The sequence below is a fragment of the Sylvia atricapilla genome, chromosome Z (assembly GCF_009819655.1).
Source record: "Sylvia atricapilla isolate bSylAtr1 chromosome Z, bSylAtr1.pri, whole genome shotgun sequence".
NCBI classification, from domain to species: Eukaryota; Metazoa; Chordata; class Aves; order Passeriformes; family Sylviidae; genus Sylvia; species Sylvia atricapilla.
In genome coordinates, this window is record NC_089174.1 from 50,619,255 (window position 1) to 50,680,733 (window position 61,479).

At 38.2% G+C, this 61,479-nt stretch overlaps 1 protein-coding gene across 7 annotated transcripts; it reads right to left on the bottom strand.

Annotated features, from left to right (window-relative positions):
* Window positions 1–1,472: 1,472 nt before the first annotated feature.
* On the bottom strand, window positions 1,473–44,918 carry SUSD1 (sushi domain containing 1). Of its 7 annotated transcripts, none has more exons than XM_066338692.1 (15): window positions 44,576–44,913; window positions 42,599–42,727; window positions 40,989–41,144; window positions 40,167–40,319; window positions 38,657–38,833; window positions 34,990–35,169; window positions 29,493–29,587; window positions 27,716–27,905; window positions 26,646–26,740; window positions 25,385–25,571; window positions 14,350–14,443; window positions 12,977–13,232; window positions 9,406–9,445; window positions 7,202–7,295; window positions 1,473–4,487 (listed from the first exon to the last, which is right to left on the bottom strand). In XM_066338692.1, the coding sequence occupies exons 1-15, from the start codon at window positions 44,661–44,663 to the stop codon at window positions 4,349–4,351; spliced, it is 2,073 nt and encodes a 690-aa protein (XP_066194789.1). In that variant the 5' UTR covers window positions 44,664–44,913; the 3' UTR covers window positions 1,473–4,348. The 7 variants fall into 7 exon arrangements, 6 of the variants coding, with proteins under 6 accessions (XP_066194789.1, XP_066194788.1, XP_066194790.1 ...); XM_066338691.1 differs by having other exon boundaries at window positions 42,599–42,730; window positions 44,576–44,912; XM_066338693.1 differs by lacking the exon at window positions 40,989–41,144 and having other exon boundaries at window positions 42,599–42,730; window positions 44,576–44,918.
* Window positions 44,919–61,479: the final 16,561 nt, after the last annotated feature.

The following is a 61,479-nucleotide window of genomic DNA, read 5'->3' on the forward strand; positions in this document are numbered from 1 at the left end:
CAACTGAACTGCATAAAATTTGCTGCCTCAAGGTTGGGAAAACACTAATAAAAGGCTGTTGTTCCTTATTCAATGGTAAGATTGCAGGAACAAAGGCAACATTTCTGGAAAAAATACAAAATACACAAAATACACAAAAAAATACAAAAATACACAAAAACTTTTGAGGAAAGAGGAGGAGGAGGAGGAAGAAATAGAACTCCAGAGCAAGTCTCCCCTTTTTCTGCTGTGACTGTTATGTTAACTGTTAACAAAAATTTGTCAACAAAAATTTTATTAACTGACTGTTAACAAAATTTGTTAACTTCAAAATGGAAATAGCTCCATAACAGCAATACCACAAATTCGATCATTGTGTTCTGACTTCTCACACCTCATCTCTGTCAGAAATGAAAGGACAGTGCCTGTGCAGTGCAAAGAGTCATTCTTCTGCTCCTAGGAACTGCCGTACTTCTGCAACACTGACACTTATTCCCTTACATTAGAGCTCAGCAATGAGATCACCAACTAATTTCACAGAATCTTACTCAGTATATGATTCAAGGAGACTATTTCCTTCCTTGAAAGGATTGCAACAGTTAGATTTTTTTGCAGACTTTCAGAACAGTCATTAGGAACAGGAATCCTCTCATCTGAGTTAGAGACCTGTGAGCCCATGCTGGATTCTGGCTGAACCATACTGAATACGAAATGGCCTCACAAAATAGTGCAAGATCTTAGAAGCAGGAGTGGTGATTGAGAATAGTTAAATCTGAGAACATACACAAACACAAGGAGCATGCTGGCCATCCTGGTTACACCTGGGGTAGAATTTATTTTTTCTCAGTAGCTGCTACAGTGCTGTGTTTTGGATTTAGAATGAGAACAGTGTTGGTAACACAGTGATGTTTTGAGTTTTTGTTAAATAGTGTTTATACTTAATCAAGGACTCTTTTTTTTCCCCTTGTCTCATGCTCTGCCCATGAGGCGGTATGCAAAAAACTCAACAAACTGGGAGGGAGCTTAGCCAGGACAGGTGACCTGACTTTGTCAAAGGGATATTCCGCACCACAGAATGTATTGCCTAGTACATTAACTGAGGGAGTCACCCAGAATCTTGGCCAATCTGGGTTCAGGAAGGAGGTCTGGCATCTGTCAGATGGGCAGTGAACAATTGCATTGTGCACCTCTTAGTTTTTTTTTTCTTCTCTCTTTTCACTATTATTATTTCTCTATTATTTTTTATTATTACTATTTTCACCATTATTGTATTTTACTTTATTTTCAATTATTAAATTGTTCTTAGCGGAACATGCAAGTTTTACTTTGATTTTCCTTCCCACTTCACTGGATTGCAGGGAGGAGGGAGGGAGGGAGTGGCTGTGAGGTGTTTAATTTCCATGGACTTGTGGGCTTAAAACCATAACACCAGATCACTTATCTGGCCCTGTTTTTACAACTGATTGACAATATAAATACTGAAACAAGCAAGCTTGGCTGGCTTCTGTCTTTATTGTGCCTGAAACAAAGAAATTTCACCCATGTTTAAAGGACATGGAGCAGAAAGTGTATTTTACAATAAAACCTTTTTCATTTGACATACCATCACAATTACTTGCACAAATGCTGGATTTTTACAGCATCCTGTGTTACTTCACAATTATAGAATAAAATAGAAAAAATAGTTTCACTTAAGCTTACAAGAATTGTTCATTCAGGACTAACAATTTCCCATTTCCTATAAAGAGGATTAAACCACTTCTCATATAGGGCAGACATTAGCATGGATCTAATGAATTTCATTAGTATGGATCAATAAGTTTCTCAATATAGCACATTTCAATATAGCACCATGAAATGGTACAGAGCAGCAGTAAAAGCAGAGTAGATTCAGTTTGTTTAACCTTACTTGGCCTGGGAGTAGAACACCTGTCCAAGGAAACAGAGAAAAAATTGGAAGAAAAAAACCAAATTTCAGTCTTAACTGAAGGTACAGCAGTGAAGGATTGCTAGAAATGTCACTAGAATTTCTGGAAACATGAGAGTGTGTTTATAACATTGCAATTAGTTCAGCCAAAACTTGGCAGTAATAGAGCAAGGGTCTAACAAAAAACCCTTAACATTTGCACATCTATCTGAGGATGGCAAGGTTAAATAGTCCCCTATTCTTTCTACGTTTAACTGAAACAGATATAGGTGAAAGAAAGATAAGTACATGAAGTAATGAGTAAAAAGATAAACACATATGAAGATATGCTCACAGCCAGAAGGACATCTTTCAAGAGTGACAAGGGAGGCAGAGGGAATGAGGGAAACTTGCAGAACTACAGCTATTGTGGAAAACTGAAGATGGCAGAGAGTCTTGCCTCATCTCTTCTCTCTTATCAATCCATTCCTGGGTATTAAGAAACTACACTGTGTGGAAATGTCCAAATCAGTCATTAAATGCATTATATAACTACCAGCAGAAGTATGGATGTTTTGTAAGATAAAACCCTTGCTCTGAAAACTTTACATTATGAAAAAGCAGCATAGGTTAATAAGAGGCATATAGAAAAGAAATAACTTGCTGAAGGTTACACAAAGACCTCCAGTTTTCCAGTTATACCCACTGACAAGATGGACTTTATGGTTCTGATTAAGTGTAGCATACTGAAACACTGGTGGTCTCAGTAAAGTGTAAAAAGAAGTTCAGTCTTTTCACAGAGGATGGCTCATCTGTCTCTCTAAATAATTTCCACCCTCACCAGCTCTCCTTTACACAGGAACAGCTGCTCATGAACTCTCTCACATGACCAGAGCAGTGGGAGAATGAATGGGAATGAAAGTGGTACAGTTCATACTGCTACACCAAACCTTCCACTGAGAAAGGGAATTAGGCATGGAATGTGTGAGCATGAATTCCACATGGGAAACTGAAAAATTAAGGCATAGTTTCCCAGTTTGAACAGTTTAGTTATTCTTTCTCAATTAGCAACAGAAAATGCTATCTACTTTTAACCCCAATGTAGACAAAGGTGTTCTTACTTAACTATTAACTATTAACTATTAACATGAAGGACAGCTCTGTAAATGCTGTAAATGCATACAGGGATGGTATCTGCCCAGACCTGGAAAAAGCACTCTCAGCTGGATGCAGCAATTGAAAACCCTTTTTGGCTGTAATTTCTCTTTGTTTTTAACTACAAAATCTGCTGTTGCACTTTAAAACCAAAAAGACCCTAATGACACATCATAGAGAGAGAGAATATCTAAAATTAAAAGAGCAGTAGGCATCAGAAACATAGCAATTCAGAAACTTAAAAATTCCCAAAATATGTAGCATATACTTAAAGTGGTAAAACACAAAACATAACTTAAAAAAAAAATCACAAAATTAAGTGAAAACCAAAATTCCTGCTTTTTTATTTCACCAGGTAACAGATTTTTTTTGCTAACATATAGCAAAGCAAGTTCTGAAGAGGAGTGGAAATAATCAAAGCCACTTGATTCTTTCTTAAAGAAGAAAAAAATGTATTAACTGGGAGTATGCCATAGAAAATTGGTTAATTGTACTTTGTGAAGTGACTCTAACCAGATGTTACACACCAGCCAATTAACCAGACAATGATTTAATGTCTTTACTCAGCTGTAAACAGAGATTAAAAAAATTGCAATAAACACAGGAAGGTCCTTCCCTAAATTAGCTTCATAAGCCATGAAAGCAAGCAGCTTTTGAGCAAACTGCAGTTTAATAGATTGGTATATTATTTGTAATTACTGCTAATTGCTATGAGCAATGATTGCAATATCTCTGGAACACATCAGTTGCTGACAGTACTTGAATGCGGCAACTTCGTGGCTAACAAATGTACATGCTACTGACATATCATTACTTGTATCACCAGACTGACAGAAGTGTTTACCTTTATAATTGGAAATACAATAGGCACTTTATCTCACATAAGTGTAGGTCTGTATTTTTGTGCATAATGGGCCAGTTTATGTGTGCAAAGGTATCTAAAGGAGCAGTTAATCCTCAAACAGTTCCAATTGGATCAGGGGATTATTCATATAATCAAGTACAATACAAGCACTCATTATCAGGCACTGATGTAGTGCATGATTCCACTCATGCAGCTGGAATAGCCGAAAGCCTGTGACCAAGAGATCACATGTGATGCATGATAACCTGCTTGTGAGGGAAGGTTCTCCTTTACACACCACACCACCTGGAATAAGGCAAGACAATAAACATCTCACTTGCAGTGACAGAAGACACATTTCAACTCCCATGCTGTAGTATGTCTGTGACATGCAGATACCTGACACATGTTGGCTTTGAAAGAAGAACATGTTTTTTTCTGTGCTGACTTCAGGGAATAAAACATCAGAGAAGAGAGACACTTTCAGTCTCTAGGAATAATGATGCGATCCCTGCTGATGCCACATCTACTGTAGTAGATAAATGTACAGCCTCACAGGCTACAGCAGCAGGTGGGGGATGCACTGATCTGTGGAGACAAGAGCTGGAGAGAGAAAAAATTCCAGTTACAAAAAAAAATCTTACACACGATTCAAGACTCAAGCATGGACTGACATGTATCTAATCATATTGATCAGATACATGTCAGTGCTTCTGAAGTTTTTTGGAGACACACAGTACTGGTACAAATCCTGATCGTTACAGCAAGTGTGAGATGGATAGGAAGCATTCCCATAGGTTACCAGATGATGATTACTTGACCAGTGTTAACTTTGGCAACAACAATACTGATGCCCAATGTTGATCTTCAGAATTCTGGAGTTCTTCCACTGTCCTTATGCACATGAATGGGCATCACATACAAAAGAAAGCAAAGAACTAAGAAGAATGGAGCAAGGTGTATGAATAACAACAACTATGTGCTAATGCATATTTTAAAGCAAAAAATATAAAATCTAAGGGCATCAGGACTCAGACTTCACTTTGTGAATCCAGTGCCAGAGTATTACTCATTGCGGGACAGTTGGAACTGCTATCAGCAACACTAGCAGGAATTCACACCCTGACCCATTGTGGAAACATAATTCCTGAGACAGCAGACATGTGGCAAGCTGGTGAGCACTTGAATACAGTGGCTCTTTGTGACAGAAGCTTACAGGGACCCTAAGAAATAATCCAAGACCATTCAGCTGACACCATGGCAAGATCAGCCATAGCTATGTCATTACTGACAAGTTTGTTTAACCTCCTCTTGCAGACCACCCAGAAGCTGCATTCACAGCAATCTGCTCCCATGCCTCCCTCTCCTACAATTCAGAAGCACATGGGCGTACTGCCCATGGAAGGTACATGTACCACTGGCACTACCAACAGGAGGAAGTTGATCTTATATAGTGGCATTTTGTATATTTGCATATCATGCCTCTTGGCAGTATCTTCTCTGCAAACTAAGCAACCTGCCACTAGAATGCCCTGTTTGCAGATTGATTAAATAGATCATAGGTGTCTCTCAGATGTGGTAGGCCACATCTGTCTTGGAGTACAGTGTCTAAAACAGGACCATGGTTTTACAATTGGAAAGGGCAGAAGACTATTTCACATGGGTTTTATCAAATCACATTCTTACTCAGAAATGTATTGAACTCATGGTTAATTGTAATTAAAAGCACATTTGTTATTTAAAATACTACAGATACTTTTTTGAGAACATTGTGAAGGGTCTTATCACAACTGATATCTGGGATTTCCCTTCTCTGCCTACTGCTGGGATGGGGCAGTTTTAATTTCTGTCAAGGATTCTGTCTGATATTCCACAGAACAGGAGAATGGATTCAAGAATTTCTCTGTAAATGGGATCAAGGACCTAAAATATACTTGTTGACTAATTAAGTCCTTGCCCAGTACAATACACCTCTGTCATATATATTCAATGTAATCAGCCCCCTAAGGATTTAATCTTCTCTCACACCTTTCAAAAAAAGGCTGAACTAGAAGTTCAGGGTTTGTCTTCTCTGCACTCTCTCACAAGTGGCTCATACTCATACATGATTCTCCCAGTATTGTTTCATACCTCAAATCCCTCTCCTATCACTATGAACTAATTGATTTGGCATAGTTTTGAAAAGTACTAATATCCCTCTGCCACATTTTTGCCAGAGAAACTGAAATAACCGAGAAGCCTCTCACACTATGACAGCCTATGACTCCTGCAATAAGCCTTCTGTCAGGAGTCAGTTACTTTAGAAATCAAGACAGTAAAAGCCCCTTCTTCCTCAAATATCAAAGCTGACTCTGACAACATTTTCAAAATCCCCAGAAATAATCAAGACTCCAAGCTCAAGTTTACCACTGCATGCTACTGCCAAGGGAAGCCTGAGATCTGTTAATTTAATTACTTAAAGAAAAAAGGGAGACCATGGAACTTTTAATCCAGAATTTTGATTGCAAAAACTGATTTGAAATTTAGACAACCACAAACAATCCAAATAAACCTACTTTCTTCAGCCCTATATATGACTAGTTCCTTGTGTTTCAGAACGCAAAACAAGCAGCTTAATCAATCAACACAGCCCCCAAGCTGGAGGCTCCTGGCCTTTCAAGGGAAATATATCAGAAGACTATTCTTTCAGATATGCTTATTGAAATAACAACAAAGACATAGTTTTTGGGGAAGAGGTTTTACATGTATGTAGGCATTTACAATTACATAACTTGCATATTTGTTTTAGCTTTGAAAGGAACACAGTTATGAAGTTACTGAGGCTGCTTGAAGGATCATGAAACATAAATTAATAAATCTCTTTAAAATGTTAAACATGTTTTTATCATAGCCTTTAGGTAAAGTTCAACCATTACTGAAAAACAATTCTTTTCAGGCATTTTGAATAAAGTTGGGAAGAAAAAGAGCCAGCTCTGTACATAAGCAAAGTGCATCAACATTTTGGCAGCATATAAACTTCATGTATTTACTTCCCATTAAATCAGAACCCTTCTGCACTAAAGTCCTGATTCTACTCACTGTCTTAAATCTTCCGTTTATTACGATAAGCCCTATACATTTCAGATGCTTTGCCAGTAATTGCAAAGATACAGAGGACATCAGTCCAAGCAATGGACAACATTAGTGGCCACTGAAAGCACCCTTGATTACAGTTTCTAACCACCCAAGATGCCTAAGCCAAACACAATGGCAAGAAAATCTGAAAAGAAAAACACGTGAAAGAGGACTGCAAAACTGGAGGCAGCAACACCACATACCGTGCCACAGAGAATGACAGGAACAATACAAGGCAGACAGCAGCCACTGACCCTAATCCAACAGCAGTCATGTATTGCAGAGAGGGTGATAAATCTGAAAGAAAGAATCAAACAGTTCAAACAAACCAACCAAATACTGAAGCTTCAGGCTGCTCATAGCTGAAGTATAGTAAAAAAATCCAGATTCTGTACTTATGGCTCAGTTAACAAGAGTAATGGAGCTGATTATCTAGTAGTTACCATCCAGTTGAGGAAAAAAGATTAATTAGAGTACTTCAAAATTATTATTGCTATTTTCATTTTTGGTAAAAGATATACCTGTCCTTATAACACTATAACACCAGTTTCCATCAGCAAATTACACATCTCTAGAAAAAATGTCAGCCCTCCATAAAAATTGCAGAATTGTCTTCTCTCTGTATTGTAGAGTGTATACCATCAAGCCCCTTAAAACTTCATTTTATTAATTTGTAGCAGAAGAAATAAATTTACTACCTTTTTTAATGACAATGATCTATCACACAGTATCTAGCTAGATAGCACCTGATACAGGGTCATTTGGTTTAGACTTAAGTTTACAGATTTGCCTTCACCACCAGTTGAATTAAGAAATATTTCTCAAAGGATTCAGCAAGCCAAAAATACTCTCAGCCTCTCCAGCTGCAGAAGTACTTTAGGTCAAAGGACACTTTGACTACACGTCCATTTGATTTAAAGGCAAACGGACTTACAACAAAAAGCCAAAGGCTTCACCTGTCCTACTCTCAGCGTCCTATGTCCATTCTTTTAGCCCTAAACCCAAAATCCACCTAATTGTAAAACACCCTTTGATGATGTACTACATGTTGATAAAAGACAAATTCAGAAAAGGACAGTTTTCTGTCTTTCCAGAGTTACTCTATAGCTATTGCGTAAACAGTCCTAGCAATGGAACCATCAAACCTAAGGAATCCTTGATCTTAGCAGAGTCTCTACAAGAAAGAGTCACCTACATTATCTTCTAAGTGTGGTAGTAAATGAACTAGGTCATAAGTGTAATTTAAAAAGAGTAACTAAAGAAAACCTAGAAAGAAACAGAGTTGTCACCAGAAGATCAGTTACACTGATAATCATATAAGGAGCAGGTGCACCTCAAGCACTCCATGCACCATACGATTTAACATCATTCCCAAGTACTGTCTCACTTTCCAGTGTTACCGCCTTTCCTAACTCAAATTTGGGAGACTTTCAACTCAAAAGCAGATTTCAGGGCTCACAGGAGACTCCAGTGGTGCTGCTTTCTTTGTCAGGGGAGGCAAATGTTTGCTTTTTGCTGAAACATGAGGTTGGTGAAGAGTAGTTTCAACTATGGTGGAAAGGAGGGAAACATGATCTCTAGTGGATTCCAGTGAGTGAGGTATACTCACTAACAGGAAACATTTTAAAGTCAAAAAATAAATCAAAATAAAACCCTGCTGAGAAATTTACCAGGTTTTAAGTTATGCTGCTTATATATTTAAGAAACTGTACTTATCAGTATACAAAATAGCCATATTTTTCAATTTTGCACAGTATTTCTTGTTTTCTTAAGACTGTAAAAAGATGCAATTCTCAGCAGGCCATATGAACATTCTAAAATAAAAAAATATGGCCTCTAAAAGCTAAAACATATTGTGGGGATATTGTGTTGCTGGTTATGGTTGTTGTTGGGGTTTTTGTATTTTTGGAGTTTGTTTGTTTGTTTGCTTGTTTTTGTTTGGAGTTTTCGGGTTTTTTGTTTGTTTGTTTGGGTTTGTTTGTTTGGGGTTTTTTTTGTGTGTGTTTTTGTGTTTTTGTTTTTGTTTGGTTATTGTTGTTCTTTGGTTTTTTATATCTTTAAGCTAATATAGAACTATTTTTAAATAGGCTTCCAAAATTGCCACATTTTCTGGTTTTCAAATTCTTTTTTGCACAAAAATTGCTGTAAAGATTTGGATGTGATACACAGAAATAGCAACATTGAAAACCAGGGAAAACCAAGAGAGTCCACTTTAGAATGGATTGCTGAATCCACTGGAATGGAATAGTGAAGAGCAAGGAAAATTTTCTGTCTCTAATCTTTTCAATCCTTGAAGTCAACAGAACGTGGATAGCAAAAGAAGAAACAACCACAGCAATTACTAGTTTTGTTGCCAAGCAAAGTCATGACAACTTGGACTTTTTTATTAAAGGAAAAACTGACTTACTTTTAATTTGTGCCCAAATAACACAGGACTGTGTTCTTACCTAAAAAGAAAACATAAAAATCACTGTTTCTCATGAGAAAAATTTATTGTTACTAACAACCTCTGAAAGATCATCCATAAACAAAAATTACTATTGGGAATAGAGTTTGTTATTCCCCTGGTAGCAGCCTCTATATTGTCTTAAAAGATTATAAATTACAAAAACAAGGTTAGACATAGAGCTTCAGCAAAAGGCTGGCTCTAGTTTTTAGTTCATTATTCTTCCTTTCTTTTTACAACCCTCTGTCCATGGAAAGATCATTGACATTGCTTTGATAAGAATTCAGAATTTATGAAATGCTAAGATAAAGCAGAATATGCTATGTTAGCTCTCTTCCATGCAGAACATGTATGTTAAAACAGAGTATATGATGGCATGTTTTACAAATACTAGATGTAGCCATTTTCTTCAGTTATGACAACAGGCTTGTCAATCTTAATAACTTTATAAAATACTTACAGTTAAAGATCCATTTATCATGGGTCTGCTTTTGCAGACTTGTTAAACAAGTTTGATGTTCTTTTACAGTCTCTGTAGAGCATTTCCCCCTGGCTCTTCATAGTCATAAATACACAAAAAGTTCTATTCTAGTTTCTATTCTCTATTCTGCAATTAGTGTGAAGTGTATTTTTGTCGAGCTTCCTGTTAAATGACTTTCACAGACTTTAACATAATACATACACAATACATGCATTTATCATATTGTAGCAAAATGTGTATTATGTTGCTCTGAATAAAAGTACCTTTGAGAAAGAAGGCTATGTTTTGAAGCATTTAGATTAAAGGATGAAGGCACATTTGTGTGATTAATCTCATTTCTGTGTGTCTGCATGCTGAATTTGGAGTCTCAATGATTCTTAAACTCATTATTTATAAGGAATTTTCTGGTTAATTAAAAAGACAAAAGACTGACAAGGAAAATCTTAGAAGATGGAAGATAAAGGAAAAGGGGTGGGTTTAGAAATCAAATCAAATGTCAGATTCTGGGGCACTGGTGTGAGTGCCATCATTTTGAAATAGCTACCTTCATGACACACTCTAGTGTGCAGAAAATCAGACATCTCCTGCCTATGAGGGAAGTTACAGAGGTCCCATGAATCTCAGAGAAACAAAAAATAAACTGAAAGTAAAAATCACACAGCAGACACCCTTTTCAAGATCTCCAAATCTGAAAAATGGAAAAATGTACATGATAATATTATTAGGGATATTCAGTACTAATGTTAATAAAAATCAAGACCAAGCCATGATTTTGCAGCATGATGATACAAATTGTACCATTTTTAGTATGAAAAGAGACAGAAGAGACCCTTAAGGATATCAGAATATAAAAGGGAATAATGAGAACATTAGTTAGGAGCCTATTACATCAATTTCTATTTTGTCTATATTCAAATGGAAATGTGATAACAAGAAATACTGATTTCACAGGTATTAAGAATTGAGGGATGAGCAATTTTTTCTAAAAGAAGACTGAGCTCTTGAATCCAAATGCACTTACTTAAATAATCACATTTTTAGAAAGCCTCAAAACCCAATAACCTGCAATTCATAATTCCAATTTATTCTTAGCCTTCTAATACCAGCAATTGCACAAAATAAAAGGGCATGACAACTGGAGATAAACCAATACTTTTGAACCAGCAGTTCAAGTTCCATTTCAAAGAAGCAGAGCTGCAAACCAAAGCAGTTTGGTATTTGCGATTCCAATAATGATTCGTAACTGATGCATGTAACTGTGTTCATCAACTGACAAAAGCCATAGAGGAAAGTGTAACTAAGGAGTTGATGCATTTTAAATGGCAGGAAGCAAGAGTGACCTCTACAAATAACTAATATTAATCCATCCATCGAATCAGTGGCCTGGAAAATATGTCTGCAAATGTCAGCAGTGAAAGATCAGGAAATAATCCATAAGAAAGAGAAAGAATAATGTAAGTTAGAGGCAGCTTAATAAACAGCTGGCAAAGATGTATAAGAATCTACTTGGTTTTGTGCAGCAAAAATCTCCCCAAAAGTAAAAGAAGTTAAAATACCCCAGTACTAAAAAATACTGAGGGTAAAGAGCTAGTGAAACCAATGCATAAAACCCAAGGATAAATAAGCTCAAAGACATATTTAGTAGCACTTAAAGAGGTCAAACTTGTATATGTTTGACTGACTAACAATCTTGCTTCACAGAGTACATTTTTCTATAGAATACGGCTCATTGTCCACATTCCAGGATATTTTGGATGTTAATTTTAATAACTTAACATTATTTATGAAATGAAATGCCTTCTATTGTCATTTTCCTACTCTTCCCCTCACACAATTAATTAAAAATTTATGACAAACAACAGACTTGTATCAGGATCAGAAACCACTTCATCTCTGCTACAAAAATCTCTCTGACGACTGTTAAATAGTACTGCACAGATTAGTAGATACCAGAATCCTCTTATTAAATGCACTTGTTTTATTTCACTCACGTTGAACTGAGGCAGTTACAGGTAAAACATAGATCCTTTTACTCTAGAAATACATTTTGATAGGAATACACTACGAGAAAAAGAGTACTTCAAAATATTCATAAATTAGGACGTTATTCAATATTTCTTAACAGGAGACATTTTAACTTACTGAGATTTGGGTGTAGGCTCTCAAAATTGTAGACAATTATTTACAAGTGACACATGGATCAATTTTTGCATGCCTCCTTGCTTTATGCTGTATAGACAAAGTCCTAGAAACTCTATTTTGATATCAAGGTGAGGCTGTTTAGGTATTTCCTTGTTAGAGGTTCCATAGCTTGTTTTTTGTATTTGACATTCAGAAACTGTATTGCACACAAAGAGTTAGCCCCTGACCCATATGAGAAAAACTTTCTCCTGGTGAGACTTAAATTATAAAAAAATTTTAAAGTATTGACTCCTGAGATAGACACAACTGGAAAACTAGATTATATGTACATTTTAGAAGCTTTTTGTTTCTAGTTAAAAAACTTAAAATATTTAAATTATAAAAAACTAATGATAATAATATACTTTTTTTCATAAGTCTTTCTCAGTGGAGCTGGAGTGGACACACTGCCTTTTAGAAGGCAACAACATGTGATAAAATGTATTTTTCCATGTCATTTGGAGAACTGGGATATTTTGTTATAAAATATTTAATTAAAAATTAAAATGGGTGAACTCATCATTGCTAAGGAGTGATTTTCAAATTCTCATACTAATAATCTCTCTTAGAAAATTTTGGCCCAATACAGACACCTTCAATTATTGAGGGCAGGGATGGCTATCAATTTTCAGTAATTTTCCATTGTTTGACTTTGGGCATTCAAAGTTGCTTCAACATCACAATGACACATGTACTGTTAAGGAATTATAAGAGATATTTAAAGAGCTTCAGGTTCAATCTAATTCTGTCTACTAGGAGATCCTTGAAGCATCATATAAAAAATTTAATATCCAGCTAAAATTTTCATCTTTTCTCCCAGGAACATTTCATTAAAGAGGTGTAAAGAAGAGGTTTTAAAATATCCATTACCTTATTCCACTCACTTATTATTTTCAAAAAAACACAATACTCTTGTCCCAGCTTTAAAGGAGCATTATAAAACTTCCCATAATAATGTCTGTCTCCAAGAGCAATTGACATATTATCAGCAACATCCTTCGCCTGAAATTCAGCTGCCACATATCCTTTAATGTCAGTGGTGTTACTAAAGAAAGTTGTAGCAGCAAAGGAGTCACAAATAAAAGTGCTTTGCAAATCCAGGGGAAGCACAATCACTTGATACAGACTAGAGTGAAACAAAAAAAAAAAGGAAATATTAGCCCTCATTTCAACGAAATAAGCATCAGATATTCATTAATCCACACTGTTTTTTTCTGTTTGTAGCCTCTTAACTGTTTTTATCAACAATGTCCAATATGAATACTCCTCATACTAAAATATTTCTCTCTGTGTGTGATCTACTTAATTTTTAACCAAAATCACTGCATGCACAGCTTAGAGCTGGGTCTTCTCATCACATGCAAGTTATTGCTTCATGTTTATTTATGTTCAGAAGAACATAAAACTGAGATACTTCAGACTATCTCTTCCTCCTCCTCACACTGAAGTTCACCTATGAAACAATACATCATTTTCTCTAAAAATTACTTCTAAGTTTATAGAAACAAGACATTTTCTACTGAAAGGAGGAGAGAACAGGTACCATTTAAAAAAAAATCAAATCTGTCCTAATACCTCTCAAAACAATATTTAGTCTATTGTATTCAGCCATAGGAAGGCTATTCATTAGGGTTGTTACATCAGCCATTCCATGAGATGTTACTAGCTTTCAAGTATTTTCTACTTGAAAATTGTAATACTGAGCTTGAAAAGTGTAATATTGAGCTACCTTTTCCTTATGTCACCAACAGCAGTTAGTTAGGGGTAAATCCTTTTACTCTAGAAATGCATTTTGACAATAATATACTACTAGGAAAACAGTACTTCAGAGTATGCATATATGAGGACATTATTCACTATTTCCTATGGCTCTGGGGGTGGAAAATGTACTGTTTGCCTGACTTCATTGGAAAAGAAAAATCACATCAGTAGAGGTGTGCTTGGATCGATCAGTAAAGATCTACCACAACCTCACTGTGGATAAAGGGAAACGAAAAACAAAATCAAACCACAAAGCCAGTGGTGAAAATTCACAATTAATCAAACTAGGATTTTGTTCCAGAAAACAGTGAAAAGCTTGAAGCTAAATATTACTCTGCTAAAGGAGGAGAAACTGAGAGGTACAACTTGAGTTTTTTCCCATTGCTAAAAAAAATATCTTGACACCCATAACAGTTCTAAACTGTATGTAACATGAATCTGCAGAATGTTCTTTGAAATGAGTGAAGAGCACAAAGACAAACCTGATTGGCCCATTTTGATCTTCTGCTTTCCGGAGTCTGAGCAAAGGTGCAGAACCTTTAACTGCAACAAATTCTACTTCTGGGAAAGGGGGATCTGAAAAGTAAACAAACACCAGTGTTTCAAAAAGGTTTTAGAAACATTTCAGGCATCAGTTCCTAGCTACCTTTCAGTTCCTTTTTCAGTTGCTAGCTACTTTTTCCACCAAAACATCCTGAATTGGGCCTTGAACCCCAAACAGCTAAAGCCTGCATGCAATATAAATTGAAAACACAGAGCAAATACTATCATAATGGTCTGGCAGCCCCTGTACTTCTGCTAGCCAGGAAAAAGAGAGATGCCCAAAAATGGTGGTTGACAACAGAGGTCAGCCATTAAAGCTTTGTTGGAGGAAGCAGTATTATTTACTAGACTAATTGAAATGTCCAGGAGAAGAAAAAATACAAAACTGTGCACAGAGACCATTGCAAGAAATACAATGGTATGAATAAAGGAGAATTTAGTAGTGCCAAAAGTTCTTTCAAGGAGGCAACTTCCTTAGATTCTGCTCATAGTCAGGTACAATATCTATGCCCTTAAACTGGATTTCAAGTAGGAATTTGCATCAAAGCTAGTACTGAATAAGTTCTTCCTCTAATTTCAATGGCAATGATTACAGCTGCACACTGATATGGAAATTACCACTACCAGCCTGGAAGCAAAATGAAAATAGCTTCAGTGTGCACAACCAAGGGGGCAGAGTGTAAAGCACAGACACAATCTAGCCCAGAGGTCTGAAAGAACTTGCACAGGTAAATACAGGTACAGCTAGGCTTTTTGAACACGAGTGTATCAGGCTTCTGATACAATACCTGAAGAGTAACAAATGCAGTGCTTATGTACAGAAAACCAAGGCTTCAGAGCTAGAAACAAAATCAGTATCATGAAGAGAAACAAAAGAATGCAGATTTCCCAAAGTTAAATTACATCAGGCAAAATATTGCTGAGATGCATGGATTTTTCAAAGAGCTGGAATACAAATAGCTGCATCTATCTTTTGAAGTATAGAAAATCATTAGTTTTGCAGCAGAAAATGAGGCTTTTTAGAAAAATTGTCAAGAGGGTAAGTAACTGTTAAAAAGGGAGCTTTATAGTATACAGCATGTTGAAAGGAGAAGTACTGGGGTGCAGTAAGGTTATCAAAGGTTAGTACTACTAGCACTTTGTTAACAATCATGCTGAAAAATCCCAGTATGTACAGATGAATTTTGCTACTCAAAGTTAGAAATACAGAGACTTTACACAAGGAGAATTGAACCACCCTAACAGCTGTTGTTTTTCAAAACTGGTGTTAAATTCACCAGCATGAAATACAAGGTGATACACCTGGGCTTCTAACAAGAATTTCTGCTAAATATTCTAATTTTCTTTGAGTAGTAGGTCTGGCATATTAGTACATCTCAGAATGAGTGTTAGGTACCAAAATGACAACAGAAAGAAAAAATCCAAAAGGATGCTCTAAAAGGTGTAAGAAACAGGCTTATGTAATACTAGAATAGTATCACCCATGGTACACAAGGCCCGTGTGTGATCATTTCATGGTGCCTGAAGTTCCAATCATCAGTTCAACAGAGCCATGTGAAACCATTTCAAAAGGATACAAGGAAGAGATGGATAGAGAAATCTTCTTATATGAGTCAAACAAAATCTAAGGTTTGTAACATATGAACATGAAATCTGAAAGCTCATATGATGTCTGCTTTAAACAGAGATGAAACTTGTGAGAGGATACAACTTTAGCATGGTGTGTCCAAACTAAAGCTAACAGGCCATACAAGCATCCTTGACAAAAATTATCCTCAAGAGAACCTCCTGAGAACTTACCTACCCAAATAAGTTGCTTTGGTAGTTCCTTTTACCAGGTTATTTTCAAAACCAGGCTATGGGTAAACTACCAGTGAAGAAACCAACTATGAATGTTTAGGATTGAAACGAGAGTAAGATTTATATGGTGGTCTACAGCTTTTGCCCCAGGGAAAGCAGAGGGGCAGGCACTGATCTCTTCTCTGTGATGACAAATGACAGGATCCCAGAGGATGGTCTGGATTTGTGCCAAGGGAGGTTTAGGCTGGACAACCACACTCATCCAGAGTGTGGTTGGGCACTGGAACAGGCTTCCTAGGAAAGTGGTCACAGCACCAGCCTGATGGAGCTCAAGAAGAATTTGGACACTATTCTCACAGGCACATAGTGTGACTCTTGGGGGTGTCCTGTGCAGGGCCAGGAGTTGGACTTTGAGGATCCACGTGGGTCCCTTATCAGTGTACTGTATGATTCTCTGAAAGCCATTGTTCTACAGCTACTTGCTTCCCTCTAGCAGAGATAGGGCAGAAACCCCTGAGAGTTTTCTGAGCTAATGAAATGTACTGCACGGCTGCCTGCAAGAACAGGAAATGGTCTTTGCTCCTGGTCTTTTCAAAACATCTGCAGCTGCAGATACTGTAAGAGGTACAGGCAGAATTTCCATCTGAAGAAAATAAATGAACAAATAATATTTGACAGCCAACCTTTAGGCCCTTTGCACATTGCAAACTTAAGCAAACATTGATTAAGAGACAGAAATTATCTCTTAATTTCAGTGGCCCTTAGCACAGACACTGTCAATAGGCAGTGTCAGGAAAATTTATCTTTCAGGGTGGTTTTATCTGATATACTTCTTCTATCTTCCTTTCTTTTGACTTTCAGGATCACCACAAGACAATATTATTAATTTCTCTTAAGAATTTTTCTATTTCCAAGAAAAACTTGGGAATTACTTTTCTAATGCCAACCAGAATGTGCATTGCATGCAACAGTTTTGAATTGTTTTTACAGATATACAGCAGAAGAGGAAACAGATGTGGACTCAGATGACAAGAAGATGCTGACTAAGGTCATAACAATTGATTTTTTCTATTTGATAGGAAAACACAAATCATGAAAACAAGTTGCCATTCAGAACTGACAGCACAAGTAAGTGGGTAAAAGAGAGAAAAATCTGAAGAAACACACAGTGCTGTGAAAGGATGGAGTCTTTTGCTATGTTTAGTTTCTGGTAAAAAATACCAGTTATTAAAAACATAAAGCACACAGAAGACAATCTACCTGGTTTAAATAAAAGTGTAGCAATGTGAAGGATATAATAATAATAATAATATAATTGAAAGGAGTAGTGTAATTTTGTTTTAGTTATCAGAAAATAAGCTCTGAAGAAGCTATTCCACATGCAGTATTTGCCCACTCTGACTTTTTTTAATAAAAGAAAAACTTTGCCAGAAATCAAACACTTGAAAATACAGTCAAAAAAAGAAGTCAGCTGAGATGTCATAATTATTACCAGATTTAAAAACTGCATGTTAAAAACATTGACCTAACACCACACAGAACAGTTGGCGGGAAAAGGAGAACACTACAGAGAAGTAACAACTTGCTGTAGGTGAGTTGTGAAGAAATCAAGATCTTCCAGTCTATTCAGGTGCTGTTAGCACCTTGCCTTTCTTAAAGAACTAATTTTTAACTCCTCACCAGCAGAACAGACCAACATATCTGTAGCAACACCAGGAAAACAGAGAAGAGCATAGCAAGAAATGAAAGTATATCCAGAGATTGTCCCACTCTGAGCACTTCCTTGTCATAGCAGTCTTATGTTAGTAACACTTGAACATTTCATAAAATGCCTCATTTTCTTCAATAAGAATCCACTAGTGATTTTCTCTCTGAACCCGAAGGCAAGCTACAGGGAAGAAAATAAGCAGGAAGTGCTTCCTTCTGAGCAACACTGAGAATTATCACACACCTCAATGCTGGAGCTAAAGCCTGCTTGGTGTTACACTCTAAGGGCAATAACAAAGCTTTAAAAATAGTAATGGAATTGAACAACAAAGTCCAAAATCACATGGCAGCTCTTCACCGAACTTGACAGTTCGAAGAAGTCAAAACAAAGACTCCTCCTAAGGCCAGGTTTTAAATAAAACAACCCTTTAGTGAAACAAGACCATTTGCATGATCTTAATTTCCTGCAAATAAGAATAAGATTTCTTTTATGTGATGCCTATATAACTTAGGCCAAAGTTACAAGGTGCTTATATTGCTTGAGTTGTAAGATAACAATTTAAACTGATACATCTATATAACCTGATATCAATATAGCCTAAATCATAACTTTCTGTTCTTATATAACCTGAATCATAGCCTTTGATACCTACGTAACCTGAACCATAACTTTTTATACCTATATAACCTGATATAACTTTCTATATAAAGTAATGACTAGTATATGGTTAACTAGCTGCTTAATGCTGAATAGACATAAAAGAAGAAAAAACTCACCAGGTGGATAGCTTCAGAGATAGATAAGTATAGTACTGATAAGAAACCAGCACATGCAAAGCCAATTAGCCACAAAATAAAGAATTTAGGCTGGCTAGGACCAGATGGACCAAAGAACACCATAACTGCGCATGCTCCAAAGACAAAGGTGAAAAGTTCAGCTGTAAAGGAGACCTTGGAAGCCTTCATCAAAGACCCCTGATGACCTCTGAATTGGGGAAGTGCAGGTGCAGTGCAAAAGAATTATCTAATGACCATGAGATCTACATAAATATATGTAAATACAAAAAAAAATACTATGTAGATTAGATCCCACACATATATGATAATGTTATAGTGATACAATAACACTCAGCAAAACTTACTGTAAAAATATACCACAGCACTTGACCAAGGTGGGTGAATTAGGTGGAGATATCCGCCTCAACTCCAGCACTACAACAAACAAATATCTGCTCTATAGACACCGGTCTATGGGGATTTATTTCCAGCCTTTTTCAGACATCACATGCTTATTTGAGGGCTTTATGTCCAAAAGGCTTTTGCTGAATTTTAAAAGAAGGAAGTAAAACACACTGCTATAAACATAAAACTAAAATAAGGTAGAGATATTATTACAATGGAAAACATTGTTTACTGTTTATATTACTGTTTGAAGAGTAATTAACTTCACTGTATATATTTAAATATAATTGTTCTAATATAGAGCGAGATTTTTCAGTTAGAGAGGAACATTATGTAAAGAGTGAGAAGGAAGGAGAATAAATAAATAAAGACCACATCTACAGAAGAAATCATTTAGATCTTCTTTAAAAACTGGTCATTTCTGGAAATCCCATTCATGTGATTCCCTTTGCTGACTGCGGCCTTTGTTCTCCTGCTGTGTGGCTGAACGTCACCCCGGGCAGCTCCTCCTCAGCAAGATCGGGATTGAGCCCCGGGCCCCGCTCTGCTGCAGCCCAGCGCCGGCCCTGGCACGGGCCCTTCCCTCCCTGGGGAGAACACCCTCCGGGGCCGGCGTGTCTTTGAAGGAAATCGGCCCTAGGCAAGGAACGAGAGGTGAAAGCAGGGAGACGTGGCCTTGGCTGGGACCCCTCAGTCTCCTCCGCGCCAGTGACCTGCCAGCCTGCCCTCAGGCCGCGAGTGCAATTCCCAGCCGCACAACACACAGGGAGCCAGCTCGTCCCCATCGGCTGCTGCCTGTGCCGAGGCACGGCCTGAAGGGCCCCGGTTCCAGCTGCAGAGCACCTCTGGGCCAGGAACTCCACCTTGAAAATTAAATTTGCCAACATCTTGGTGCTTCCTGTACGGATCGTTTCTAGGAGGTGTTCTGGTCGTCTGACCCTGCTGCCATGTGTGTAGGTGAGCCAGGGTGATCCCTGTCTCCTGCTCATCCCTACCTGAACATTTCTATGGTTTGTCATCTGCTCCGGTTTTCCTGCGGCACCTTTCCCTTGTGATCCCTAGGAACAAATGAGGTGTTGCTGAACAAATGCTCGGTCTGCTGTTCTGCAGGCCCGGGGGAGGTGTTCAGGGTCTGGCAGCAGAATGGGAGCTCGGTGCTGCTGGCTCAGGGTGTTGGGTTAGGGACCTGCCTGGTGCTTCTACAAGAGGGTCCCTGGTATGACAGCCTCCTAACCCCAGTGAAAGATCTTTGCTCTGGGAACATGCAAACCGCCACCACTGCTCGCCCCCACTTCCTAAGCTGATGACTGGAGCTTGCCTACCTAAGCAGAGGGGTGCAGCACTGTGCTGGATCAGGGCGAGCACACAGGCTTACAGTGCCACCCACTTCCTACATCCTCTGCCTGTGCTCTGCACGCTGCAGCTCTCCCTTCCCTCTGGACCTTGGCCAAGTGTAGTGGTCCTTTGGCTGACCTGGAGCGGTTTAAATGGGATGTGCGGCACATGGCAGACGGGCATATATTCATAGGCACTAACATATGTTCATATGCACCAAGATGCAAGCACTTCACAGTACCTGGCCATGGGAGAAGAGGAAAATTTGGTCAGTGAAAACTCAGCAAGGTGCTTTTGGTGCTTTCAACTTGAGGGCCTGACAGGAGACCTCATGTTTTCTTTTGCTTGTTTCTCTTCTGTGAGCAATCCACCCAAAGCAAACAGTATGAAAATCAAAGTTTTATTCCTCTTGCAAAGCACTGGCTGTAAAGCATAGACTGTGTCACTGATATCAGTTGCTTTGTAAACAGAATAAGAGAAATAATATGAATGTTCATGGTTTCACAGCTATGGAGGAGTTCAAAAAAACAATAGAGAAGCGGTGTTCGTATGAATTCATTATCATGCATTTAAATAGTCTCTGCACAAAAATACAAAGTGTATGCATATCATATTAACATGACTGGCAGCTAATTTCTCCCTCCATTAAAAAGAGTAATCATGCTCATGTTTTCATCACTTCTCCTTCCCCATTACATAAATCAGAAACTCCTTTCTTGGCGATTCTCGTGCTCTGATGCTGCACACTTTACTAGACATCTTATCTGGAGGTACATGATGTGCTCTCAGACTAAGAGCTGTCAGATCACCACACCTCCAACAGTCTTTCACTTCCTCACTGGAAAGTATATTTTGGGTTTTCCTCTCTTAAAGAACTCCCTTTATGAGAATGAGTGTAAATCTTTTCCATCCTACAACAGATCAGAATAGTCTATCTCTTATATGTGTGTGTACATCCATAGGCAGAAGAACAAATTAGACATCACAATCTGATCTGTAATGATGTACGTTTTCCACACACCAAGACAAAGGAGCAGGGCTCTAAAAGATTATACTTAATATGTGATGGAATATGTTCTTATTTGAGTCAATTTTTAGACTCTGTTTGTGAGTCTACTTTCTCATTCACATGTTCATATGAAACACAAATGAGACACACAAGAGTACATGGCCTGAAGGTAAATCCTCAGCTAAATCAAAAAGAAGAGCACTTGAGAAACATAGGAAGTACTACAGTTATCTGAGGTACACAGACTCAAGGCAAAGCCTACTCAAATCCCTTGGGAAATACATATACAAATACCTAAGGAATTGCAGCATATGTGAATAGTATGCCTTCTACAAACTCAAAATGCAGCTTGATTCTAAGCAGAAAACCAAGAGGAGGAAAAGCTAAGAGAAATAATAATCGAACCTAATATGAATTATTTTTCAAGAAGGAAATGTAATCAGTAATTACATTTAGACAGAAAAATTTATTTCTAGTGTCCAGAAACATTTCTGTCTTAGTATGTCTTAGTGGTCATAGTGGTCTGCTCTAAACCAAAAAAAGTTGACCAGACTTTGTAAGCATAGAGGCATTCATTAACTCCCCAAACACCAGAATTTTCATATAGAATCTATTCAAAGCAAAGCTCAAAAACAGATTTAAATATCAATAGAATTTTAATGTAACTGAACTGAAAAAATTACTCTTAATCAGAACATTAGCAATGAAAGTAAAATAGACCTAGCTCCTTACTTATTATTCTATTTTTCAAACACTTGAAAAATGGTTACAAAGTTCAATCACCTTAAATTCATATGTAAAAACAGGTAGTGAAATTAAGAACAATGCCTCCCCTGAGCATGCCTTAATAAAAGATATTTCAAAAGGAAAATGAGCAGAGTCACATGGAAGTAGTATAATCAATCACAAGTATGACCACAAGACATTCCCTTCTTTCTCTGGAGAGGGTGTCCTGGCTTAGTGCAAATTTGGGATAAAACCCCTGAATGGGGTCCCTCTGGGGAGCAAACCCAAACGGTCCCTCCCTCCCACCGGTCCGGGAAAGAACCTCCTCAGAGAAAAGTGGAAAAAACCTGTTTATTTAACAAACTGGGCACTTCTTCTTTCTCTGCTTCACTCTCAGAACCAGTCTTAAAGGCACAGAACTCAACATACAGCACAAACAGAGCAGACAACTGAGATTACAAGCGTCATAAAGACACTCTAGGACAAAGGGACACAGGATTCCTTGCTAAAAAGACAGTCTTGCTACAATCTTTTTACAGCTACACTATGATCATTGCTTAATAATTTTTGATAATTGATTCAATTTCTTATTTCCAGTAGACAAGTGGTGAGAGTTTCTTTAAAATAAGTTAAGACAACATAAAAGACTGTGCAAGATGCCTGTTCCAATGACCCATGAAGCATTTGCTAAACTGTATTTATCATCCGCAAGATGACAGGTAAAACCAACTTTGTGATCACTACCAAACTATTTTTTTAGAGGATGCTGCTTGCCAGGGAGAAAAACAGGGGCTTAGGTCCATGTTCTTGTGGGTTTTTGGTTTTTTTTCTTTAGAAGTAATATGGATATAACCTATCCTCATTCAGGATTAATATGGGTGTAGATATAGATGTTCAGGATATAGAGGTAACTTTCATAACATTCATTTTTAAATCTTGTTTCTTTGAAAAAATCGCCAAACTTATTCGTAGCATTTACATACTTATCGTATTCTGCAACAGTTGAAAAATTTACACAATCACTATCCTTGTCAGGAAATTAGGTCTGTTAGGCAGCGATCTTCCGACTGTTTGGGATGTGTCTCTTTACACTATTCAAGACCCAAACAGTTAAGATTTTCCAAAACTCTCAAAACGTGGAAGGTTTGTAAAAGTCAAGGAGACACGACCTCTGGATTTGCCTCCTACCTCTGTGGAAAGAGACCAAGTGATCATGTACCTCTTAAAGGATGGCGTATCAAACCTTAAACAACCCATGAGAACATAATCAGTAAAACACTTTTGTAAGTCTCAGTTGCCGTAGAACTTCTGTGCTTAAGACATAACTTGCATTTTTACAATATCATATAGCTAGAAAACCACCAGAGCTAATAAAGCCGCTTTTCAGAATTAATTTGGCAGATAACTTGAGATCATTCCATCCGCCACAGAAAAAACATACATAATTACAAACTAACTGGACAAACAAAGATGAAAATCATATACCTAGTCTTAAATTATAGGTTTTATATAAATTAAATTGCTTGCATAGGTAATGCAATTCCAAGGCATAAGACACAGAAGTCAACGCAGCGCCACCAGAAGAATGATTTCAGCTGGATCCTTTTCATCTTAGATGAGATAACAACACAATTAATCTTTTTGAAATTCCATTATTTGACAAGTTTTGCAGCAAGATCATTGCTGGCTTTTCAATTTTCTGCAATTTCTGCAAAAACTTCAAAAATACATACTTACATGTTTTTTTCAATGGAAGTAAAAAAATAAGAAATGTTTGCACATCAACTTTTAGACAAAGACTCCTAATACAACAGAGCAACACCTACTTTTTATTGCTTATTGAAGAAGATAACTATCAGGTATAAACAGGCGTGTTAGTAAAATCTTCTTTCAAAATAGAAATGACCTGATTTTTATGCAAAGACCTTTCCCGGGGCTATGCATGTGCATTTGTTAAGCACTAACTCTGCAGAGAGGAAAATATGCCAGCTGCCAAGACACAAATACCATTTCACACAGCACCTGCTGCAAAGTGTTCTCTAGAGCTCTGCTGAGTAAGTGACCTGATGCAATCCTGCAGAAGTGAGGAAATGCCACAGGAAGAGAGAGTAAAGAGCTTTTCCTTTTCTCTGAGTATGAATTCAAAAATTACCTCTATCAACAAAGTTCTGAGATATCTTACTAGCTTTTTTTAACAAAGACTCATGTACTCATGAATTCATGGGCACTACTTTTGAGTGACAGTTAGGAAACTTGTGACATGAAATTACCAAATCATTACCGTAATTTCATTTTAAAAAATGGAAACAAACAGGTCATTGTATATCTTGAACAGCAGCTTTAAGAAACAAGAGATGTTTTACCTTTCATGAAGCTTAAAACCGTCATATTTACTATTGAAAATACAGCAATGCTATCAATTTCAAAACACAAAGCTCCAGCTCTTCCTAAGCAGTCAGAAGAGAATTGATTCCATCTAGTGGCAGAACAGAGTTACAGATGCTCAGAGAGCTTTCATATTTCTTAGCCATTTTAATTTGTGTCCCTGACAGGAAGAGTGATACCATCATTGAACACTGTACCGCACTTCATCTAATACAGAGAGTCTGACTGTACAGGGATGGTGAAAACTGCTCTAAACTAAACAAGACCCATAAGATGTTTCTCATCATGGCATTTTAGTGACATATATCTTGCTAAATTGTGAAGCTGAGGCTCGTTTTTCAGAAGCTTATTTGCTCAAATGTCTTTTATGTTTTATACTCTGACAAAGCAGAGGCAAAAGAATCTGTATGAGGTACTTGCAGATTCCCATACTCTGCTTTAGATTCTTGCAGACTTCAATGTTTTTTTTTTTTTTCTGTTTTCACAAATACCCATACAAAGTGCAGTTGAGCTATTATCTGCACCATGGAAAGAACTTTTTCTTAAAAAGTGACTTAGCCCCAACAGGGTGGGGAATTTAACTCAGCTGTCCTAGATACCAGTCTTGTGTCCAACCCACCAATTTATCTTTTCCCGGGTGTCCCAAAATGACACATCAACACTCCACACCTCAATTTCTCTCCCCCTTCCACCTCTGAACTCTACAATGGACAATTTTGAGCATGAAAAGTATACTTTGGCAATCCAACGCTGAGATCAACAGATTCACTTGAGTCTCTTACACTCACTAGGTGCTTTTGTAAATACATAAAATAAATGGCAAGACCTACCTGTAATTTGTGTTGTCATAGAAACAAGCAGTGAAAAATTCAAGGCTACCATGGAAATATTAATAGAGTAATTGGTGCCTGGTTGCAAATCTAAACAAACTTCAGGAGCTTGCTTGTGTGTGAAAAGTTCAAAAGTCATTTCATGAAAGAAGTTCTTCTGATACCAACGCTGGCCTTGCACATGGAACTGTAAGCAAACAATCACAGCATGAAAATTGAAATGTTATAATACATTACTTGCATTCAGCCATCTCATGCTCTTAATTAGAAGAAACAGCAAAAGAGCAAGCACTGCATACCATGTGTCAAAACTGTTGGCATTGATAGTTACTCAAATTCCATTGCTTCCAAATTTTTATCTGTCTTGATTATATCTGATATTTTCCAGGTTCTTTCATGTCTACTCCTAGTCTGTCCTTTTTTTCATTAATTTCCTCTAGACCACATTTCCTGCTAACATATGGACTTCCAGTAACAGTTTACATTCATTGAAGTATATCGTCCTGGTGAATTATAAAAGTAAGCTCACATGAACATCTGTCCAGTTTCACCCTGAGGATCGAGACAAAATCAAATTATTTTGACCTGTGTCAAAATGCCAACTACACTCTGGGATCTGTCTACAGACACCTGTATTTCCAGGGAAATCTTCAGGATAATGGGTTCTGTTTTTGTTTCAGTAAGATTTTGTGTTTTATTGTTGATGACTGAAATGATCATGAACTCACTAACTTAAGGCCTCTCCGGATCAAATGATTTCTCTGTTAATGAAACTAAAATGCTTGCTGAATATAAATTGTGCATTAATTTTCCTTTAAATATATCCTATGCCTTCAGATAATCTCTTAGTGCCTCCTGGCACAGGGAAACTTGAGACAACAGAAGGTGGTCAAGAGACCTGGCAGAAGAATTTCATGTAGAAATTCCCTGTTGGGATAAGGGCAGACTGAAGACATACCACAAGGCAAAGTGAACTGACTTAGTAGATAGAACTGGAATAGTGTGGGTTGTTTGCTTGAACATTGCAAACTTAAAAGTACAGATAAGGAGAGCAAATTAAGAGTTAAATATGGGAAAAATAAGCAAGAAACAGGGCTGGAAGAGAAAATGGTCTTTCTTTAGCTGCTATGCAAGATTATTCTTTGGAGTTTTTTGAGACATTTTTATAATGAGGAACACTGCTAGCAGTGAGTGTTTGAAAAATTAGTTTTTTGATTGATAAAAGTTGCTTTCTAGATTCAAAATATAGATTGTCACTTACTGAGTATCTGTCTTCCACATCAGTTCCCCTGACATTTCTCCTCCATTTCAAGCAGGTATCATTAAAAATTAATACATTATTGAAAGCTTCCTTTACTGTAGAGACAATTAAAATAGAGATCAACTTATTTTAAAAACTTTACCTCCTTCAACTTAATTGAATAGCTGATAATAAAACTTTAAAAAAAAACTTTTACATTTAATTCTCTTCTGAGACAGAGAGGTAGGTTACAATTTCTTTTTGAATGAACAAAGTAGATAAGTAAAGCATGATCATTTTCCAGAGAAACTTGCTTTTGGAAAAAGCCAAGCGTGCTATTCAGGAAATCCAATACACTATTTACTTGTCTGGGCCTAGAAGGTTATAATGACAGAGAGATCAAGGGTTCAGGCCTCCTGATGTAAATAAAATTATCACAGAAAAATTTGGCATAGTTGATGCCCTTTAGGAAAAAACATGTGATCAAAAGCATTTTTGTGGAATCCAAAAGCAATTATTTCTCAAGGTCTGTCTCACCAGAATTAGTATGTCATGGGGCAAGCCTAAAGTCTCCATGACTAAAATACTACAGAAGTCCACTGTTAGAACATGATTTCTGTAACTGCCAGGACGCTGTTAATCACTGGTAAACATAGGAGCATTGTGTGTAATGCTCATACCACTTAGATTAGTATTGCATAGCCAAGCAACAGGGAATTCTCCTACAGGCAGAGAATCATATTTCAAGGCAAAAAATGGAAACCAGTAGGCACTGTACCATGGACCAAAATTCTGTACCAATCTTGTCTCAGCCAGATGGCAAGTCCTGAAAAAGCAAATTTGCCAAATCTTTCTGGAGGGCACTTACTGCCACTGCTCTCCTTGCTCACAGAGTCAATGGCCAACTGAGCAGAAATAAAAACATCTTGCAGAAAAAGAAGACACTGAGAGTGGCTACATGCATGTAGTCAGCAGTAAGAATTATGATGTGTAGGAAACAGCCCCTTTTCCTGTCTGTTAGAGTCAAATTAGCGAACTATTCAGCACAGTAAGTTCTTTTATAAGCACATAGAATACAAAATACAACCTACCCTTTGTTTGAATTGTTACTGTAACAGAGACAGTGATATTTGCAGGAGAAGTGGTAGTTACGTTCACCACGTAGTTACTTCCAGAGTTCAGATCTAAACAAACCTTTGGATTATCTTCACTTGTACTGATGTTAAATATCACATCTTCTGAGACTATCTTCTCATCCAGTCTTTGGCCCAGTATGTGGAACTATTGAAACAAAGACAATAGTGCAATTTCTTGTGGTTCTCCAAAATTCAGAATACTAGCTTATTTAATACTACTGGTTCTTAAAGGGAACACAGGATTACATCTTGTTTAGAGTATCAGTTCAAGAAAAAGATACAGTTTTTTTGCTATCTATGCGATGTCTTAATAAACTGGATCTTTATTTCTTCTGGCTGTTAAAATTATTCATATTTTTTCATAATTTCCAGAACAGATAGAAGGAATCTATTATGGAATCTAACCCAATCTATTAGGAACCTAATCTATTATGGGCCCTACAAAGATCTCCAACTCAAACAGAAAGGTGTAAGCAAATATTGTTTCTTGTTTACAACACACAGACAGAAATTACATCAACTTGTTATTTTATTTCCCTTTTGCTAGTTTTTCCTCCTTGCCCCACAGAAGCAGTAGTAGGATGGAAAACCAAACAACAGTAAAAGAAAACCTTGTCTAAGGTTGTCCCAGTGTCATGAAAAAGAAGTCTGTTGCTTGCATGACATGAAGGGACAAAAGCTCACCTTCTCTGGCTATTCTGAAGTGTCTTTCAGATGACTGAATTCAGGAAAAGTATGTGCACACAGCACATTATACCTGAGATCCATGGCTTACAAGTTACCACTGGCTACATAAAAACCAGGTTTCACCTGTTAGGGGAACTGGGAAGCTTATTTTCCATCTCAGCAGAGCTCAATAAAAGTATACAAACTAAAAACACTTTGGTTATAACATAAGAGGAGAAAGATGGGTTGTTTTCCAAAATTATTACCCAACTTTGAAGTGTTTTCCACATTAATGTACTTACCCTGGACACCCTAAATAATCTCTTTTATTTTTCTCCTTACTTGGACATACTGAAAAAAAGGGAAAAAACCAAGACCAAACAACACACACCAAAAAAATCCCTTTCCTGGGATGTTATTGGGAAAACATGGGAATTCTTATCATGTTGTTTTGGCTTTCAATAACACTCACCGAACTATTTGTTTTGCTTCTGTGAATGTATGCCTTAATTTTTACGCTTATACTCATGTAAAAAAAAAATAGTTACAAAGGTCATTTTCAATTTCCAAGAAAAACAGTTCTGAAATGTTCAGATTTACATTAGTTGAACCTTTTGAGCAAGGCACACGATTTCAATAACCTTGCATTTCTAAAACATGTGATATCCAGTATCTGCAAGTGACACACTGTTCAGTTTGGATACTTGTCAAAGACAGGGAGAGAGCCCAAGTTTTGCAGTGTTTTCTGTGGCAATGTGACCTTGAGCTCTTCAATGGAACTTCACTAAAACATAAGCTTAAGCTGTAACCTCTTTCAGATTCAGGCAGGCATTCAGGTGATTTACTGGAATGAGACCCACAAGATTTTGAGCTTTTCACCTACCTTTAGGCATTTTCTTCTTTCCTAAGCCAGCCAGTCACCTTTAGGTTTCTAAGTGTTCCACTGTGTAGATCAAGACAAACTACCATACAAACAAAACACACAAAACAAATATCCACTGCTGAATCAGCAGATATAACTAGGACAAAGTTACTCCCAATGTCAAATACTTCCATTATTACTTACTGTGTACATCTCCTGCACTCCCAGTCTTCCAGTTTTCTTTTGCCACCTCACACACGTTTCATTGAATATGGATAAATTACTGAATAATTCCTCCTCTGTGACCAAAAAACATGAGCACAGAAAGAAAATCATTATTTCTCATGCAAATCTTATGTTTGGAGCAACCGTTTATTTCTTACTTTTTCAGTGGTTTGGTCTTGGGGATTTTTTCCTCTCCTTTTTTGTCCAAACAGGTAAAAATCAAAGAAGGTAAGCACATGTTATGTAGAAATTTCTCTTAATTGTGTTGGCTCCTAAACTTAAAGTAACAGGCTAACTGAAGAAGCATGTCCTGAGCTAATGACTGTGAAGTCTTTAAACATACAGCCAAAAGTTCCTTAAAAGGAACTTTTAAGAAAGCTTCTGTGTTAGACTGGAAAAGAGTTTATTTGTAGATGAATGAATGTTTTGGTTCATTTACTTGGGCTGCTTTTTAAAAGGTGTTGACATTTTTTTCTTGCAATAGAATAAATAAAATTAAATAACATAGCAGAACACTTTTCAAAACAAGCATAGATTAAAACAATGGAGCCCACAGAACCCACCACATAGGAAGTACAGTTGTAGCAACCAGAGATACGTCCCTCAACACACCCCTGTTAATTTACACACTTACAAGAGCAGGCTTTCTCAGAGACAAAGCACAGCTAGGAAGGTCAGCTCATCCATGCTTTTTTTCAGCAGGTCTCTCACTGCTGTCATTAGACACAGTGTAGTTGCTCTCACATGATGAGATAACATGCTCACCTAGCTAAGAACAAAGCTCCTGGTCTCAACTCAGATCAACAATGAACATATTTACTCATTTCCTTCACCAGCCTTCAACTTATCATTCCTTTGTCCTACTACCATATTTTCTTATAACATTCACTACAGGGCCAAGGTCAAACAAACCCAACCTTATATAGATTCTAAGCTGAAAAACAGTTACTAGCTGCTGAAAAATTGGAAGGTATTTATAGGACAGCATTGGTAGATTCTTCAGGGAATATTCACAAAATAGTTGGTGCATTGTTCTGCTGTATAGCAAGCACAGGTCAGGGCACTCTTCCTCTGTATATAGACTTCATTACTGTCTCACAGGGGCCCCCTTGTAGCATATGGGCATCAAGATGCCACTAAAATAAATCAATACATTAAGAGTTTCTAGCATTTTGTACTTAGGCAGCTAAATTAAACTACAATGTAACTGTTAATGTATTTTGCAGTCCTTTTTCTTTCTTTTTCTTTGATTATTAGAACTGCCATAAAACTGTTTTCTAATGTTATCTCCCTCTCCATATAGTGAAAAAATCTGTTTCACAGTACTGCCTCAAAACTCGGCAGTCTAAGGCTTCTCTACCAACACAAAGCAAAATATTATGTTCATTTGTTGTATTTTTAAAATCAGACACAGTTTTATTAGAAGAGGGGATAGTAAGAAGGACTCAAAGACAGAGGGAAAATGTTTCCATATCCACAAGATCTGAATTGAAATGCATAACAAGGAGGTGGGGGGGACAACAAGAGAGGGAGTAATCTGCAATACTTCTTAGCAAGAAAATCTGCAACTTGACTTATGAGTTCATAAAATACAGCTAAAAAAAAAAAAAAAAAGGGAAAATAAAGCAGCAAACAACAAAAGTGATTGTACTGGGTATTTTGACAAGGAAAATAAACAGTGGCCTTCTTGGAAGGAAGGCAGCAGAATTAGTAGCCTTTTTTTTTTCTCTCTCTCTATCTACATCCATTCTTGTTTTTGTTATACTTTCTGAACTTTGAGGACAAGGCCATCAGGCAATGACCATAAATTCACAGACTAGCTGGCAGATCTTTTCTCAAAAGTTTCCACTATAAATGGATGTGAGTGAAAAAGCATGAAAACCTGTATGGAGCAATTACCACAACAAAATCTTCAGCTTTCTGAGGAGACTGCTTTTTCTCCATTATTCTTACTGATCACAGAATCCTTGTTTGGACAACCAAATATACAGAAGGGGCTTGGTTTAACATTAATCCCAGTAGCATACACATGCTATCCAGTAACAGCACAAAGGTTTCTCTGAAAAAAATATTCTGCAACTAAAGGGAGACAGGTTCCTTGAAATGTTCATTCTACTGTGAAATTTAATAGTGCCAGTGACTTACAGAGCTTGGAAACTGTCTTTGTGAAACACACAGTAGCATACAGTAGGATCCAGGTCCTAAATGTATCTGATTTTGATCAACAGCTTAAACTCACAAATAAGATAGGAGAAGCAAAGACCCTCCATTTGTCTATATTTCAGCACTATAAATTTTAACTTGGGATTAACTAAGGCGAGTGAAGTTCACTGCTACCTCACTGACCTTTAGGGTATCTTCACAATCTTTTCCCTATCCCTGACCTTTAGAGTACCTTCACAATCTTTTCCCTATCCCAAGGGAAAATGTCCTAGAAACAACATGCAAATAAACACCTGGAGAGCAGAGATGAAAGGTGAAAAAAAATCCTGGAGGAGCCAAATACAAAAAAAGGCAGATTTGGGAGAGGACAGAAAGATGTAAATAGCACCTGGCTGTTGGCAGCCAGGAAAGACAGGTGCTGGTAAATACAACACGAATGGTAGAATGCAAAAAAAACCCCAACAAAACCAAAAAAACCCCCACCACAACCCCCCCCAAAACAAACAAACAAACAAACAAAAAACAAAAAACCCAAAAAAACCAAAAAAACCCAAAAAACAAAAAAAACAACACCCCAAAAACAACACCCAACCAAAAAAAAAAAAAAACCCAAAAAACAAAAACCAAAAAACAAACAAACAAAAAATACCCCGAACAACACCACAAAGAGTTTAACAGCACCAGTGACTATTGGAGGGGGAGAAATTATGCCAAGAAATTCAAAGATACCAACTTTTTAACCAGAAAGCAGAGAGAATCAGCTCTACTCTGACATTTCTCTTCAGCAAGTAGCTAAAAGAGAATCCACACATGCAAGTTCATTTACAGAGCTCTTGCCACCTATCCTCACACATACAAGCAATTTAGTAGAAGGAAAAAACCCAAGTATTAGATTTCTTTGTATATTTTTGCCTGTTAAATTCTGTCAGTGATGAATGATGTTGCAAATGCCACCTGCTACTAATACAGACCACATTTTTGCAATTAAATAAATGAAAACATCTCAAATACAGATGCCAAGAGGATGGTGCCAGACTCTTTTCAGTGTTCCCAGAGACAGAATGAGGAGTAATGGCCATAAACTAAAACACAATGAGTTCCACCTCAACATGAGGAAAAGCTTCTTTACACTGTGGGTGGCAGAGCACTGGAACAGGCTGCTCAGGGAAGCATGAAGTCATTCCAAACCTACTTGGATGTGTTCCTATGTCACCTGTTCTAGGTGACCCTGCCTTGGCAGAGAGATTGGACTGGATGATATCCAGAGGTCCTTCCAACACTAACTGTTCTGAGATTCTGGGAAACCAAGCATTTCTACTCCACATGGAAAGAAATTCCGTGAAGACCAGCTACACAAGATGTCTGGGCGCACACACTAAGCACATTAGACAGCAGGTATTTTAATTGCTGGCCTGTTCTCTGCACTTCAATCATCTCATTTTATGTGTATAAATCAGAGGTTGGTAAAAAACTGTAATCCAGCTTACTATCACCTTGCCTTACTGATGGCTTAATCCAATCGGCATCACAAGTAAAACTAACTGCGTAAAGACAATTTTTAATATTTAAACCAGCTACATAGAAAAGTATTTGTATACGCACACACATGTATCAACCATATATCCCAACAGACGATGCACCAAACAATGCAAATAAAAGGCATCTATAGCAATCACTTCTTATGAAATGAAGAAATTATTGTCAATGACAACTTCCTGCAGATGTTCTTGTAACTGCCTTGTTTCTAAAAGAATTTTTCAGGCAAGATGAAAAGACAATTGGTTTTCCAACATCAATCATAAATTATTTTGGAATGGTATATAACTTTCTCCCATTTTAATGGGCATTACTGATTAATTATACACACACACCATTAAGAGCATGCAAATCCCAAAGGCATCACTGCACAAACAGAAATTTAATTTAATTTTAAAGCAATTTGTTACCTCTAGTGAATATGAAAATGTAGAAGTCAAGAAGATACAAGATTTTGTAACAATTTCTTGTTGATGATTAACTTTTTTTAAAGGAGTCTGGACTAGTTAGACCATTTTTGTAACTCTTCCTTACCATTCCATTTGACCATAACTGACTTTTTTGGCCCTCTGATCAGCAGCTAGAGCTGGAATCTGGCAAAGCTCTTGTTGAAATCCATGGTAATCCTATGAGTGCAGTCTACAGGTTCAAAGCCTCAGAGCACTTAAGAGAACTCTTGACACTGCAAAGACTGATAGACCTGACTAACTTAGTCACTCTACACAATGTTGGCTTCAAAATGAATTCCCAAAATACAGTCATGTGTGCTTCCTGAATGGAATATGAATCATGACTTCTAACAACAGCAGTTCCATTTCCACTTGGGCACTTTAACAGCTGAGAGAACTGCTTTTCTGCATACTCATTGTACTTGATGTTACATGTTTTACATTCACAGTAGATGCTCAAGCACTCAAGAACAGAGGGAAGAGAGGCCTCATGCAGTAACTTTGTGAAGTGACAGCAGTCAAGGACACACTTCTAGTCCTTTTGAAAACCATGAAGATGTTTCAAGGCTAAATGAACACTACCTTCTGCAAAAGACAGCACTGCTACTTAAGAACCAGAGATGGACAGTGGTAGACACTGTCGTTTTTAGGACACAGAAGAACCCTAAAGAGCACAACAGTCAAAATCCAAAACATCTGCTAGTTGTTGCTGTTAATAAAACATCAGTACATCCTGTTTCCAAGCAAAAATATGATACCACCTTCATTACACATCTTCCTTCTCAGGACTCATTCTTTAATAAGAAAATAATTCTGGAACGAAATTCAGACAACTAGATCTAGGCTGGAAAGGCAATCATGAACAAATTTTGCTTTGGTCATTATGAGAAAAGAACAAAAAAAAAAGCAACGAGAGAGAGAGGGAGGGAGAGATAAAGGGCTTTGAATTCAATTGCCACTACTTTCACTGGACTGCACTTTATAGTGCTACATTCACAAGAAAATACTGTTAAATGCCTTCTGCCCTTCTGGTGACAGTCCATGGTCTTCTAAAGTTGAAGGCTCTCAGTGAAGCAATAAAACTCCAGTCACATTAGTCTCTTTGTGTTTGAGATAAAAAGCAAGATACCTACAGAAAGTAGAAGCTGATGTATTGCTAACACTCTCTTCTGTTACCTTTCCATCCAAAAGTACCACCATATTCCCTACATCATAAAATAGGAGGGGATTTCTTGCCTTCAGTCTTCCTCTTTTTCCTAATGTCAAAACAGGAATGACAAACTAATTAAATTGCAATTTAAACAGCCACTTTGTATGGTAATACTTACCTTCACATACATACGTAATATTCTCCCATGACTGATCCATTGTGCATTCTGAAAAATTCTTGTCTCCATTGAAATAATATCCTTCTTTACAGTGATAGTACACTCTGCTCCATAGAGTGGTAGAGTTGTCCCAGGTCATTGTTGTATGTGGAATCAGCCAAGGTTTGCCACAGTCTATTTCTGGAACACAGTAAAACAGATTAACAAAACCTTGAAATGAAAACAGGCAAGACATATGAAAGTGTTAAACATGGAGGGATGAACTATCCCAGCAAGTTATACTTCACTTCTTTTCCAGTTCTTAAGAGATTTCTAGAAGTCAGGCCAGTTCATGAGAACCCAGAATTTTGTGGCTGGAGACTTTATAGCAGGGTGGGGCATTTATCCTACCAGATGACCCATAAAATACAATGAAGTGTCCTGATTGGAAATGGTGAGCAGCGATCTTTAAGCAAATTTTTATGAATAAGTTTATCTTACCACAACAGTCTCTTATACTCAACATGCTATTTATTCCTTTATTTTACCTACTATTAGTAACAGCAGATATTAAAAAAGACACATGGTCCAAGGAGGGTCACAAAAGAACAGCATCAAGAAGGTTATGTTCCTTTGTAAGTGGATTTAATTCAAGTTTTGAAAAAGGATGCTGCTACAGACAAGATGAATGAGCAGTTCTGATGGAAAATTTGATAGATTATGCAAACCACTTTACAGATAATTAGAAAGCTGGGATAATGAACTAATAATTTAATTCATTTGCTCAGGTTTTGGGGGCAGCATAATAAAAACAGGAAACAAAAAGAATAAAAAGTGAAGATCAAATAGATGGAACAGTGTTATTTAGGGTAAAATCTGCTTTTGAATTCACAATGAACATTATAAAAGATAACAATAAATTAAATTACACATCAATAAAAGATTCTACACCACTTCAGTTAAAAGAAACAAACACTGCAAGAATTAAAATCTTAACATCATTAAAGCTTATATGGAGCAAACAAGTTCTTTTAAAACCATTCAATAATTTAAAGTGATTCTGCAATTCTATTTTTAAAAAAAAGGAAACCAAAGAAGTAAAAACTAAAGCTTATAGAATCATGATCTTTACAACCTTTAAAGGAAAATTCATTTACATTTGCCCATATGTGTTTTGGTGGGCAATACATCTGCCATCATGGCTGCCTTCCATTTCATACACCAGTGAGTATGAACGTATCTTCTATATATTACCAGAACAAGCCTTGGAATAACTAATGCAATGCAAGCACGTGCTTAACTCACAGAAGGACAGTATGTGACGAGACACAAAACTCCTGCTGTTCCAGCTACCCTGCCCATGGCCATTCTGCAAGCAGACTGAAATGCAGAAGCACATTCTTGAGAAACACTGCAAACCTTCTACTTAGACTCATGACACAGAATGAGAATATTAAAGGTCATTCTAAAAGCAGAGTGTGGTTATAACACACACATGGAGCATTCAAAAAATTACTACATTTGATTGCAATAAACTGAAAGCTTGATCCTGCTGGATCAAGCAGAAAAGATTTTCCAATAAATGGAAAAGAGAAGCTGTGCAAATATGAAAACCAACTAAAGAGTATAATTATTTTAAGGTCTTCTAATAAAGAATATGAACCCAGATTAAGAACAAAACAAAACAGAAACAAACAAAAAACAAACAAACAAACCCACAAAAGAAAACAAAAACCAAATCACACCCCCCAAAAAACCCAAAAAAAAACCCCCAAAACCCAAACAAAACCCAACCAAAACCCAACCAAAAAAACCACACACCAAAAAACAAACCAGAAGGGTTTGTTTAGAAATGTATCTCTGCATTTCATCTTATTGAGGACCTCTTTAGCCTACATTCTTCCAAATCATAGCTCTATAAGAGATTTGACTAATCTCAATTAGCAACAGCATGTTTGAGGAATTATAATTTGCAACTAGAAGCAGTCCAAATACAGGAATTTTGAAGACATGTTAATAACTAATAGCAGTTTGATTTCTGATGATAGCTTCAAGACTGGATATTGAACTGGAAAAATGTCAGCAACTTAGGCTATATTTTCATCTCAATGCTTGACATACATTTGGATTATGTTCTTGAAGTGTTAACTTTTAACAACTTATTGCAACTTCATTAGCAACACAGATTAAAAAAACCCAAAACAAAACAACAAAAAAAGCCTTCTGTTCAGTATATGGTTTCTGTTTATTACGACATACAATACAAAAGTTTCCTGTTAAGGTAAGAGTCTAAATAATGCTTAAACAAAGTCAAGTAGCACACACACAAGCAAAAATATGAAGAATTTGTTAAAGGTACATTTACTAGTACTAAAAAAAAAAAAAATCAACTTGCTGGTTTTGCTAGAAAGAGAAGTCCTGATTGAAAACCAGGAAGAGAACTTGCAATATAAGGAGGAAATAAATTTGACATTTCAGACTTTTGGCTATTTCTTGGTGTATCATTTATTTTATTTCAATTAGCCATAACAGATGTGCTGAGAAAGTCTGACCTAACTTACTGTTTGATTGTAGAAATTTTAAAAATCCCATGAAAAAGGAACTTCTGAAAAACATTAACAAAAATCAGATATATCAGCAACTCACAAGAATTGCATTCCACAATCTTTCACTAGGGACCACTTGAGACTCTGGGCACTCCCTTTTTGTTTTCAAATTCACTGTCCTTTATTTATTTTGGGGGGGAAGTGTTACTTGCATTGTTTTATAATTGTTTTATCTTTTCCTTCTTACGAATTTCTAGTGATAGTTAATATTTTGCTTTTTTCAGTGACATTGTTTTAGCATCCTTATTTTAATTTATTCACTGCCCGTAAATGTTACATTTCTATCCATTCTTAAATAAATAAAATAAAATAAAAAGGAAAGAACTGGAAACCAACAGGACCATTGTCATTTCAGGGAAAGAAAGAACTCTCCTCACTAAGTGACAATTTCCAGGATGACAGTTCTTCCTTGTAGAATTGCTATACACAGTGTATCTTCTGTTAGCTAGCACTTCAAGTATCATTTAACTAATACAAAGGCTTTCTAACTATTCACTGGAGCACAAAAAGAATCGTGCACTCATAAGCAGTAATATTGCCAGAGAATGGATGATTAGAGCACCAAAGCCAAGTACACATTTTTAAGACAGTCATGGGAAATGTAACTCCTCAGAGATGTGGAAGTGTTTGTTCATACACAAATGGTCTTAAAATTATGAAAACTACCCAGAGATAAGGAGTGTTTGATGCCTCTCTTTTGCATCTACAGCAAACCTCCAGACAAAACTTCACAAGGTGTCAGGAAAATTGATGCTTTCATGAGAGGTCAGTGATGCCTTCCAACTCAGTAGCCTTTCCTGCAAAATACTAAAGAAATCTAGTTGTTTTCTAGGCCTCAGCCCACAGGCAGAAGAACACACTGCAGTGTCTGTAAAAATGCGGGGACCAGCGTAAAAAATGTTACTACACTAAAGAAAAGGGTAAAAAAATAACATGTCTTTTTATTTTCTTCTTTTTCTGCAAATAACCAGATCTTGAAAAAACATTTCCTTCAATGGAAACAGTCTATTATCTTCACAAACACACTTCCCATGCATAAACCCCCTCAATGAAGAATTTAAGAAAGATTTAAGACTCTTCACCTTTACAGCTTAAAGTGGCAGGTTCCCAAGTTCCATTTTCAGTGCAGTATGAGAACTTCCCTTCATTGCTGTAAAACCCTTCTCGACACTCGTAATGAACTGCACTTCCTGGTTGCACACTGTAGTTCCCCACAATGTAGCCATTCTTCATTTCAGGAGGGGAACCACATCCGATTTCTGCAAAGAGACTGGGTTGGAAGATCTCACAGTACCTAAATCACAACACCTGACCGCTTTAAAATTAGCTGAACTAGATGGTCATATCACAAAATACACCTGGTCTGATAAATCTGAGGGATTGCCAAAGCAGTAGAATACTAGATTTGAAGAATTGTCTGGGCCACAGCTGAAGTAAAACAAGGAAGCAGTTATTAAGCTACACCTTTACTAACATACAGCTGGAGCCATTCACAACACCAAAGAGGAGACACTGCAATATGATGGTGCTTTGCATGGGCCAGTCTCATTACAGCAATAGCTGAATGACTCTTCAGCATTGGAGGAAAATTTCAGGCCTAAGTGCACAGCTTCATTTCCCTGTGCATGGGAAAAGTGAAGCATTTTGCAGCAGATAAATTGAGAAGAAACGTTCTGCCCCTCAAATCCTCCATTTCATTGAAACAGCCTGCATACAAAAGCTCCACTCCTCCAGCACATCTGCTTGGACAGGGCTCCCTTGTGCAACTCTGCAAGAAACACAATTGGTACAGACACTCTACTTCACCACAAAATATGGAGAGGCAAGTCAGTGAGATAAGAAGCAGGGTTATCAGCAATTCTGGCAAAAAAAGCAGAGCACTCCAGCCAGAAAAAACAATCAATTGCAGGCTGTGAGTTTTACTGATGGTTCTGGCAATAATTCAGAAACAAAAGCTGAATACAATCCAGGGAGCTCCTTCCACCTAGGATGCCTGTGTTCATTATGTACCCTGCTATCCACAGCTTACACTGATAGTAGTTTGCATCTGTGAAACTGGCACTAAAGACAGATTTTCAAATTGGAAACTTGGTTTTGGTTGAGGGTGGTTTTTTTTTATGGCAACATAAACTGAACCATTTATTTATGCAGAAGAGACATTATGTAATAAATAGGTAGATTTTTATTTTATTATTTCTCTCCCCTAGGCTTTTTTCATTCATCTAACCTCTCTTATCAGCTATTTAGTCTCTCTTCTCTTCCCCTTTATGTAAACAACTGGATTACAACACATTTCCTTTCTACTCAGAAACTAACTACATTACTTTCATAACATTCTCAAGCTTCTCTGACCGTGCACATCTGAAGCAATATCTAGGAATATCTAGTGTTGACTCTGGGACCCTGACATCACTGGAATAAACCAAATATGAGAAGAGAAAAAAAAAACCAAAAAAACCCAAGAAAAATCCACAGCAAGCAAAGTCCAGGCAAAGGGTTTCTGCCCTGGAGAAGCATAGGCCAGAACATGCACTACACTATGGTGCAACGTGATTTTATCTGCTAGCAAAAACAGCATCCAAAGATTCTCACCTTTGCATGAAACGTTGTTTTCATCTTGATGAAAAGAATGTTCTCCAGTTTCTAATTTATAACCATCATTGCAGTAACACATGTAGCTTCCTTCAGTATTCACACATCTTGCATTGTGACCACACAGCCCAGACTCCTCACATTCATCTATATCTAAAAATTCAGAGAAAAGTAGATGCGCTTCATAATAGGGTTTTTTGTTTTAAGTAATTAATAAGGGCTCGAGCTCAACTCTTCCACAGAGAGCTCTATACAGCTTCTCACAGCTCTTCTAGGAAACAAAGGAACATATAATTGTCTCATCTTCAAGCATCTGGAAAGAGGACTGTTGCAATTTTGTAGCTAGCTATCTTTAGAATTACTGCTGGTTTACTTTACAAGTAGTTTCCAATGTTATATGCTGTTCAAACAATTCCAGAAAAATCCTGTATCTGGGCATCTCTTGAACGGTTATGACAGTTCATCACTAACAAGGAACTGGCTAATATTCTACTCTAAACACAAAAATTACAATCTGGGGAATTTTAAGTATCATCCTATTTTGTAAATCTAGTTGCTGCTGCTTCTTCTGAAGAGATTATTGCTTGAATGAGACTGTGAAGCTATGATTTGTAACATAGCAGAGTTCAAAATGGAGTTAATTCATAGCTACTAGGAACCTGGATGTCAAACAAGCACATCAACCACAAAAAGTTCTCTGATATAGTGCCAGAAAAGAAGCTCTACAGTGATGAGAAAAAAAAAATATATATATATATATATTTCTGCAGTAGAAAATTAAGTTCTGGATTTGTCATGCTCAGGATTCCTTTTGATGTCTACCTGTACAGTTTGTGCCATCATTGGGAATAAATGTCTTGTTGTTGTTGGAGGCCCGGTATCCATCTAGGCAAACACAGTAAAAACTTCCATGTGTATTATGACACAGTGTATGATTTCCACAGATCTTGCTGGCTCCAATCTGGCATTCATCTTTATCTGTCAGTACATGTGAAAAACATCAGAGAGAGATTAAGAAAAGTGAGGTATTCTCCCCTCCTCACTCATGTGCAAGTAATCAGACTTCTCCTTACTGATTTCCTTTATAAATTATTTGGGATGTAAACAGTTGGTAAGCTGAAGAACAACAGAAATTCTTGTTCCTGGATGAAAATGTGAACATAGTTTCATGGCACAGCTTAAGTTGATCTAAGAGTCTAAGACCTGCTGAAACCAGAGGACCCTGCTCTCTCCTTCTGCTCTTCCTTATGGCATACACTGACTATAGCTCTTCATGGAACACCTGGGTGGCGGTAATCCCAAGCACAGCTACAGTCTGGGCAGAGAATGGATCAAGAGCAGCTCTGCCAAGAAGGATTTGGGGTTGCTGGCGGATGAGAAGCTGGACAGGACCCAGTCATGGGCACTCACAGCCCAGAAATTCAAATGTGTCCTGTGCTGCATCCAAAACAGTTGGCAGCAGGGGAAAGAGGAGATTCTGCCTCATTGCTCCACTCTGGTGAGACCCCACCTGGAACCCTGCATCCAGCTCTGGGGTGCCCAACATAAGAAGGACATTAACCTGCTGGGGCAATTCCAATGGAGGCCATGAAGATAGTCGTGGGCTGGCGGAAGGGGTTGGGGAGAAAAGAGAAGGCTCTGAGAAGTCCTTATTATGGCCTTCCAGTACCTAAAAAGGGCTTTCAAGAAAGCTGGAGATGGACTTTGGACAACATCCTGTGGTGCTAGGACAAGGGGGAATTGCTTTAAACTGAGAGAGGATGGATTTAAATTTGGTATTGTGAAGAAATTCATCATTGTGTGGGTAGTGAGGTACTGGAACTGGTTGTCCAGAGAAGTTGTGGATGCCCCAATGCCTCATCCTGAAAGTGTTCAAGGCCAGCTTGGATTGAGCTCCAAAGCAACTTCGTCCTGTGGAAGCTGTTCCTGGCCATGGCAAAAGGTTTGGAACTGTGTGATTTTTAAGGTCTCTTTCAGCTTGAAGTATTCTATGATTCCATGTTTTTCCTATAACCAGATACCCGAACTCTGTGCAGGGTCCAGCAGCTGCCAGTGCTTTGTGAGAGAAGGGTAAGAGATGGGGAGGAGGAGATTGTTGGTGAAGGACCACCCTCTTCAAGCACACTGGTAAGCTCTTACAGACACTGAGACACAGCATTTGACACTGTTCTTTGATTCACATATTGATTCGTTCACATATGAGGCAGTCTTAGAAGGACAGTATCTGCCTCAGTAACAAAATATTAAACAATGCTTCTGAACATTTAGAAGTCTTTTGGTGAGGAAAAACAACACAAATATATTCTATGGGAAATTCTGCCAGGAAATGACAAAGCTTTTGGCATGCTTCAGAGAATTCATCAAAATTACTTGAGAAGGAGCACTTTAGGAATTTACAGAGTTTCTTTCCATTTTATAAACAAGCAGCCTACCTTGACAATGGGTTCTTCCATTGCCTACAAATCCGTAATTGCAGATACAAACACTTTTTCCTCCACTTTGCTGACATGTTGCATGAATGTGGCAAGTTGCACAGACATCAGGAATAGATCTGTTCACAACTGCTGTAAGGACAAAAAACCACAATTACCTTTTTAAAAGTACCTTACAAGTGGCATGGTAGGATAACTAGCACAGAATTCAAAGTGGAGATAAAATCCAGACTAAAGCACATAGAATAGACTACTAACTTCCCCCAGCTCATTTTGAAACTTGTAGGAATACCACAGCTATTGTATTAAAAGACTGAAGATGAAAAATAAACAGAAAAGACTAAGCAAACTACACTGAGCATTTTTGTCCATCCTTCTCTTCTCTGACAAGGAAAGGAGTTTTTCAGCAATCAGAAAGGTTTAGAAGGTATGTAGTAAGTAGATTTATCCAATATTAGCAATGTTTTCCCCATATGCATTTGCTTCTCTTTTGTCATTATTTCTGTTTCCTCTGTTTTGTTGTGGTTTCTTTATATTATTTACACACAGACCTTCGGGATACGTACCAATCTGTTTGTATTGTGTCACTATGGTAAAAAATGTAACTCATAAAAATGTTGCGAATGCTGCCAGGAATAAAATTACTTACATTAAAGTAATTTTAGAAATTAATTTATATTAAAAGTGGTTGAGAAGCACACAATCTAATTTTCTATAATTTGACAGGACTGTAAATATGCATGAAATTAGAATAAAATATAAATTTTTCTCTTCTTTGTATTCATACTTGCATTCATACTTGTATTCATAATGCAGGGCATTATGTTCACTTTTTTTTGTTTTAATTTTTTTAATTTTATTTTTTTTTTATTAATAACCTCTTTTTGTTATCACACATACCCTCACTTTCCAAATGACAAATGTCAGCATAAGAACTAATACTGCACAAGCTGATGTCACATGGTGCTTGACATAGAAGTATGGAATTTTTCACTTTTCTAAGACAGCTAAAATTTATAAGCATACCAACATCACTCTATATTTAGCATCACTGACAGAATTTTTGATTATTCTACAACGTCTAAATACATAACCATAAGTGGAAGGAGAAGGCAACTGAACACTCTAGTATATTTTTATACATCAAATTTATCACTGTGATAAAACTGCTCTTCCACATGCACAGGGTTTCAGTTTTACCCACAGTGCATTTATTAATGCCTTAAGGCTGTGAGAAGCATCTTAGATTCCTACTCTTAAATTATCCACGCTTTTATATACTTGTGTATGTGATTCTGATAAGAACAGAAAACAAAAATTGTCAGCATGCAATGGCAGACAACATAGATCAGGTAATTAAATTTACAAACAGTCACGGAGAGAGAACTTTCTCATGATACATCAATCTTCTGATAAAACACGGGAGTATCTTCCTCTGATTGCTGCTTCAGGAGATTTAAAAAATCATGTTTCCACCTCCCCCTACTACTACAGCTGAAATTTTATTAGTTATTTGTCCTTCACAACACACATTCCATCATGACAGCACTACAGTCATCTCACCGTTTTGGTCCTACCCAAGTCCTCCCTCAGGCGCGGCTCCCGCCGTGGCAAGGCCCTCCGGGCCGGCCGGACAGGTGGGGGCCGTCAGCAGGTGTTGAAGAGACACCCCAGCCAGCGCCAAGGACAGCACCCACCACGGCTACCATCGCCACCAAAGCCGCAGGCACCATCACCACCACTACGGGATGCTCCGCCACCGCCGTGGGCCGTCTCCCACACTCTCAACACGTGCCGCTCCTCCACTATCCCCGTGGGATAAATGCACACCGGCATGAGCTGCCCCACCACCGCCCCGCAGCAACGCTCCGCCACCACCAGCGAGGGCTGTCCGGCCACCACCGCCGGGCGCTGGACGGCGCGGCAGGGCGGGCGCCCAGCTCCAGCTCACAGTCCCTCCGGCCCGGCCGCACTCACCCCGCCGCCGCCCCGCGCTCCGCGGCAGCGCCAGCAGCAGCAGCAGCAGCAGGAGCGGCCCTGGGGCCCGGCCGTCCCCCGAGCTCATGGTCCCGCCGCGCCCCTCGCTGCTGCACAGCCCCGGTGCCTCTGCATAGTCCCTGGGGGCGGAGGGAGGAAGAGGAGCCGCGGGCAAGGCAGAGCCCAGGGCAGGGCAGAGCCCGCGGCCCCGGGCGGAGGGCTGCAGGCGCTGCCTCCCGGCGGGCGGGACGCCCTTATCGCCGCCGCCGCGCCCTCGGCCCTCCCCGGGGCTTTTACCCTCAGCGAGGCCCCTTTCCTCCCCGACCTCACTGCCGGCAAAACCCTCTATATTTTTTTTTTCCCCTTTTTCCTCTTTTCCCTGGCACAACGCCTTTCCTTCCCCGGGACCCCGCCTCTGCCCCGGCCAGGCGGGTGGCGAGGCCGATAAGAGCTGCTGCTGTACATAGCCCGGGGGCGGGCGGAGAAACGGATGGTGGGATTATATATGATTCTCGGGCAGTGTGGCTGGAGAGATGCACCTGTTTGTAGGTGGGAGCTGTGCCGCCTCCCGCCAGCCGCCGGTCAACGGGACCGAGCATCTCCCCGAGCGGGGCGCCGGGGCCGGAGCGCTCGGTGTGCCTCTGGCGGGAGGCCGTCCCAGCTGCCCAGGCACGCCCAGGCACGGAGCTGGCGCCTCAGTCCTGCGGTGTACGAAGCCCGTGCATCCGTACACCGCCAGCCCTTAGTGCTTGAAATAAAGTAAAACTTTTTCACTGCAGGCCTTAGACGCCGCTCAGGTGAATTCATAAAACTTGGGTTTAGGCAGGACCAGTAGCGCTGCCTGAAGAATTTTCTGCTGTAGAAGAGTAGTAATAGCCCTAGCGCTCATAGTCCTCATTCACGTCCGTGAGCCTACATTTTAGAAAGCTGCATAAATTCTTTTCATCTACAAATGTATTTGCCCAGTTACCACAACAGAGAAGTGCCAAGCTGAGGAATCGGGATGCCTAACACAAAATTAGAATTCGGTATATTTGATAACTCCAATGAGATTCCTGAAGAAGTTCTGCTGATGTGGTATGGTGGCTTTTCATTAATGCCCTTGAATGCTAATGCAGCCCAGTCCTCTGTCACTAATATTAAGTGACATAACCTGGTCTTTTACTGCTGTGTAATAACAATCACCAAACTATTGGTGTCTGACTTCAAGGGATGCAAACTCCAGTTTCAGTGAATTATCAAGTTATCAAATTCATTGCTTTATTTACTTAAGTTACTCTCTTCCAGTTTTTGAGGTTTTGGTTTGTTGTTTTTGGGAGGTTTTTTGTTTGTTTTGGGTTTTCTGTTTGTTTGGGTGGGGTTTGTTCATTTTTGGTTTTGTTTTTAATTAGTGTTCTGCCTACTTAAGCATGTATACCGTTTTTATCAGTTTCTGCTACACTTATTCATTTTGACTAGATTCTTCAGCAGCAGCCAGTTACATTCAATTGATCCTACTTTTGGAAGAACACACTACAGATGTCATTACTGCATATTTCTCCCTTAAAATTACTGAAACTGGAAGCGTGCATTCTCAGTGGTGGTAAGTAGATTATCATTATGAGGAATGGTTCAGAGAGCAATTGTTCTGCACAACATATTAAAATGGTTTGGAAATTACAAATTTCCTCTTCCTTGGCAGCTCACTGTGTAGCAGACCTACTAATCACTGCAATTTCTACTGTTCCTTTCAGAAAGTGTAGTGGAAACAACTTTTTATAATTATAAGCACCTCATGCAGCAAACAGGAAAATATTTTTGGCATGAAGCCTGTAGAAATACATCGTATTTATAAAGAGAACAAATTAAAAATTGTAATAGAAATATTCTTTAAAGAAAGAAACAAGGATGTGTATCAGCTGAAAAAGTACTGGACCTAGACTAGAACCTCCTTGTAATGTTACTATCTATCATATCTCAAACAGACAATTAAATGCTGTTTAAGACGTCTTTCAGAACCAAACAATTAAACTACACACAAAGGCTATTTTAAATCCAGTGCATGGTCATAAGAAATAAGTGTCCAAAGATGTTAAGAGGTCATTTGTTCACAACAAGGCCAACTCTAAAATTCCTGACATACTTGTCTAACTTGTCCTTTATGCTGACAGTGATGCAGAATTCACAGCATTCCCAAACAATCTCTACCACTGCTTCAGGTTTGAAACCACTAGTTAGATTCATCACAGATCATTTCTGCCCAGAGGTCACCTGTCCAAGCCCCAGCTAATTGGTATAGAAAGGTTATTAAAGATTCAGGAGGGTAAGGCAGACTAGTGTCCCAACAAGCTGATCCTTAACATCTTGGGCAAATCTTACTTGTTTCATATAGAAATCTCTCTAATGAAAACAGACTAATATCTACCTATATTTTCTGTTCTGGATAGGATAAAAATTTAAATCTTTTCCTTGTCAAACCTAAAGGAAGCCTAGTCTGTTATTACAGTGTTTCCTTCATCCCTAACATTAAATTAGCCAGAGGATGCATGTACCAGTATTTCTTCAATTTTTCCTCTTTTTGAAAAGAAAATATTTTTGATGGTCAAAGTAATTAAATGTTTCCAGAGATGTTTGCAAGCTTCCTGTGCCCTCTTAGCTTGCAAATGTCTAAATGCAGTAAACTGAAAATCAGAAGTGCAAACTGGATTAAATATCTCCTCAGCTATCTGTACTTGTTCTGTGTCCTCTGCAGTCAACGAACATCATCATGTCACCCAAATCTCTTTACTTTTTCTCCTAAGGATGTTTTGACATGGATTGCACTGCTTATTTTGACAGATGAAGACAAAATATAATACTAATAGCTCTTTCAGTAAACACATTTTTAAAAACACAGCAACCATCTTCAGCCAGGGCGAATAAATGTATTTCATCCTTGTTAAAAGATCACTCAGCTATTCATAGTGCAGTTGCATTCCTGAACAGCTTGCTATCAAGTGCTTCTTTCCAACTGGCAATGAAAAGAGTAACTACACCTTGATGAAGGATTCCTTCGACCTGAATTCTGTCTCTCTTGCTTATTTAAAATTATTTAAATTAATAACTGGTTTCTGGTTACCCACTTAGTTTCCAGAATAAGAAACACCAATTGTTGAAAATAACTCAAAATATTCAGATATAACTGAAAAGATTGGCTGAGCCTCTTCAGTTTCTGTTGAAATTCTTCAGTAAATACAGTGCAGAAGTAAAGCAGTATCTCATATGAATTTTCTTTTGAAGGAAATATTATCACTTAAGCTGTTTGCAGCATTTCTGTCTGTTCTTTCAGGGTGCCTATGCTACTGTCTCAGCTCCTAGCAGATGAAGTCAAGATGAAAAGGTAAATAAGATTCCTGTAAAAGCATTGAATACCTGAATTTGAATTCTAAATATTGAATACTTCTATACAATTTGCCTAGAGGATAGGCCTTGGATGTAACATATATGAGAGCACGCCCTGTACATCTCATAACAAGGGCATAGTAGGTGATAAAGCCTGCTGACAGTTACTGCTAATCAGAAAAGCAGCTCTCCAGAGCAAAAGGGCTGCTATCTGGGTTTCAGCATAGGAGACCAAACTGGGCTTTGCCATAAACCCACTGGGAGCTTTGATAAGATAACTCCTCTCTGCCTCTGTTCACTTCCCCCTCCCACTTAGGTGTGTAATTGCGATAGTATTCCTATGTAGGTTGTATAGTGCAACATAACCTCTGGTAGAAGCTTTCATGCCACAGCAATTTTCAGAAGTTTTTAAACCACAAGGACTTAGTGTACATTGGTTTATGGGGGGTGTCCTAGTATTGTCAGATCTTGGAATATCATCCAAGAATACTGCTGATAGCCATTGTTTCTGATTGTTTCATGTTATGTCATTATTTTGAGGGTTGTGCTGACTGAAGACCATAGTTAAGAGAAAAGAGGCAGAGAGAGGCACAAAGAAAAAGTTCAGAAACGAACAGTAACAGTCCCCCCTTAATACATTTTTAAAATAATAATTAAATAAATAAAAAGTAATGTGATTTTTTCAGCTCCAAGTAGATAAACAGACATCTTTTCCTTTCACATCCTAAAATACCTGCTAAAATCTTTTTCTGAAGAGAAAGAACTTGGCAACAAGATACATGCTTTCTTCTCTTTCTCTGCCAGGTTTCCCAAGCTTACCACAGGGGTGTTGGCCTTTCTAACAATATATTGTATAGGTACAGGGAAAAACCCAAATCCCACTGACTACACAATTATCCATGTATTATCCTTCTCTAACCCTCAGCTTTACCATATTATGGGCAAGATGAGTCTAAAAGTGTGTCTAAAAACAATATGTGGGAAATATGGCAATTTGTCAAATTATATTATCTATGAAGATAAATCCCATATTACGAGTTCCTGGCCATCGTGCCTGAACATGTTCCTGTGAACCTGCTTTGGCAGGGAAGTTGAACCAGATGATCTCAAGAGGTCCCTTCCAACCCCAACCATTCTGTGGTTTTGTGACCAGAGATAATAGACCAAACCATTCTGAAGCTGCTCAGGCAGCTGGGGATTCTTTTGACATGGTTTCTTTCTCTATGGACCAATTGTGTGACCTCAGACACAGACGGCTGAATTCCTTTCCCACCGTTGGGGTCACCACTTGTGACGGAGGGTCACACTTGTGGCTGCTGTTAGGAGCATGAAAGGACGACGCAGGCCAGCAGGAGGTCAAGCAGGAAAGCTTCTACTTTATTTTTCTGACTCCATATATATATACAAATTTACAGACAGGCCAAGATTGGCTACACAGGTAGCCACCTCTTCGACCTCGTTGATGACCATCACCATCAATCATCATTCTCCTTCCTAGAGAGGAAGAATGTAAACAATTCTAATAATATACATAGTTTACTTGAAGCTGCGTGAGAACAAAATGCAAAAAGTGAAAAACAGGCAAACTTGAGGCAACACCAATTGTACTTTGTCACCAGGCAATCTCAAATTTTCATCTACACTGTGTAGTGGGAAAGAAAGGGAATCTAGTAACCCAACCTTTCATAGTAAATACCTCAACCTTCACTCTCTGAGTTGTTCTGTAAGCAATTGAAATTTTACCTGCTATTTATCAAGTTTAAAGTAGCTGTTTTTATCTCAATTAGAAAACACCTTAAATTACTGTATTTTTAGACCCTGGGAATACAAAGCCAGCAGAATGAGTTGGATTTTAGATTAAAAAAATCATGCATTCATTGGCATTAAAAAAAAGAGTGTTTTTGTTTTGTTATAAAGCCAGCACAAGCTCTGCTCTTTGACTTTGGAAAATTAAATTAGGTGTAACTCTATTATTTTACATTTACTGGCAATCAGAGGAGAAATACACCCTAGGTGATGGCATTTCTGTGTTGTTATAAATTGTAACAAAGACTTAAGGTTGGCATTTCTGTGGAAATAAAAGGCCACCTAGTTTTTTAGTTTTCTTTTCTATTTGAATTGCAAAGTTGAAAGTCCTATTTATCTTCAAATAATAGCTGCAAGAAATTAAGTTTGTCTTACAATCACAAAATCACAGAATGAGAAAGGTTAGAAGGGAGCATTGGAGTACCCTGGTCCAATGTCTCTGCTCATGAAGGGTTATCTGAGAGCACATGGCAGAGGATTCCATCCAGATGGTTCTTGAATATCTCAGTTGAGGGGAACTCCACAAACTCTCTGGGCAATCTGTTCCAGTGCACTGTCAATCACACTGTAAAGAAGTTCTTCCTTATGTTCGGGTGGAACATTTCTGCCAGTTGTCCTATTGCTTGGCATCACTGAGCAGAGCCTGGCTCCATCCCCTTGAAACCCTCCCTTCAGATACTCACAGACATTGATGGGGTGCCCTCTCAGTTGTCTTTTCTCAAGGCTGAACACACCCTACTCTCGCAGCCTTTCCTTATAAGAGAGAGATGCTCCAAGTCCTTTAATCATTGTTGCTGGCTTTCACTGGACCCACTCTAGAGCTCCATGTCTTTCTTGCACTGAGGAGCCCAGAATTGACATCACTGCAGGTGAGGCCTCACCAGGGCTGAGCAGAGGGGCAGGATTACCCCTCCAGACCTGCTGGCAGTACTCCTCCCCATGTAACCCAGCATACCATGGGCCTGCTTGGCCACCACGGCACCCTTGGCTCATGAACTTTCCATATAACAGAAAAACTTGACATCCAAATAATGTAAGCCTGTGAGAACTAAATGATGACTGACCATTTAGGCCTACAGGAAGCTGAGAAATTTTTTCTTGCTATGTGCTACGTGAATCCACTGTCTTATTACAATTACAGATTTTTTTATTCTATACCCATTTGACGCACAACCAGATGTACAGCAGAGGGTGTTTTAAACTTTGGTTGAAGGTAGAGCCCCATCATTTGGAGACTAAGAAGTTATGTGTATGTCAGTTTGGAGGTGTGGTTGTTTAGATTGGATCCTAGTCTTTGAAAGGGACAAAATCAAAGGATTCCCAAAGTTACATTCAGCATCTTAACCAAGCCCAGAGTTTCTAGGCAATTGATCTGCAAAGTTATCAGCAATTTTCCTGTTTGATTTCATGAGACAGTAAGTGAGTGAGATATCCCAGGCAAGACAGGATGCTGCTGCTAACATCTTATGGTCAGGCCCTTCAAAAGTAACCACTTCCTTATCTATTTTCCTGTTGATGACTGGCAACAATGACCTGAAAATATTTCTGAAGGGTGTTGATTAAAATAATATGCTTAAAAAGCCCTAAAATGAAAAAAGCAGTCCTCCTATAATATAAACTTGGGAAAATCTAAGCCCTGCAGAATAAGCTGTTTGTGTGAAAGCTAGAGGTACACAATGATTGAACAACTTCCTCAAAGAAAAACTGTTCACACAAGTACCATAGTTCTGCACTGACTGGTGAATAAAGAACTCCACAAAGAGTTCCAATAAGTTCTTTGGAAATCTTGCAAGCACATATAGCATCCTTGAAGGGGAAATTAACTCAGGCCATCTTGTGTCAGACAGGCTGTAACCAGCAGTGCCAAACCAGAACAGAAAAAGAGAAAAATACATTGATGCTATAACAAGTCTTAGCATCAAGAAGTGTAGTGTTTATTAACCTTCATGTCTCTGTGGTTGAATCAACATGGAAAGATCTAATGCTTAAAGAGCATAATGCATAGTCATGTACTGTTGAAACAAACACACTCAACAATGATGGAATTGATTGGGAGAGGTCTGCTATCAAAAATCTTTAACCAATTCAGTATCGATAGACCAACAAAGGCTCTGAGAAAGAGGATAAACTAGTTGAAACATAAAGAGCAACAGTATAAACTCTGTATGCTTTTAAAGAGATAATTCATACCTCAGCAAGACAGAATTTTAAGCTGTTCACTCATTATGAGAACATAGCCACAAAAAGGAAAAGAGCCTGTCATCCAACCAAACATCATATATGAAGAGAAGTATAGAAACCACTTTCAGTTAATAGATATGATAGAAGAATATAGATAGATAGATAAAAGTGTGTTTACTGCTTGAGTAGCAAACAGTTTTAAGAAATTTATTGTGACCTTAAACAGAAAAACTACTTTCAGAGCTTTTCAAAATGGGGAGCCTTAGTTACACAATTCACAAGATACTTCAAATCTGATGACTAGAGGAGTTGAATTCTCCATACACAGAAATGACATTTTGCTGAAGGTACTGTATTGCTGTTATTAAATCTCACACTGCTTTTGGACAATTTGGCCATAGGAGAGAACTGGAAGAGGGAAGAAAAGGAAAGAAAGAGAGAAGGTCAGTAATGTTGAAAAGTCAGACAGTAACATTGCCATGTTTTTAGGTAAGAACTAAACCTGACCACGCCAGATTTTTTTCAGAAGTTTTTAATTATAATAGAACCCACAACCCTCCTTTCCAGAACCCACCCACATTGCATTGACTAAAATAGACCCTGGAGCTACAGTTTTTCCCAGATCATCAGTGGAATTTATAGTACTAAATGGCAGTTATCCTAATTTCTTTAGCCTTTGTCCTTTTTTGTGCTGAGATCATATTTGTTTTAAAAAGAGCTTCAAATTTATTTTTACAGGCAGTGATACTTACTGAATATATTCTCTAGGCGCATGTTAGGTAGCACCATAGCAGAGTAGAAATGGAACATGTATCCAACCACAAAACTGTAAGCCTATAGCATTATGCAATACCCTTCAGTCCACCCTCCTTTAAAAAAAGGTTCCAAGCATTGAGCAATGTAGCTTTGCAGACCAAGATGGGGTCTGGAGAGAAAAAAGCCCACAGAAAAACCTCAATAAAAACCCTTACAGACCCTTCATTGTGCAAACATATTCATAGAACATATATTCATAGAACAGTCTCAATTGGAAGCTTAAAGATCATACAGTTTGGTCTGCCTGCCATGGGCAACAACACCTTCCATCAGACCAGGTTGCTCAAAGCCCCATCCAACCTGGCCTTAAACACTGCCAGGGATGGGAAGTCCACAACTTCTCTAGCCACTGATCCTGTTCTAGTGTCTCGTCACTCCCACAGTAAAGAAATTCTTACCCATATCTAATCCAAACCTCCTCTCCTTCAGCTTAAGGACATTTGTCTTTGTCTTACTGCTCTGTGAAAAATCCCCCTCCAGCCTTTTTGTATCTTCCTAAGGTGCATAGCTAGAAAAACAGTTTACACAGTAGATTTAATGGAGGAATCACCAAAGGTACACTTTGCTTCCATTTAAAGATCTGATTCTCACAAAAGGACAGAGTAGCTGTACTTGAAGCAGATTGGAAATAAAACACAGGACCTAGAAGTGTTATCCTGAGGAACTGTCAGACTAAGCAGCAAATACTATGGAATAAGAATGATCACTAATTTTAGACTAAAGTATTACTCTTGTTTTAAGAGCTTTTTTGGAGGCAGGCGACTCATACTCTTACCTCAGCACTACCCTAAAAACATTTGTTCTCATTGTCACTGGACTGTTTCTCTTTGGGTTTTTTTTTTCAGCATCTGAGATGAGGTTTTTGTCAACAGCAATGGCATTGGTCTGGAAATCGTCTCTGGCATGACTCACTTTTCTGAGGTCTCTTCTTCCCTCTGCCTCTACCCCCCAACACCTTCTCTCACCTACATATTCTATCACAACTTCTGCTTTCATTATCTTTTGTTTAGACATCCTTATACTCACCTGCTACATGCCAAAGAACTCAAGTACAAATATCTCAGTTTAGAAAATGCAAGTGGGAATTTTTATTTTCTTTTCAAAGCATACAATAATCTTCTTTCCACCTCTGTAAATGGGTGAGCCCTGGGGCTATAAAGAAATCTTTTGGGAGTGATCCAATCTGTAGGAGAAACTGGCAAATTCACCAGTTACTGCCCTTTCTTTCAGCTGCAAGTAACAGAAAAAAATTCTGGTATCAAAAAATTTATATCTGTGCTATTTAAAAGTTGTATTTAATTTTTCATTTTTCAAGATAGATGCTTATATAAACTGTTTAAGGAAAAATATTACTGTGACTGTATTGCAGGGTTAACAACAGGAGACAAGAATTCAAGATGGGATTTATTTTTTGGTTAAGGAGTAAACGGAGAAGACTATACTCTGGAATTTTATTTTCTCACACATTCTCAGGCAGACTTGGTCAAAAAATAAGAAGCCAGATTATGGCCACCAAAAGCTATCCTTTTCCCCAGAATGCTCACCAAATATTTAAGTATTAAGGACAAAATCAAGAGTTACACATGGAGACTTTATATCTAGCCTTTGGAGAATAAGCATTTTGCTGAAACCTGCAATTCAGTCTAAACTGAATCAGATTTTTCTCCCTACAAAAGCAGCTACACTCAGATACTGGTAATAGCATAATTTACTGGGTGGCAAACAAATCCTTGCCAGACTGGCTGGAAATTTTAGACACTGCACTCCCCTTATATTTGTATCTATGGCTTTAGACTTCTGTTTACCACCAATCCTGAATTTTGGATGCAAGAATAAGAAGGTCTAAATTAGTGTTGTACAACATGGAGAAGGGCAACAAAAGAAGTATGAAAGAAAAGCAATCAACAAGACAGTTGAGAAACAGGAAGCTGAAAGCAGATCATCTTTTTAATTTGCTATTTACATTTTTTTAAATCTTTGTACAAAGCATATAAATTTCAATCCTAGGACTAGAAAAGAGTACAGCATGGTAAAAGATAAAAGAATTCTCAATAATAAGGCCCCAAGGCTCTCATCACTGAAGCCTCTCATCCCTGTCTTAAATAACATAAGTTATCAACTACTGTATTGGCTTAGAGTTGTAGAACAGATTTCCATCCTAATAAAAATAAGGATTTTCCTCCCGCCCTGCCCAAGAAAAAGTTTAGATGCTGCAGATGTATATCACCTCTTGCCAAAGACATACATTAGCCCTCTTAAAATACTTTTGATATGAAAAGCTTTCGTTTAGATGCCCACATATGCTGAAGGAGAAAAAATAGAAAATTACACATTATTAGTTGCACAATTATAACACCAGAAAAAAACCCAAAGCAATAGACAAGAACACAGGAAAATTTGAGAGAGTACAGCCATAATTACATTTATTAAATTACATGCTACAACAAGTAGAGTTAGGAAATTAGGTATAGATATAATGTAATCAGAAAACACACTAACTTAAAAACCAGAATATATTACAGCACAAACGAAAATCAAACTCACCATGCACTACACAGTCACAAAAAAAGTTTCTTTAATACATCTTATATCTTCTTTCAGTTTAAAGTCATCTCCACAAATAAGGAATACTTCTCATGCAATGCCACAAGATGCTTTACAAATGAAAGCTTTTGCTTATTAAAATATACAATCTTTTTATATAAAACATTTTACATTTCCATTTGTTTCCCCAAACACTCTTTTGCCAGATTTATAAAAACAAAAACAAAGCTAAACATGATGTTACAAATATTTACAGTATTTTCCTGTGTTAGGTAAACATCTTTATAAAACAAAAGGGAACTTTTATGAACTATGGCAATTCTTAGAGAAGTTTACTGTGTCTTGAGTACAGTACTAAAAGCAACATATTAACTTTTTACCTTCTCTCACACCATTTGGTTCACATTACTATCTAATTTTCCACTGTTTCTACCACCAGTAATAGTCCCAAATAGAGGCCACTTTGTATTGGGTCTTCCCATCAAAAAGGAGTAGAGAGAAAACAGATTTTCACATATCAGTTAGACCAGAAGAGTCTTTGGTCAGAGAGTGAAGTGACATTCTGATGCAAGAATCTGCCTGGTCAACAACTTTTGTCTTATGCTGCTGCAGTTCTATGGTGAACTTCTGCAGAAAGTGGGTAACATATTCAAAAAGAATTGGAAAGTGCTTCAAATCAAATTTATGTGTGGTAGCTTCCCACTCATCAATAAAGCAGTTTCCAAGAACTGAAAAAGTGCTTACAGTGATGACATTAATCTGATAAATAAAAGCTTTCTTCATTTATCAAGGACTTTCAATTATGTAAGCATTTAATTCCTTTGGGACTGCTCCAAGCACAACATGTCATTATTACCTTAAGTTGGAAATAATATGAGTTATGCTTGGATTACTACTTATTGCAGCACAAAAGAAAAAACTAATGAGAAAGACTGTAGAATAATTAAATCTGTATTGAAACACCTGTAGTTCATTTCTTGTATAGTCAGTAAACAATATTAATTTTTCACAATATAAATACACATTTTCCAGAGGGGAAAAATGTATTTATTATACTTAAGACACCTACAGATATGAAAAATCAATTCTACATATAAAACTACTGAAGGCACAAAAACTTTGGTCCAATTTTGTTCCTATATCACATCCCCCATCAATAAAACCCTGAAGTTAAATACTTCAGAAATTTTATATTCTAACCGTTAGGATTTGCTTTGAAAAGAGCAGGCAAAAGATCTTGTATATAGCAAACCAAACTTCAGAGACAGAATAAAGTTAAAGTTAATTTAAAGTTAATTTAAAGAAAAAATTCTGTGCAATGTGACTAGCATTGTTTCAGCACAACAGTAACAAAACTCAGTCTGGTAGTTGTGCTTTAGCTAACATATCAGGGCCAAAGGTTAAGGCAAAACAATGGTCTTTGTAGGCGGCTGACCTCTCCTTCGAAAAACAGAAGTATAAGCTAACAACATAAAATGGGAAGTAGTAGGTCTACATCTCTTATAAAAAACCCAACTTATCACTTTCCTATTGGCATGATTCAGAGGAGGGCAAGATAATTGATCAGACAGACCTTACTGGCAGTACTATCCACAAAGACTAATAATTTTCTTGGCATACAAATACAGGTTTGCTGTCTGTAATCAGAAAATGAACTGATATGTGGAATATCTTCCAAATAAAAAGGACCTCAATTTATCAGTTCACAAAACCAGTGCAACTTACAGGACCAGCAGACAAGGCAACTGAGTCAACTTATGAGTCAAAGTTTCATAAATTGGTTCTGACATTTTAAGAGTTCTCCAGAAATTCAAAGAAGCAGAAGTTTTAACATTGTATAACAAATCAAGGATCATTTGAAAAGGCACTTAGCTGCTCCTGGGTTGCTAAAAAGACCTTATTACACTTTGAACCAGGTGTGCATCCATCAAAAATAATGGACTACGAAGTAACTCAGAGTTGATGCTAGAGCATGACATATACAGCAGCACATCTACTGTCATAGAATAAGCAGAAGTGGAAGGGATCCACAACGATCGTTGAGTCCAACTCCTGGCCCTGCACAAGAGAGCCCCAAAGAACCACACCATGTGCTCAAATTCCAACTTATACTGTGCACATTACCAGATACTTTACAAACAGAAATTAAAACTATGTTGAAGAAACTATAAACCTATCTTTAACAACTTAAGGCCACAATATAGAGAAGATGAAGCCAAAATCCACTTCAGAGTTACACAGTTAACAGGGAAAAAGGCAAAAGACATAGAATATAGTATGTTTAAAGCCTAGTTACGTATTAAGGGAGCAAATTCACAGTGAATACTGCCAAACAGGACAGTGAAAAATAGATAATTTGTTCCATTTGACTTTTTTTAAATTTACATGATTTTTAAAAATTCTTTGAGTAACTGCTTAAAGTTGTCCATAATCTGACTGAAGGGTAGGATTAAGGCCTTTGGAAGTTCCTTTCCATCCACATCACTGTAAGACTGTTGAATAATGTAATTCTTTCCTGAATCTTGCTCTTTTCACAGATATCAAGGGATCTGCTATCACAGGCTTTAGAGAATCAAGAACTGAGATGCTTTTGCATGAGGCACTAATGAATCAAGCACAAAGTATAAAAATTATTCCTTCTGCCATGATTCTTCACTAAAAATGCATCATAATAAGTAAGGTGTTTTATTTGTGCTTTCAATTATTCAAGGCAGAACACTGAAAGGGGAAAAGCAGCCTAAATTAGTGCCTTTATGCTGCCAAGGAGATGTTAAGATGCACTGGCAAGTTTCAAAGCTTCTCTGCATATCTGGTAAAAACCAATCTCCCTAAGAGGTAGCATCTTTCAGATACACACAAATCTAAAAGTATGTTGACAAGAATAAATTGTTGCAAACCCAAAATAATTAAAGTAAATAAAAAAACCAAAAAAGCAAACATAATACCCACTTTCAGATTTTTCCTATGTTAAATTTTTTTAAGATTTTGCAGGCAGTCTTTTCATCAGTGCTCATGGACACAGGGAAAGTGTTTGAAAGGGTCAGTCAAATCCAGTGAATCAGCAAATGCTTCTGGGACTGTGTCCCAGCCAGGGGTTTGGCTGCTTTGACCATAGGACTTGCTTTCAGAAACTGGGTCTACTGAGGGCTGACAGGGTCCATCTGTCAAAAGAGGAGAAGAGCATCTTCTGCCAGAGGCTTGCCAAGCTGATGAGAAGGGCTTTAAACTTTAAACTAAAGATGGCAGGGGAAAGGGAGCCTCAGTCCACCCCACTCCTATCAATCTGGTGCCACTGCCAGCAAAAGATGCTCAGTGCCTGAAGAGGGATCACAGGTCAGCAGAAAAGCACTAGAAGAACAACACAAAGGAATTCCAGCTACTCCAGCCAGTAAGTCAGTTTCATTAGGGTCTCAACTCCAAAGCATCTATGCAATAGCACATAAGGTGAATAAACAAGAAGAGTTCAGAGATGTGTGCATGCCTATGACCTCACTGGTATGTCATGGATACACAGTGGGATGGTGCCAAAGAGTGGAGTGTTGGAATGGAAGGATAGAGGCTCTTCAGAAAAGACTGGAAGAGTAGTCAAGGAGGTGGTGTTGCCCTCTATGTCAATGACCAGCTGGAGATCATGGAGTTTCACCTGGGAGTAGATGAAGCTGACTGAGAGATAATGGGTTAAGAATAAAGCCAGGTAAGGGACAGGTAACTTCATAGTGGGGTTCTGTTACAGATTGTCTGACAAGGAAGAGAGAGAATATGAGGCCCCTTATAGAGAGAGATGAGGAGCCTCAAGCACACAAACCTTGTTCCTAATGGGGAACTTCAATCATCCTAATATCTGTCAACACAGCAGCACATAAACAATCCAGAAGCTTCCTGGAATGCATTGTTGGTAACTTCCTTCTTCAACTGACAGAGGAGCCAATGAGAGGAGGTACTATGCTGGGTCTTTTTCTCCCAACAAGACAAGCTGGTGGGGAATTTGAAGCTCAAGGGCAGCCTTGACTACAAGGACCATGAAATGAAATTTGAGATCCTTAGAGCAGCAAGGAAGGTGCGCAGAAAGCTCACTACCCTGGACCTCGGGAGAGCAGACTTCGGCCTCCTCAGGGATCTGACTCATAGAGTATCACAGGGTAAAGCCCCGGAGGGAAGAGGGACCCAAGAAAGCTTGTTGACATTCAAGGATCACCTTCTCCAAACTAAGGAGTGATTCCTACAAAGAGGAAGTCAGGCAAAAATGTCAGGATAGCCTTAGATGAACAAGAAACTCCTGGCTGAACTCAAACACTAAAAGAAAGGCTATAGAGGGTGGAAGTAATGACATGCAGCCTGGGAGGAAAAGAGATTTTCTGAGCAGCCCAAGTCTATGAAACTGTGAAAGCTAAAGGTTGAAAAGAGGAAACATAGCCTACATTTGTAAAAAGGGAAATAAGAAAGACCCAGGGACCAGGAAGTCTGCAAGTCCCACCTTGGGTCCCAATTAGATTATGAAGCAGATAGCTTCACTGAAGACAAATTATGGCTGACAGACTTAATGGCCTTCTACAACAGTTACAGCAATTGTGGATAAGAAAAGAGCAACCGATGTCTTCTTCCAGGACTTGTACAAAGCATGACACTGTCCCACAAAACGTCCTTGGCTCTAAAATGGAGACACGGATTTGATGAGTGGACCTCTAACTGGAAAAAAACTGGCTGGATGGCCACATTCAGAGTTGTGGTCAACAACTTGATTTCCAAGTGGAGACCAATAATAAGCAGTGTTCTGTAAGGATAAGCACTGCTACCAGAGCTGTTAAACAACCCTGTTTGTGACAGGGTGTCAATGAATGGTGGAATCAGCTGCACCCTCTGCAAGTTTGCTGACAACACCAAACTGTGTCAATACACAGGGAAGGAAAGGATACCAGCCAGAAGGACCTGGACAGACTGACTGGTGGGCCTGTGAGTACCTCATGAAGATCAACCCACACTACTCTGATTCTGTGAAATCTAAAACATGCCTTAGGGGACTATTATTCCTAAGCCAGTTGAACTTTCCAGTACAATCTGCATATTTATATAGTTGTGTTGTACAGCACTTATTATAGCTACATCTGTGCTGTCAGATTGGCTGCTACTATTGAGGAACACATTTCCCTGAGGCAGCTCAGGGTGCAGCTGCAGGGGGAACTGCAGTTGAGCTCTGGCTGCTGCAGCCCAGCAAAGAGGCTGTGAAGAGCCGACCCTCAGCACAAGGGCCCGGGGACCTGCGGCCCAGCCAGGGGACCAGACACTGAGACCCGGCAGGAGCCGATGATCCCAGACCTTCCCCACTCACACTGGGGAGGGGATAAAAGCCCAGGGGTTCCTTTGTTCAGGATCCCTCCTCAGAGACACCGGCTCGACCTGTTTGTTATTGCACTGTGATGAAATTATTTCAGTGGTTGGGACACCTGAGACTGCTATGGGAAACCTGGGGTCTACGCAGTAAGGAAAGCTGTTCTGACTGTGGGAATGTGGGGGCTGTAGCTGGGAAGGGGCCTCAGTCCCAGCTGAGGTGGTGCAAGAATGACTGCCAGAGTGGATCCTGGATGGTCAGACTGAGAAGTTTCCTTAATACTACACCTGTAATCAATTAACATACATAAAGGTAGTATCTGGCAAGCTACTATTACACTGAGTTTGCAAAAATAATTCAGAGGGAAAATTTGAGAAAGCTCACTACAGAACACTCAGATCATAGAAACATATCTTCTAGAAAGGCAAAGCCATACAATTCAGATGAACAAAAACAATTATGAGTGGCAAAACATTACAACAAACAAATTCTGCAATTTTACAGCTGGAAGTAAATAAATGCCATGTTTGAGAGAAAATGGTCTTTAAAATGTGGTAAAGTAAAATTAAATTAATTTTCAATTAATTTATGGTAAAGAAAATCCCTGGAAAGTTAGCTTTTTAAAATAGGATCAGAAGTCATCAGTATTCATCTATACACTCATGGCAAAACCTAACTGCATCTCAGCTCATTCCCCAAAGAGGAATCAAGATTCAGCATCAGACATTCCTTCACACTTACAAAGGAAAGAATTATAGCATTCTATTACTTTAAGTTTAATACTATAAAGTATTAAAAATAAAGAAATGCAGAAACCCTGAAAAGAATAGTCTGACACAGCCAGTGTCTCTCAAAAACTCAAATGAAATCC

Coding starts and splice junctions, on each gene's coding strand:
- SUSD1 (XM_066338691.1), bottom strand. CDS start 44,663: ATGAGCTCGGGGGACGGCCGGGCCCCAGGGCCGCTCCTGCTGCTGCTG. Junction 35,170..38,656: donor TGCCACTTTAAGCTGTAAAG/GTGAAGAGTCTT, acceptor ACTGTGTTCCAG/AAATAGACTGTGGCAAACCT. Junction 29,588..34,989: donor TATTACGTATGTATGTGAAG/GTAAGTATTACC, acceptor TTTTGGTCACAG/AGGAGGAATTATTCAGTAAT.